This window comes from Sciurus vulgaris (assembly GCF_902686455.1).
Source record: "Sciurus vulgaris genome assembly, chromosome: 6".
Classification (NCBI taxonomy): Eukaryota; Metazoa; Chordata; class Mammalia; order Rodentia; family Sciuridae; genus Sciurus; species Sciurus vulgaris.
Genome location: NC_136466.1, coordinates 167,947,584 through 168,018,769, shown reverse-complemented (window position 1 = coordinate 168,018,769; position 71,186 = coordinate 167,947,584). Strand labels below are relative to the sequence as shown.

The 71,186-nt window shown below is 50.7% G+C and overlaps 1 protein-coding gene across 1 annotated transcript; it reads left to right on the top strand.

The window, feature by feature from the left end:
- Positions 1-23,484: 23,484 nt before the first annotated feature.
- UBE2QL1 (ubiquitin conjugating enzyme E2 QL1) lies at positions 23,485-59,886 on the top strand. Its single transcript, XM_079145316.1, has 2 exons — positions 23,485-24,844; positions 58,599-59,886. Exons 1-2 carry the CDS (start codon positions 24,065-24,067, stop codon positions 58,728-58,730), a joined length of 912 nt encoding a protein of 303 aa, XP_079001442.1. The 5' UTR covers positions 23,485-24,064; the 3' UTR covers positions 58,731-59,886.
- The last annotated feature ends 11,300 nt before the right edge of the window (positions 59,887-71,186 follow it).

Here is a 71,186-nt window from a genome sequence, read left to right as displayed (position 1 = left end):
AAGCAACCAACCAGTGGTCAAAGAAGCACGTCCTTCACAGTCACAGTGAAATCTTGACTTCGATTCTTCAGAGTAGAAGGCTGCTGCCTAGAGCACCTGCCCAGTGCTGGGCATGATGGACACTTGTCCATTTGTCTGGCTCTGGGTTCCTTTGTTGGATCCAGTAGGAACCAGCCTGCAGCCAGGCTGAAAAGACCAGGAGATTCAGCTTAACCTAGGCCATGGTTCTCAAAATGTGTGCCCAGACCAGCAGCACCTGGGGATTTGTCAGAAATGTACCTTCTCATCCTTCCTCCAGACTGCCAAATCGGGAACACTGGACAGGGCTCAGTACCCATGAATTGACACACCCTCCAGGTCTCCCAACCACCCTCAAGTGTCAGGACCCCTGGTCTGGAACCCTGGTTTCAAACTTTGCCAAACATTCAAAGAAAAGGAGGGCTGCTGACATTTTGACCACTGGAGATTGTGATTCAGTTGACATGGGGTGTGGTGTGGACAAGAGGATTTCCAAAATTCTCCAGTGAACCTGGTGGGAAGCGGGGTTGGAGAACGGCTGCTCTGGAACGATCCGGAAGCTCTAAGCCTCAGAGCTCCCCAGTTTGGTGCCCTGCGGGAATGCTGCTCATCCTTACAGGTCCTGAGTTTATGTTTCTCCCTGAAGGTCAGTCTAGAGCAAGGTTTGCTGCCCTAGCTGCACCTGAGGGTAGCCTGGGGAGATTGCCAAAGATCCTCTGAGGTTTTTTTTTTTCCCCCAGCATTATTTCTCAGCCAGGGTTGAGGGTCCAGGACCACCCTGCCTGTCCCTCCCCTGGGTAGATGTATTCCTCTTCTAGCAACATCTGAAGGGGTTTCTGAGATCAGCATGGGGTGCGAGCCCCGCCAGCCGGGGAGCACTGCTGAGTGGTTTGCGATGTTCCCGGTCCTGGTTGTCCACGGTCCTCCTGATCAACATTTCAAACGAGCCACAGATTTGTGCACCAGCCCTGGGACCTCAAGCTGCAGATTATAGTCAATCTATGTGAGAGATGCCTTCCTAAACACCCGCCTCCTGTCCAGGTCTCCAGGCAAAGTCCTTTCCCTCACTGAATGCCTACTTTTGCACAGAACAGAAAAGATGTTTCTTTTCTCCTTCAATGCACCTTGTTTGCATTCAGGGGCATCCCTAATTAGGGCAATTTTATGAAAATCCTTAAAATAAATAGTCCCAAATTGCATTTTAGCATAGCCAGTTTCACCGTAATTAAAATGACCTGGTGGACATAAATGGCCTAGAGAAAATCAAGGCCTCCCTTTAAGTTTCTAAAGCTAGCTTGCAAATTTGCATTTAAGAACTCCTCAGCTCAGCCTTACTCCATCCAGGAAGTCCTCCCTCATTCCTCTCAAAACAGGTGCAGTTCCTGTTCAAAGGTCTCCTCTCTTGGGAGGCCTTACCTTCGTGTCTCCTAACAGCCAAAGATCTGTGGGGAGTTGACTCCTCTGTCTCAGGAGGGCAGAACAGGGCTGTGTGACTTCCTCTTGCATCCCAGGACTTGCCCAAGGGACTGGTACTGTGGTCAAGTAAGCAGAATGCTGTTCCTCCCCCGAAGAGCACGGAACCTCTTCCCTTCTTGGCAGTTTTCTCCGGCAAGGTGGAAAAGACTCCTTATGAAGTCAGGAGCGTCCATGGGAAATGTGACGTTCCGCAAGGCAGTTCCAGACCAAGAGCAAAGGAATGCTTCCCTTTCAGGAAGGTGGCTGGCTGCACACCACCTTGGTGCTGCTCGGCACGGGTGTGTTTTTTGGGGGGTTGCTTCTGCTCGAGATGACCAGGCCCGGGACAGGGTCCTGTGGGTGAATCAGCCAGAGAGGCTGGCTGGGGACAGAGATGGTTCCCAGCCTCCCTGCTTCCTCTGAGCAGCCCTCACCCTGGCTTCACGGAGAGCACAGCTTTCTACCCTCTCAAGTCCCAGGAGGGCATTTTGAAGTACACATCAAATCCTTTGATGAGGCTTCATTTCGAGGTAGGCTGGGGACACAGACCCAATGGAAGCAGGACAGCCTGGGTCTTGCCTGCTCTTGGCTAAGGCTGGGGGAACCCTATGTCATGGACTTCTTTCGTACCCTGCACCCCGATCAGAGATTCCCCGAAGGAAACTTCACTAGCACACCTAAGGAGCGAGGAGGTGCTGGAGAGAGAAGGCCTGGCTTCAGGAGGGCGGGGAGAGTCTGGGGTCCATCTCTCAAGTCCCTGGGCTGACGGCACCTTGGAAACGGGGCCGGGGGTGGGGCAGCTTCAACTTCGTTCTGAGTTGCTGAAGTTTGATTCCATCATGGGAAACTGGGAGAACCAACGAGGGGAGCAACTCCGCAGCCCTGACCAGAGGCGACGTGCCTCTAAGGGTCACTCGGCTATCCCGCTGGGGGGTGCTGTTGCCACTGGCATTTAGTGGCCAGGGCCAGGGATGGTGCCAAGTGTCTGCAGTGCACGAGTCAGCCTTCCCAAGGGCGATGACCTGCCCCCAACACCAACAGTGGCCAGGGGGAGAGACCTGCTGGAGCCCCTTAAGATCCGGGTCTTAAGCTGTTGCTGTGTTTTCAAGCTGCACGTTCATTCATTCAAAATAGCCACGGCTTCCTTACATACGACGTCATGCCGGCTGAGATGCCTCAGGAGTCAGAGACGAAGCCCACGGACAGAAGCGGGAGGGAAGGCAGGCGCCGAGAGCCGGCCAGCGGCTTCCAGGGAGGCTGCCGTGAGCCTCGCTTGGTCCGTGTAAATAAAGAGCTGGGTCCCAAATAGGATGAGTGTTCTTTCTGACTCTGACTTGTCACCTTGGCATTTTCCCTGACGTGTCTCACATTAGCAACCCAGGCAGGAGCCCAGACAACATCGGCCCTGTGCACACAAGGTCGGCCGAAGGAGAGGCGTGTAATTACACCAGGCGGGAGACAGAGCTGCCCAAATTACATGTTTTCCCAGCTTCCCATTTTACAATTTAATAATATCTCCTATAATTACACATTGCTGCAGCATGTGATGTCACAGAGGCACTCAAGCCCCTCCGCGGGGGGGGGTCTTCAGAAGCTCCGCTGCTCTCCGGTGCTTCCCGCACTTCGAGATGTTCCAGTCTGTTTATAGATCTCACTAAGACTAGAAAAAGAAATAGTCAGGCGGCCACTGACGAGGACTCCTTTCCTTTGACGGCTGTGCTTCCAGCGGTCACTTACTGGAGCTGACGAGAGTCTGTGCTGAGCCTGGTAAAGACGCTGCGGTGAACTCAGCCCAACCCCGCAGTGAACTCAGCCCAACCCCGCAGTGTGCCCCGAGTCTGGGCCCCCACCACCCTGCGTGTGCTGGTGACGACTGGGATGCTCAAATACCAGAAGGGCATCTCACAGCTCTGGAGCCCAGACCCAGGCCAAGCTGTCGGTGGCCAGGCCCCTCCTGGGGCCTCTGAGGACAGCATCTTCTCCATGTCTCCTCACATCATCTCTAAGCCTGTCTGTCTCTGGATTCAAGTTTCCCCTTCTTACAAGGACACAGCCACACTGATTTAGGGCCCACCCTAGTGACCTCCCTTTATTACCTCTGTAAAGACCCTATTTCCAAGTAAAGTCACATTCTGAAGTATGGGAGGTTAGGACTTCAACTTGCCTTCTTTGTGGAAGTGGGGACACGACTCAACTCTTAACCCGCTTCTTCCATTGGCTTGCTCCTTGGTCAACGCACAGTAGGGAGACACATTTGCTGAGGGCTCATGAAGCACCAGCCATCTGGCAAAGGCCTCTGTACATATCTCCGACGTAATCCTGCCACAAACCCCAGGCATCAGTTAAATGTCCTCCCTCTTTGTCCACACAGCTGGAAGTGGCAGAGTCAGCACGGGAAGGTGGGCCTGACCCATGGCCAAGCTCAGGCCCTTCCCAGGCCTCCCTGCCCCTTCCTACTGCTCCTCATTCCCTTGTAATTACAGTAAGCCAGCCTTAATTTAGCTCCTGCGCGGAGCCCCACAGCTCCTCTAGAGAACACCAGAAAACCCTCGTGGGTCATAAACGTGTCATTGGGAAACTCATTTCTACAATTTTATATTTTTAACTTGGGAGTCAAGTATAAGCCTTCGGCTTTGTAGTTAGTCTTCTAAGCCGAGCTATTATGGTATTAGAGATCCTGTCTCTGATTATTTGTTTTCCATTTTCGCTTCATGCAGAATTCCTGGCCTGTGCAGCAGGAGGAAGACGTCCACAATTCCAGGCAGTCGATTCCCACTGAATCTCAGCCAGGGCAACGCCCAGCGCAGTGGCCTCACCACACAGAGCTCGGAGGTCACGGCCCCGGGGCCGCATGGTGCTGGGCCCTGACCGTGAGGCACGTGCCCAGGCCAAAGTCCAGAAGTCACTGCTTCCTCTCTGTGGCTCCTGCTCACTCCGCCCAGCTCCCCTTGCCGGTCATGCCCGTCCTGAGTTCTTTGCCCCACAAATCAACTTATTTAATTCTGCCCACTGAAATGCTGTCAGTGACATAATACCATGTCCACAGGGAGAAGCCACCAGAAGGGGAACTGAGGCAGGCTTCACAGGAGGACGGCAGGGGACGGCAGCCTGCGCTGCTGGCGTCTCGAAAGAGTGGGCGCCGCCTGCCCTCATTCCTTGCTGGCCACTTCTGCACAAGCACTGCTGTCTGTCTCCTCTGCTCTCTGTCACGGTTGCATTGTGGCCCTAAGGACGTTTCCTGTCCTAGCCCTGGGACCTATGAACCTGACCTTATCTGGAGAAAGGCTCAGGTTAAGACTAGGTCCCGATGACAGGTCTCTTAAGAGAGGGACACCGCATGAAGTCAGACACGCAGGAGGAAGGCCACACCGTGGTGGGAGACATGGGTGCTGAAGCTGCAGCACAGGGACGCCCAGGACGCCCTGAGCCATCGAGCCCAGGCAGAGGCAAGAGGGCTCTGCCTAGAGACTCGGAGGGAGCGTGGCTCTGCCACCAGCTCGTCTTGGACTCTGGCCTCCAGAACTCTGCGAGGACACATTTGTGCGTGACTGTGGCTCTTCACCACAGCAGCCAGGAGACCAGCGTGGCTCCTTTAGTGGCTTCTGAGCTGACCTAGCTGGCACTGGTCCGAGGCGCAGGCCACTCAGTGAAGAACAGCTCAAGGAACTGCTGCTGGTAAGGAGCTGAATTCAGTTCAGGAAAACCAACCCCTTTGAAAATGGGTCAATTCCTCAGCCTCGAGGGGAAATACAAAGTCCCCGCCACTTCCCGGTTACCCGCTTTGTCCTGGAGCCAGGACTGTGGATGAGCCGTGCCTGTGAGGTGGCGGGGCAGCGCCCATGGTCCCTCCTGGAGTCACCGTGGCACCCACAGCACAGAAGCTCCTTCTTTCAAAACAAAACTCTCCCGGTACGGGGAGCATGGGGGGCACCGAAAGTGGATGGGGACACACTCCGAGAGGCAAAGAGGGACCCAGAGGAGGCCACCGGAGGCCACAGCACCGTTGACACCAGAGGCATCGAGCTGCTGGCAGGCTCCCCAGCCCTCTGGAGCACTTCAGAAGATTTGGCCTCTGCAAGGAACTGGCAGGGTTGTTGGAGAGGAGCAGACCCGCCCACGCGCCTTGATAATGGCCCTTAACGCCCAGATGGCTCCATCTTGGAACAACAGCACGGAGGGAGTTCTGATTAGCCCTGCGTATCTCACGCCGCCCAGGACGTGGTCTCCCTCCTCCTGTCTTCCTGGTGGAATCCCCTGTCTCCAGTCCCAGGTCCCTGGGGCAAATGTGGGCAGGTCCTGCACTGTCCTAGATGAGCACATCAGTCCTGGAAGAGACCATCTGTCCCTGTCCAGGACGATGTGTCTCTGACTCACCAGCAGACAGAGATGCAGACTGGGACGTGACCCCAGGTGACCTGGTCAGAGCTCTGGCTGTACAGGAGTGCCACGCCACAGGGGCCCCTCCCAGAGCCCAGCCCTGTGCCCCATCAGTTGCCTTTGGGCCCCCAGAGCGGGTCAACCGCGCTGGAGGAGGGCTCTGTGCACACGCAGGCCCCTCAAGTCAGCCCCTCTGGGCGTTAGGACACTGTCCACTGGCTGCCTCGAGGGAGGCTTGTCCCACGGGAGGACTTGTGGGGACGCACTGGCAAGGCCAGTGCTCCCACAGCAGAGCTCTCGTGGGCGTGGCGGCTCCCCACAGGCCTCTGTGCAGCCTCCCTGACAGCTGCCCGCTCTGAGCCCACCCGGCAGAACCCAGGCTTCCTCCTCCCGTCCCGGCACCCAGGCTGCTTGGCTCAGCACATCACATGGAGGTCTGTTGGCCGCCTCTGCTCACTGACTAGGCCAGCGGGCCCACGTCTGAGCCTCCCCCAGAGGGTCTGCCGAGTGGCTCTCAGGTCAGATGTCTGAACAGCAAGCCCAAACCCAGGCACTGAGTCTGGCAGGGCCCAGGGTGAGAAGAGCCAAGCCAGAAGAGAAGGCCCAGAAGCCCTGGCCGCCTGTTAGTCCCTCTTCCTTTGCTTTCCTTCTCTCTCTCCTCCTTCCTTTCTTCCCCCCGTTCATAATAAAAGCCCAGGAATTCTGTCATATCTGACAAAGGTTGGAAGCATGCGTGAGTGTGACCTTCAAGTGCCTTCCTTGGATTAAAAGGAAGCGTTTATAAGGGACCTGCTTCTTCCGAGTACAGAAGGATGAAGGTTGCTTTCCTGTCCTATTTGGTTTCTTTAGAATTCACATCCGACATGAAAGGGGACTGCTACGTGAAAAGTGAACAATGTGTTTTTCACACCTGCAAAACTGATGAACAGCAGGCCTCATTTGACTCGAATAAAACAAAAATGATCTGACTCTGGAATTGGCTTAAATACAGAGTTGCAGGCATGAGCCAGGACTTGTAAACATGGGAAGCAGATGAAAACCGAGTGGAAGGGCTTTTATGACAGACAGGCGTGTGGCAGCCATGCAGAGCTGCTGTGGATCAGAGCAGTGCCCAGGCTGATCAACCTTTCTCATTCTTCGGCAGTAAAAGCCAGGGTTAAATGATGGCTTATTTTTCAAGCTTCAAGCAAACAACATCTCATTAAATTCCACCAACTGGACTCAAACATTTACACAGTAGAGAAGAAAAACCCTTCCGACAAGCAAGAGATTAAGAAATGATTTTGAAGACGTGTAGGTAATGGAGAAGGAATGGACTAGGTGATGTTGGCCAGCACAGGAGCCCCCGGTCTCGTGGGAGGGGCCTATAAAGACATCCATGGAAGTGAGAACATTTTTAAAGTCAAGCCACTCCACAAAGCATGAGGACACGTGGGGAATCCTGTTTCCATAAGGGTAGTGACAGTCTCCTGGTTACCAAGCCTCTTTTTCCTTCACCAGCAAATACATGTTCATCAATATTCTTATTTTCAGCAACTCTTTCTGATTACCTGCACTGTTAATTCACATGTCCCTCTCCCTGGATTTAAATGATCTGAGAACAGGACCTGTCTTCCTTCTCCCTGACAGATGCAGGTACAGGGGACAATGCTGGTTTCCTAGGGGACATACACCCAGAGCGCCTGGTTCTAATTATGTCAGCATGATAACACATGTATGTATGCATATGACATACAGGCAATATTGCACATTGCATGCATTATGCCTAACTACACTGAAGCATGCACATGCATATGTGTGCATGTGTGAGCACATGTCTAACAGATAAAAGTAGATCATGTTGGAGACCCTAAGTCTCTCTGCACTTGGCTAAGACACATTTGGCCTTTTGCCTTTTACCTAGACTGTCTCTAAGGACCTTTGACAGGTGAACAGATGGATGGATGGAAAGATGGATGGAAGAGAGGAGCTGTTGATATGCAGACATGGACCATGAGCTAACAACATTTGGAGTACAGAAGCACCATAAAAGTTGTCATGTTTGCTGCAGTTAGATTATAAAATAATTCCAACATTCCTCTGGAGGCAGAGGGTTAAGAAGGGTCAAAGGAATTAAAGATACAGCAGATTCTCAGTGCCAATGATCTTCTCTACAGGTGTCACTTCCCCAACCACAGCCTTATTTATTTATTTATTTATTTATTTATTTATTTATTTATTTATTTTGGTATCAGGAATTGATCCCAGGGCCCTTAACCACTGAGTCACATCCCCTGCCCTTTTTTATATTTTATTTGGAGACAGGATCTCGCTGAGTGGCTTAGGGTCTCACTAAGTTGCTGAGGCTGACTGAACTTCGATCCTCCTACCTTACCTCTGAGTCCCTGGAATTACAGGTGTGCACAACTGTGCCAGGCCCAAACCACAAACCTTTTACCTGCATTTCTAAGGAACACTCCAAGGTCACCCTGAAGGGCATCTTTAGTATTCAATTGCCTTTTCCTCTCTTGGTGAAGATAGCTCACAGAAGGAGACTCAAGTGCAGTCTCTGGAGAACCTCTGGCCCACCAGGCACCTGAGGTTCATACCTGAGATGTCGGACAGCTTCCCGTCGCTGTGCTGGAACACCTGCGCTGAACAACTTGGGAGGAGGAAATACCTACTTGGCTTGCATTTCTGAGCGTTCGGTCCACAGCCAAACTGCCTTGTCTCAGGCCCATGGCACAGCAGAGCGTCACAGGAGGGGTCAAGAGGGGCAGCAAACCTGCTCCCCTGTTGCAGCTGAGAAGCAAAGGGAAAGGGAGGAAGAGGTTGAGGTCCCATGTCCCCTTTGGGGACAGATCCCCGTGGCCTGCCTTCCCTTCACTAGCCCCCACCTCCCTAAGGTTCCACCACCTTCCAATGGTGCCACAAGCTGCTGACCAAACCTTCGGCATATGGCCTTTGTGGCACATTTAAGATCCTCAGGGGAGGCTGAGCATTGTCTGTAGGTGGGGTTTGTCGTCACGACTAAGGTCGAGGGTGTTATGGCATCTAGCAAATGGTAAAGACCAGGGACGCCACCAAAGGCCTGTTGATGCTCAGGGCAGGCTCTAAGCCAAGAATTATACGGCTCAAAAGTCTAAGAGCACCAAAGCTGGAAAACCCTGGGTTGAATCTTTGAAGATTTAGACATCCCAAATGAAAATGAAATGCAAGAGGGCCATCACTGATGTCTTGTGAATCACTCAGGGGACACACCAATACTGAATGATTAATATGGCTTCTATTTTGGAAATGTTATATCTAATGCCTACAGCAATCACTGTGACTATGTATCACCCTTATTTTATTGCCGAAGGCACGTAAATTTCACAGAAGCTAATAACTTGCCCCAAATTAAGTAACTCTTAGGGTGGTACCAGGAGAATCAACCCACCAAATGGTTCGCCAAAATCTGTACTTAGATGAAAACCCTTCCCCTGAGCATGAGAGGTGTAAGTCCAGGCCAAGGAGGGGTGACCTCGCTGTGGTGAGGAAACCATACTCCAGATGCTGGCCTGAGCCGGGAACCAGCGCAGCCGCGGGTGAGCGTAAATCGCCGGGGCGGTGGTCAGTGCCATCCTGGTGGGAACGCAGACGGTCCGCACATCGCGATGCTGGTATCTCAGGGAGGTGCAGGTCCTTCCAGAAGGCCCAGTGAGACCAGGCCCCATCCTGGGTCACAGAGCAATTGCTCGTCCAGAGGACCTGAAATCCTTGACGCTCTGGTCAAAGACGATTCAGATGTTCTTATATGAGAGGAGAGAGAGAGAGAGGGAAGTTAAATAACAGATTCCAGTTGAGCTGAGATCAGGTGATAAGAAACTGGTAGTCAACTCCTAAGATTCGATAAACAAATCTGACTCATCATTTCAGGGAACTCTCCTTAAAACAGTGAAATATTTTCAGGCTCATTATCAAAATTTCCTTCATTTATGCATTCCTAGTTTAATACTATTCCAAAATCAGTATACTTATAAATTTCACCTTTTATAAAATCCAACAAATTGTAGACCTTTAAAAAACTGACCGTCCCTAAGTCTTCCTGACCTCACACTTGGTGGCACTTCATGAACGTCACGAGACGGATCTCATTTCCTCCTTGCACGCAGTCTTGTTCTATGTCACAGCACAGCTTTTGTATAGAACTTAAAAATAGCCCACTTGGGTTCCAAGCCAGAGCTAGCTCATCCTTGCTTCGGCATTGCCTTGGAGAGGTGCCCAGGCTGGAGGCTGTGAGGTGCCGGAGCCTGCGGACAGAGCCCGTCCCAGAGCCCAAGGCTCAGGAAGACTGCGCGGACCACGTGGGTCACAGCCTTTGAAGCTGTTCCCTGGCATGTCACTTAGGAGCCTGTCTCTCGAATCCAGCAGTAGACTAGATAGATTTTCAGGCTCCTCTAGCTGGGAGATGGGGAGCAACTGCTGGGGCCCCAGAACAGATTCTGCGGCCCCTGGGCAGCTGGCTCAGTGGCTGGGCCATGCCCTCGTGAGCTGGCTACTTCCTTCTTCCCTCTTTCAGAGACCTGGAAGCCTGACTTTCCACCCCTCCTTGGTTGTGGGGGGGACAGAGTGGGAAGATGTTCTCACTGGCTGCTGCTCTAAGGGTCCTCTGGGAAGGACGAGAAGCCAGGGCCTCTCCCCTCTCTTCCCCAGCACAGTGTCCTTCAGCGTGATCCTGCAGGTCCTCAGCGAGCACCTACAAGTGCTGGGCCACTTCTGGACACTGAGGGATGCAGAGGAGATGCACAGCCTCCTAGTTGGGGTAAAAAGGAAGTAAGACCAGCTGTTAAATGAACGCTGTTAAACAGATGGATGAAGAAAGTCGTGACTCCTCTCCTAGCACAGAGGATGCCACCAGCATCCAGCACAGCAGAGGGCAACGGCTTTCTGGGACTGGGGCTGGAGTACATCTGTCTGATGGGCTGAGAGAGAGCATCTCAGGAAGCCAGGACAGAATGCCATGTATTAAGGTGTAAAAGGCCACCATGTGTGGTCTGGGGACCTAAATCCTGTGCATAGGAGTATTTTTAGGACTAACAGAATTTGTTCTCTAACAGACTTAAGTGTACCTTGGGGACACAGACCTTCCCAAAGCAGGGCCTGCTGCATTTACACCTTCAGCTGAACCTGCAGGGAAGGAAGTTAAAAACCAAGCCACAGCCATCTAGGGCCAATGGGGATGCATGCCAGAGGCACAAAGTGCCGTTGGGTTAACAGCCCTGCGCAGGGGAGGGGTAGTCTGCTCCAGCTGCCTTAGCGAAGGGCCACACGTGCATGGCTTAAAGCACGGCGGCTCACTCTCCCACGGTCCTGAGGATGGAAGTCCAAGACCCAGGTGGAGGTGGGGCTGGTTCCTCCTGAGGCTTCTCTCCTTACATGTAGATGGCATCTTCTCCCGTGTCCTCAAGTGCACATGTATCCCAGTTTCCATTATTTCTAGAAACCCGTCAGCTTGGAGTAAGATCCACCTAGGTAACTTTGTTTAATGGACTCTTCAAAGGCCCTTTCTCCAAACACAGTCACATTCTCAGGTATTAGGGTTCAGGACTTCAACCAGAGATTTTCAGTGGCACACAATTCATCTCACAAAGGGAAAACTGTGTGCCTCAGGGAGCAAGCGGGGGATACATTTTCCTGACCACCAACTCATGCTCATTTCAACATGGTTGTGTTGAGCTGAAGCACATGTGGCCTAAATCAGCTTCCATTCTTGTGTGATAAGTTTGGCCCAAAGCAGGCTATCATAATGAACTTCACCCCTTGCTGGCTGTGTAAACAAATTATAAGCTAACCTAAGAGTACACTCTTGTCACCAAGCAACTGCATCTCAGCCAGTCACAGGCTGTGGACTTATCAGACCCTGGTCATATAAGGAAAACTCCCAAGGCAGCCAATCATGTTGCCTCTATCACTTTCTTTTCTCTGGTTATAAACAGAATCTGGTCCAAAATGATGCAGAACCTAAAACCTTTCATTCTTGTCCAAGTAAACTGTTAAATTGAGCTGGTCTTCATTTTTCTCTTAGCAGTTGAATTATCCAAATAAACAGCACTTCTAGGCCACCACAGGGGATTGAGGAAGCTGAGACAAGGCCATGCAGGAAGAGTGACTCTTTGAGATCTTGGGTAGGTCATTTTCAGCATAGTGGGGATGGGTGTAACTGAGTGCATGCAAGAGACTTGCAGGAAGGAGGGACGATGGGGGGCAGGGTATGGAAGTAGGGGCTGGATCTGCTGCTTCTGATTCACTCTGGACTGGACCTGGGGCCGGGAATAAGTAGGCAGCTCAGCATGTGTACTTGATGTGACTGATCAAAAAAGCCCATGTCTCAATTGAGCAGCTTCTCCACCTCTCAAAACCCTTTAGAAAATATAAATGTCTTCTCAAATTCTCTGCCCTACCATGAACCTTCTATATTCTAAATCTGTGGTTGAAAACCAAAACGCTGTTTATATAATGAGTTTGAAAATATTAGAAGGCATTCTTCATGAATTCTGATAAGGATATTATTCTGTGCCAAGGCATCCTAATTATAAAGCTACACAATAAACCTCAATTCCAACAGAGTTATTCTTCTCTATCAGGCAGATGGTAATTGCTTTTAAATATGTGCATGCATGCATGTGCGTGTGTATGTGTGTATGTGTATACAACTCACGTCTTATCTGTTTTGAGAAAGTAATATCTATCTTTTTAAATTGCCCAATTTTTTGTATTCCGCAAAGACTAATTCTTAATAAAATATCTTTTCAGTAAATATTGCTGGCCTAGACAAAAAAGCAGCACTAAAAAAAAAAAAAAAAAAAAAAAAAAAAAAAAAAAAAAAAAAAACCAAGAAAGAAAGTAAAGAAAAAAATATTTTCTCAGAGAAAATGAGACTGCAAAGTGACAAAACTCAGAGGGAAGGACTAAGCTTTTGCTCCTAGCTACTTATAAATGCAGAGAACAAAATGAAGTTTTGTTTTTTTTTTTATTTTCCCGTGTGTGAACACACCCGGTACAGACTAGCCCACACCCCAGGGTAAAAGAGAGTCCTACACATGTTAGGAATAACTTAATGTGATTATTCCTGAGGTCTGACCAGGACAATTCCCTTTCTTTCAAATGGCTTCATGTTGAGTGCTTCAGCTCTAGCCCAGAATAATGTTCCCCTATCTATAAAATGCTTCATAAAAACAAGTATTTTATGCATGTGTGGGAAAGAGGTTACTCTGATTAGTGGAAGATAATGTAGGGTAGGATTTTAACACTGCAGATCAAAGAGTATTAGGAGGGAGTGAAATCAATTGAGCATCTTCTGAAAAACAGAATTATGGAAATTATGGAATCAACTGGATTAGGAGATGACAAAGAACATGTCAGACAGCTCTCACAGAGGAGGGGTAAGACTTGTGGCCTTTTCAGGGTTAAACAAGTCTGTTGCGGGTTCACCCAACACTCACCCTGCTGACAGAAAGGGTGAACACTGCCAGATGCTAAGACAAAAGGGGCTTGGAAGACCTGAATAGAGATCCAGCCAAGGAAGTGTCACAACCCTGGGAGGACCAGGAAATTCCACTGGATGGGTGACCAGGATCACATGCTAAAACAGCAATATCAGGGGCCCAGACACCAAACGGGCCAACCCAGCTCTGTCATCTCATGAGCTGGTTTCAAATAATAGGTCACGCAAGTGTGAGGCAAAGAGGAGAGGTGTGTCACCTGTGGACATTTTGAGAAAGAAGCCATTCTACTGATTTTTCTAGTAATCATGCACATGTATGTTAGAGCCCATTTCCATATGCCATAGGTCCAAAACACACATTTCTTGCAGAAATGTTCATAACTAAAGCAAGATAAAGGGCAAAAATGAAACACAAATATGGGTTTAGAGTTACAGAGGCAGCTCAGCCTCAACTTAGGCAACCCAAAATATCATTTACTCCTAAAATAAGTATGTGAATCTCTAACCACATCAGCATCTTGCACCCTTGTCTATCCAGATCTCATTCAATATGCAAATATGCCTGAGTTTTGGCAAACTATCCGATTCTAAAATGGTGATGGGACAGGAACAGTCCAACGGCCTAAGCATGACTCTCCCTTCTGTTGAAATTGCCATCATATTTGACACATTAACTTTTTTCCATCTTTTTTTCCTAGTTAACAATCTAAATCAAGCTGGAATTCAGTTTACTCTTCTGCCACCCTCGCTGTGTTTGAAAAAATTCCATGCCAGACTCTCAGACACCGATGTGTCCATCCAAGGGACTCATATCAGACACCAGATAGAACTCTTCCCTAAGCTCTGCATGGGCTTCTGGGACACCTGAGCCAGGGAAGCCACAGTCTCTGCTAACAAACAGCAGTCACAGCCTTTCACCGCAGGCACCTGGTGGCAGCTCCTCTCCCACACACTCCCAAGTGTCTGTGGGAACACAACCCCTTGAAACAGCGAGGGGGTTTGTAGAAGCAGGCTGCCCAAGCTGAGATGCTTTGAGACTCACAAGGAAGACACGCAGGACCGCGTGGATCACATGTAACAGAACCAACAAAAGCAAGATGGTGAACCAGTGAGACCAGGTCCTCCCTTTTGAGGCTTGACTGTGCCCAAGGAAAGCTGCTTCTCAACAGTCTGGCTGGTGGGGTTGTGCTGATCAGGAAAGACTTTTCTATTTAAATATTCATTCCTGGATTAATTCATTTAGGCACGTATCCAATCATCTAATGAGAATGCATCCAGAAATGCTATGCACTGAAAGATAACAGAAAATTTTATCTCACATCTCTCCTGAAGATATTCCTGGTGTATATTAAAACCATCTCTTTCTCAATCCCTTTTCCTTTTAACTATTTCCTTCGGTGTCAGGTGTTTGGTTAAGGTTGCTTTTCCTCAGCTGCATTGCCGTCTTTTGTTTTCTGTGGATATCTGTGTGTGGGGGGATCCCTACTCACAGCTGCCAGAGGCTGGTTCTGAGTTTTTCTCGTCCATGACTATGGAGGTGGGGCACACTTCTGGAAGGAGGGAACCAGCCCATTTCTGACATGTGCTCAGCAGCTTCCAGTTCTTCCTGGACTGCTAGTGACACTCATGTTGCAAGTGTGGGTGCATCTTCAGGTTTGCCCCCTGCCGGCACAGCCAGGAGCACCTGGGGAGACCTCAAGTCCTGCCCTGTCCTGTTCCTTGCCTCCACTCACTCTGGAGTAGTTCTGGCCTTAGCAGCAGAAGTCTCCTGCTGCAGACATTTTAGGCTGCATCCTCTGACTGTCTGCTCCTATCTGCACAGTCCTTCAGGGATTCCTCCAAATTCCAGGCCCACAGATGGTCTTCTTGCATGCTTGGTAGCAGTTGTGCTGCTGGGAATGAAAAATGCCACAGTCACCTTGGAACACAGTGTGGAAGTTTCTTATAAAAAGACTTCTGTATGGTAGGAAGGTATCTAGCCTTTGTCACAGGTATGCCACTCCCTGGCACTTACCCAAGAGAAGTAAAAATGTATGTCACAAAAAGTTTGTACATGAGCATTCCTAGAAGCTGATAAAATAGACAAAACCAGAAGAAGCCTAAGTGTCCTTCAGCAGGAAGATGGGTAAGCAGATGTGGCATACACACACAAAGAATGCTACCCACCAAGAGAAAGCATGGCACACAGGCCAGTCTGACATGAGATGATATAGTGATTGATAGAAGCAAGATAGAGACAGGACATACTGCATTATTCCACTCATGACGCACAGAAAACCAGCAAAACTAATTTATGGTGATAGAAATCAAAGCAGGGTGTCTCTGGTGGAGGGAGGGGATGACCTTGACAGGAAGGAAATGTGAAGGAACCTTCCAGAATGATGGAAATATTCTGTGCTTTGATTGTGGTGCAATTACAAATGTGCACACATTTTTTTTCAAAACCCACTGAATTGTGCAGTTAAGATCTATTTAAAATGGTTTTAAAATTAGATATTATTTTCGAGTACCAAAGTTGGAGAATTTATTCCTAATTAAATTTTTCAAAGCTGACATGGGAGCAATAAGACATTTATTGTCATACACTGCTGGTAAGATAAACAAAATGATTCAAATGATTCTATTACATTCTAATGCTTTGAAAATGCACAATAGAAATATAATACATGTTCTTGGTTTTGACGAAGGATGATATTGCACTCACCATCCCTCAATGGTGCCAAAAGGCAGAATCCACCTCCCCTCCTCAGAGTTCTAGCTGGGACCTATATTTAGACCTAATATTGAAGGTCGCATTGAATAGAGACACTACCTTGGCACAAAATCAGCTGTCATTTCACCCTTCCACACAACCAGAAAGTCGCTGTCTTTGCCTCAAGCAAAGATGAAAAGGACAGGGAGATGAGATTATTATCTCTGGAAATCTCTTTAGGACCAAACAGTTTCTTCTTCAGGGAGGAATGCATGACTCATTCAGCACTCAAGAATTCCTTCAACTGCCAGAGAAAATCTCTATTCTGTTATTACCAAAGCCAGCTCAGATCCCCCTTTTCTGCCCCAGGAGAGAAGCTCAGGACGGTCCAAGAGGAACTGCTCAGATGCCGTCACAGCGATGGTTTACGTGGGTCCTCCAGGGAGCTCACACCCCATCCACAGACTCCAACCTGACCACCCGATGCTGGAGCCATGAATGAACAGAGGGGCTCCTGCAGCTGCTGCAGCGGCCGAGCGTGTGCAGCCCGGGGCGAGCACCCCTGCAGCGTCTCCAGGTGAGATGTGAGCAGCTGACCCTCAGCACAATAAGCCTCTGCCTTGGCTTCTTCAGCTCTCCCTTTCTTCTTTGGTCCGTGAGTGCTTCAGTGTTTTTGTGACTACTTACCCGGATTAAATCTCTTCCACTGAAACACCTAACTTATCCTGTGTTCCTGATTGGATCCTGACTAATCCACAGCCCAATACCAGAAGTGGGTTCAAAGATCAAGACCATAAATCAACTTTGACCTGGGTCATGGTATCAGTGCCAGTAGCAAATTGGAAAATGGTCATTTGCATAAATCTGCAGCCTCACCAGGCCATAATTAGCACCACCCACGGTGGCCTGGGGTGACAGGCATATTGGAAGGAAAGTTCTGGAGAGAGCAAGCAGCTTCTGCACTTGACCGCTGAGGAACCAGTGATGGCAACTATGGAGAGTGGGGCGTGGGCCACTGCTGACAGCAACCTTAGAAATTTTTTTGAAAGAAGAGACACAGAGCTATAGCCATCTTGCAACCAGGAGGGAGCTGGGGTGGGAGGAAGAGTCAGAATAGGTGAATAGCCTGTAACAGCCCTCAAAGATCATAACTCTCAGGTCAGCTGGAAAAAAAAACCCAAAATTTGATTCTTGAGGTTGCAGAATTATAAAGTGCCTTGAATTCACAGCCAACTCAAATCTCTCCTGTGAGAATTAGCATTGACTGGTAATAAATGGTACCCTGGGAATTGAAATGAGTTGGGATTAAGATGATCAGTTATTATGGTTTAGATATGAGATGTCTCTAGAAAGCTCATGTATTAGACAATATAAGAAAGCTGAGAGGTGAAATGATTGGGTTATGAGAGTTTTAACCTAATCGTGCATTAATTCCCTAGAAGGGAGTAAGTGCGTGGTTGCTGTGGGCAGGCAGGGTGTGGCTGGAGGAGGTGGGTCAATGGGAATGTGCCTTTGCAGCATGTTGTCTCTGATGAGTGGAGTTCTCTCTGCTTCCTGGTGGCCACATCCTGAGCTGATTTCCTCTGCCACACCCTTCCACCATGATGTCCAACCTCACCTTGGGCCTAGAGCAGTGGAGTTGGCTATCTATGGTTGGAGACCTCTGAAACTATGACTGACAAATAAACCTTTCCTACTCTAAAATCGTTCTGGTCAGGTCTTTTGGCCACAGCAGAGAAAAGGTCGACTAAACAGCAGCCCTCCCTTGCTTAAAAGATCCTGTGCTAAGTGTACCCGAGGAACACGCCTTGCAAAGAAGTCTTACATACCACAAGGGGCCAAACGTCATGTCTGATCCAAGAGGCAGAGAGCTCATACACCCAAGGAATAGTAGGGTGGCATTAAGGAGCTCTGTCGGTAACCTGTGTCCCAGCTGGAAAGAGAGAGGGGAGGACTGTTCAGGCAGTGGCCAAGGAAAAGTGTAATGAAAAGCTCATGCACGAGTGATCTGAAGTCCATTTTACAGGATGGGCCTCTAAAATCCATCTATTAAAATCGAGCTATTAAAATCTCACTTAGGGGAAGTACATGGGGTGAAGACTTTGGCCTGCACCAAGTATCCTTCATCCTGTTTATTTCTAGTGAGTTTAAGACAGGCAGGTGCTATTCAGCTACAGATGACATCCTGCAGGCTACTTTGTATCTAAGTGTGACCTGGGGTCTGAGTAAAGCATCATATGCAACTTCCAGGCTATTTGGTTATAGTGATTTCTAGAATCTGGGAAAGGCATTGGCAGGGTCACCATGGAGGCTCCATGTGGACCACCCTGACCTATTACATAGGAGAGAAATAAACTTCTTACTTGATCGTCTAGATTACTTTTTGTTACAGCAAAATAGCTGGGGCTCTAACTAATATGAGCCATGTTATTTTAAAACACAAATAGAGCTAGGGAACCATATAAGATTTAAAATCTCATAAGACAGCTGAACCAAATGACATTATTCCAGACTCCTTGCAGTTAAGTCAAGGTCAGCCTGGTGCTAGGGATGCTACCCCCCATCGCCTGGCCCAGTGCATGTGGCAGACTTCCTCAACTGATGATCACACCCTCCTCTAAGCCCAGCACCAATCCTTCCCCACACCCCACTGCTGCCAGCTTTGGCTAACTAATCCAAGCTGGTGAGGAGAGAAAACCCACTTTCCCTGCTGAGTTAGGTTTGGATAGAAGAGAGCAAACAGGTGGTCACCGAAGCAAAGACTTTGAGAAGCAAGATGCAGCGTGAGGGCGCAGTGAGTTAGGGAAGGGGGTTGAGAGCAAAATGAAAGGAGCGAGTACAGTGTGCACGGCACTACTCCTAGCAAGGGCAGGCTAACTTGGCCCGAAGTCCTTGGCTAAAAGCAACAGAGGTCATCCCAACTGTTGCAACCAAAAGGGAATGTACCGATGTCACATGAAGAATCTCTAGGAGGTCAGAAATTCTATTCAGGGGCTGCCACACAGCCTGGAATGTCACCCAGATTATAACATTGAACCATCCCTGTGAAGAAGCCTGCTCCACCCAGAGTCCAACCTCTAGATGGAACCATGAACCCTGAGCTTCAAAGCAGCCTCAGGAAGCTGGGCAGGGCTCCTCTACCCACTCACCCAGGACAAGCCTCTGCAGTCTTCCATCTTCCACCTCGAAGTTCTGTCAGGCTGAGAACAGATCACATGCCTGTGCCCAGCAGCAAGGCCATCTGGGAAAGTGAGTTCCCCAGCTTCCTGGAGGCAAGGATCATAGGAGCTGTATCAGTCATCCACCCTTACATAGCAAATTGCCCCAAAGCATGATGGCCATGTATTTGCTACATTATCTTGGGCCAGCTTAATTTCTCTGTGCTTCAGTTTATAGAACTAAAGGAAGAGACAAAGAGCCCACTTCATAGGGGTGTAAGGAAGATAAGCAGGTCTGTGTGGATGACACTTAAGATACAGAACACGCCTTGCAAGCACAGGCTTTGCTGATGGATAAGTGAGTGGTATAATGGGTTCTGTGACCTTGTAATGGCACAGATACACGCATAAAATGTTTTTCAACATTGACAGTGACCTTAACAATCTACTTCAAGGAAGAAAAAAAAAAACTATGTGCATGAATTTTGTTCGGATATTTTTTTAAACAAATTGGGCAATTTATTTGTTTGTTTTATTTTTGATACTGGAGAGTAAACCCAGGAACACTTTACCACTACATTTTTTTTTTTTTTTAATTTTGAGACAAGATCATGCTGAGGTTCTCACTAAGATGCCCAGATAGGCCTCAAATTTTTGATCCTCCTGCCTCAAACTTCAGAGTCACTGAGATTATAGGTATGTACTACCATGCTCAGCTCTGGGTCAGATATTTTGAGGTGGAATGGTGTCTTGGTGACCTTATGAGATTGGTGCTTATTGGAAACAGGATGAACCAAAATAATTGGGAGATATTCCTTTGAGGCAAAGTTCATGGAAAAGCACAACTTCTGCCTCTGTATCAAAATTGCAACTACAATTGGAGAGAGCCAGTACCTGTGAATGCTCATGGGACAAGCCTTTGGCAGGTGCAACTCAAGACTCAGGTGATCCACCTATTGTGATGACCACCTTCCTTCCCTCCCTGTCTTCCTGTCCTGCTGGATTGAATCGGGCTCTGGCTGCAGATTCTGACCATTTCTCTTCCCAACCCCATCACTAGTTGAGACCCAGAGTTGTCCATAGAGATTATTTTATTTAACTAAATGCACTGTCTTCAACTACCCCACAGTTGTTAACTTTTAATGTGACTACTTTTTAGAAATTTCTGTAACATTTTCTATCATAACAGCAACAGGTTCCTTTTACAAATGTTTGAAAATCAAGTAAAAGGCAATAATGGTTACAACAAAATGTAACTGTCACACTGCTGGTCGAGGGACTTACCTGTTCATTCCTCTGGCAAGACAGAACTCTCTGAAGTCTTCTGAGAGTGGAAAAGGAGGGGATTTGAGGGACCTCACAGGCCTTTCTGCCTACCCTGACCATCCCGCAGGTGAGTGACATTCTGGATTCATGTGCTGGAGAGGACAGAGGAGGGAACCAGCTGAGAATAACCCACTGTTCTAAAGTAATAACTGTTACCATTCAAAATGTTCTCTTTCTAGACTTTCCCCTACGCATACCATAGTTTTATATAATTGTAGCAACAGTCTGTATACAATCTTGCACTCTGCTTTCTCACTTAAAATTAAGTAGATCATAAATATTTCCATTTTCTACATAATCTTCATACCTGTAACATTGCTGTTGTATAATATACTCTTAAATGAACTAGGAGTCATGTTCTTAACAATTCCCTTCCTGTTTAAATGTTGGTTGTTTCCCATTTTTAACATTTGGCTTTAGCCTTTTGAAGAGTTGATCCAGGACCCTGCATTTTAGATAGAGAGACAACCTGTAAGAAGCCACTGTCCCCCGGGGTCAACCTGTCCTGATTGCGCCTCTTCTCCCAGCATCAGTATCAATCACGTCCTTTCACACTCAAACAATATTCACAACCAGACGAGAAGTTATATAATCACTGTTTTTAGTCTGTTTTCTGCTCCTGCAATGAAATATCTGAAGCTGGGCAATTTGTAAAGAAAAGTGGTTTATTTGGGTCACAGTTTGGGAGGTTGAAAGTACAGATAGCGTGACACCCGCTCTTTTGAGAGCCCTCTGGCTGTGGCACGTAACGGCGGGTGGTTCCTGGTGGAAGCACTCGCAGCAGTGCCTGGGAAGACAGAAAGTCAAAGAGCAGAGAGGGCCAGTACTGAGCTCCCACTGGCCCTACCTCTTATAGGCACCACCACCTCTTAACATCACCATGTGGAGGACCACGCTTCCAACACCTTGACCCCAGGGGGACACACGCGCCACACCCAAGCCACAGCAATCTGCCAAGCAAGCATTCCAGTTAGCAACAAAGGCCTTATAGGCAGCCGTCTAGGCCATTTCCAAACCACACCCAGTGACCTTCCTGCTCCAGGTGGGAACAACCACATCACAAAGTCTCTGAGTCCTAGTCCAAGGTTAACTCGTCAGTGACAATCCCACTCAGGGGCTTTCTCATCCCCTGGATGAGGCTAATGCCTTGCCTGGATCTGAGGCCCAGCAAAGCAGCTGATGGGGCAGCTGACAGACAGTAAGTACGGGGCCTGGAGGCAGAGGTCCCCAGTGCCCAGCAAGCTGATCCTCCCCTCCTAGCACATGGCTCAGTGGGCCACCTGCTGGGCCTCCTTAACTCAGTTTCTTCACCAATAATATGGGCCTGTAAAACCTGAGAGTGTTTCCGAGGAAGTTAAATAATAAAGCATGGAATGACTGCTTCTCCTTCTTCAGTATCAATTTTCAACCTTCTCTTACCCCTTCCCTTTTGTCAAATGAACTCACAGGACTTTGCAAGTAGACACTGTCATCTTCCTTCTCTCCCTATCTTAAATTACACACACACACACACACACACACACACACACACACACAAGTTGGACAGAATAAGGTCACAAAACAAAATTAAAAACCCACGAGGCAAGGACAAAGAGGCCCTGGTCTGCCTCAGGTAAGATCTGAGTAGCCTGGGTTACAACACTGTCCTCAGTTCCACCCACCTGACCATGGAGGGGCTGCCTAGGCTTCCAGGGAGCGTATCTGTCTCCTGTCCCTCCCTCTCTGTTGCCGCAAACTCAACCCTCCCTCCTGTTAGACATCCCCAAGAAATAAAGGGACCCCAGCTCCTCCAGGCCTGTATCTCCACCAGGGCCTGAAGAGGTATCTTATACAGTTAATTTTTCTAATCATTTGGAAAAAGTGAAAATGGCAAAAGATATCAAGAACAAAAGTCAACATACTGTCCGGATGGATCTTTCCTGAAATTAACAGCCAAATCTCTAATGAGGTGGGGGTTAGAATCTTAAGCCATTTCGTTTTGGGGTTCATGATGTTTCCTGTATGTCCTAGACTTCACCCTTGAACAATCGAGCCACGTGCACCGAGAATGTCCTAGAATTCTCAGGACCTTCCATCTTCTGGGGGCCTGAACTCGCTTTTTTATTTCACCAGATTAAAAATAAGATTTTCAATGCGTCGACGAAAGAGAGGAAAGGGAGGACTGAGAACCTCAGGACGACGAAGGGCAAAACCCTCCCGTTCCGCGCGGTCAGAGGTCAGCGCGGGTACTGCACTCATGGGCGCAAACCTGGCTGCTCGCACCTGGGGCACTGGCCAGCACCAGGAGTCTGATGCGCTTCTCCGCAGCGTTTTGGAAACAAGCCACCCGGCACACTGCTTGGCGGTCCCTTCCTCCGGAGACCCTGCCACAGAACACAGAGACAGCCAGCAGGAGGAGCGGAGCGGGTCAGGGAGCGGGGGAGTGAATTGGCCAAACGTTCGCCTTTACCGATGTCAGGACTCGCGGGTCTGTTCTTTTGGAGGTTTGCAGCGGGCTGTGCTCCCGCATCCCGCCCCCGCTAATCCTGATTCTTCGATCGGTCCTTATGAAGCGTCCAGCCACTGGTTTTTGACGCCCGATCCCCCGAATCTGCTGTGCGGGGATACTGGTCACCATCTGATCAGAAGGAATCAATGAACAGGTTGCTTTCAGCCCTTCCCCTCTGGGCTGTTCTAAGAAGGTTATGTGCAGCCTGCGGCTCGGGCTGGGGTCTACAGCGGATCCCGGACAGACAGACCCACTGCCTCTGAGACCCCATTAGTGCGCGCAGGCAGCCCCCTCCCCGGGCCCCTCCCTCGCCGCCCCTGTGGGCTTGGGGCTGCGAGCCCACCGCACCGCTCTCCCAGAAGCCCGAGCCGGCGGGCCGGGCGCGCACCGCTGTCTCCCCCCAGCGGCCGAGCGCGTGTCGCCGCGGGAGCCGGGCGGCGGGGGTGGCACGGCGCAGGCAAGCCCGCGGCTCCGCCCCGCGCCCCCCCACTCGGCCGGCAGTGCCGCCCCCTCCGCGCCGCGCTCGCCTCAGACGGAGCAGCCGCCTCTGCAATGTCAGCAGCCGCAGCGGCGGCGGCGGCGGCGACACGAGCGGCAGTGGCCCGGGCCCCGTGGTAGCCGCCAGCGCGCCACGGCCGGGCAGACGCTCACGGTCGGAGCCCACGGCCATCTCGCTGCCTCCGGGGCGCTGCGGACGACTCTGCGCGCCCCGGCGCGGCGCTGGACTCGGGGCCAGCCGGGCTGCGGCCGCGCACAAAGGACCGCGGACACTGGGAATCCGAGGGCTGCGTCCAGGGGCCGACCCAGGGACGGCTAGCCGCGCCGCCTCTCCTCCACGCCTCCCCTCCCTGGGCGGCCAGAGCCGGAGCCGGAGCGGGGCCCGTCATATGACAGCGGCGACACAGCAGCCTGCGAGCGCCCGTGCCGCCCGCTCCGCTGCGCCAAGGCCGCCGGCGCCTGGGGTGACTCGCGCCGCACCCCACTGAGTGGTCGCCCGTAGCCGCCGCCCCGCGACCCCCGCGTCCCGGCTCGCGGGCTCCGGGGGCAGGAGCCCAGGGGAGCCCCCAGCCGGCGCCGAGCCTAAAATGGCCACGCTGCTCCGTAAAATCGGGCTCATCCGCCTGCACAACCGGGACACCGAGGACCCCAAGCACCACCACAACCACCGCGGCGGCGGCGGCGGCCCGCAGAGCGCGTCGCTGCGCGGCAAAGGCGGCGCCAAGAGCGGCGGCCACAAGCAGCAGCAGCAGCAGCACCCCGGGGGCGCGGGCGACTCGAGCCCGGGGCCCGGCAAGGGCAAGGGAAAGCGCGCGGCGGAGCTGGCCCCGCGCGACAAGCCGCCGCAGCCGGCGGCGGGGGCGGCGGGGGCGGCGAGCGCCGGGGGCCCCCGGGAGCGGGCAGCGGGCGCCAGGGCGGGGCCGGGCCCCGCGGTAGCGGCGGCGGCCGCGGGCGGCAGCCTGGTGCCCGCCGCGCGCCAGCAGCACTGCACGCAGGTGCGCAGCCGGCGGCTCATGAAGGAGCTGCAGGACATCGCGCGCCTCAGCGACCGCTTCATCTCCGTGGAGCTGGTGGACGAGAGCCTCTTCGACTGGAACGTGAAGCTGCACCAGGTGGACAAGGACTCGGTGCTGTGGCAGGACATGAAGGAGACCAACACCGAGTTCATCCTGCTCAACCTCACCTTCCCCGACAACTTCCCCTTCTCGCCACCCTTCATGCGGGTGCTCAGCCCGCGCCTGGAGAACGGCTATGTGCTGGACGGCGGCGCCATCTGCATGGAGCTGCTCACGCCCCGCGGATGGTCCAGCGCCTACACAGTGGAGGCCGTCATGCGCCAGTTCGCCGCCAGCCTGGTCAAGGGCCAGGTAAGACCCGCGGAGTGGGGTGGGGGACTGGGGGTGCGGGACGGCGATCCGACCCACGGGGCCAGGTGCACCCCGCCCCAGATGGGAGAGAAGGGCTGGGGCCTGCGGCCACCTCGCTCCTGGCCCGGGGCTACTCTTTCTGCGGGGTCAGACTCTTTCTTAATGAACCTCCCGCCAAGGGATGCTTCTGAGTGCTTCCGCCTCTTTTCCCTGAACAGCCTCCCTTTCCCTGCGTCTCCATCCTGTCGCTCCTGGTCCCCTGTCCTGGCCCTGCGGATGTCTCTGGTCTCTTTAGCTTGCCCAAATTCATATTCATATTTCTCTGTCCCCTCCTTCCTCGGTCCCTCCATCCCTCCCTCTTTCCCTTTATCACCCTCCCATGTCCTCTTCCCTTCCCTTCTATTCCTTCTGTCCCTTAACCGCTCCTGTTCTCCCCCTCCCATCTCCATACTGCTTTCCCTTCCCTTTCTCCACTCACTAGAATCGCCCCATTCTCCTGTCCTCCCCCTTTTCTCTGCCTCTCCATCCTGTCTGTTCAGCTCATCTCCTGCCCTTGTAATCTACGAAGGTGGGAACTTTTTGTGTAGCTCAGTACCTAAGTGTCTGTCCTAGCACATGGCATCCTGCCTCCTCTCCCAACACAGGTTTCCTTCTCAGGCCTCTCTGAAAGCCAGCTGCCTGCAGGTGACCCCTCTCCCCTGCTCCTCCTCCTTAGCTGCATCCCCTGTAAAGATGAAATTTGTGCTCTTGAGAAATCTCTCTAGAGAGTAGACAAGCAGAGGTGTGTTTTGAGCCCTTCCTTAAGTGACAAGGCCAGACCCCATCAAGGCAATGTCTGTTGTCCCTGGCCAGACTCCCTTCCTGCCTGGTATTGCTCCTTTCCAGAACCTCTGGGGTAGCCCTCCAGGTCTTGATCTCTTTCAGACCTTTACTTCCTTGTCCCCAGGGTGGAGGTTGGGTGTTGTCAGGGCTAAAGATTTTAACACAGAGGAAGTCTGAGCAGGTCACCTGAGTCTTTTCCCTTATTGCACCAGGTCACTGGTTTGTGGGAAAGAAGCCCCATAGTAGGTGAGAGCAGAGAATGGATTTTCTGATGTGCTCCTCCTGACTGCAGGCAGGAGCAGCGCGGCTTTATCTTCCCATACTATGCGTTCTTGACCGTGCGCGCCGCGTTCTGTGGCGTCCTCCTGAATTGATATTAAACATTACTGGATAAAATTATATTTCTGTAGGTGTCTTTTAGATTTATGGAGAATCCTTGTTTTCTTAAAAAGACCCTGAGTGACCTCCTCTGGTCTTTCCAGGTCCCCCAATCAGAGGGATCAGTTCTTCCCCTGCCTGTCTCTGTCCCTTGCACTGCAGGGGGTTTCACACTAATCAAAAGACGCTTGTTCAGCCCATTTCACTAGAGGTGGAACTCCTGGAATTCCAAACAAATCGCATCTTAACTCCAGCAGAGAAGGTCACTTAATTCTTGAACCATCCTGCCAGTCCATCTTTTCCAGGGCCCCTGTTTCACATATTTCTTGAGTTGGGCATAGGATGGCTGTAACAGCTCTAGAAAGACACCTTTAACTGAGCAAGGCTCGGTGCTTTCACGTCAGAGCTCTCTTCGTGGTGCTATGGGGAAACGTTGGGTCAACTGCAAGGTACATGTGATTGAGTACGAGCCATCAGGGTCTCGGTTTATTTAGCAAGCATGATTTATATACAAGATGTAGAAAAATATTCTACTGAAATACCTTGGTTGTTCATTTCTTAAATCGTTGCTAATCAGAATTTTTTGGACTTATCTATCATCGCCTTTCATTCTTTACAGCAAAGATGTCTTTGAGGTCAGAGGCAGAGAACTGTAATTTTGCCTTATAGACTCACAGAGTGGAATCATAACATTTTAGACTTGGGAGAGATCTTAGACGGTAGCCTTCACTTTGGAAAATGCAGGAAAAGAAGGATTTAAACGAGAAATAAGGAAGTTGTTTTTAAAAAGAGAACTGTCTCCGTAGATTAAGTGTTTTTCCATTTCTGCATTGAATAACAACAGTCGTATTTGGCACCCATAAGCTTCTCTTAACATACACAAGTCTTGGTGTATACATTCACTTTCTTTGTAATCCAAATTGAGAGTCATGCGTTCAGTTTGCAAATTGGAGGCTTCATTATTGAAAACAATTATCACCATTTTTATGTATTTGATAAAATCTTAAATGAACTCAGCTTCTCCCACCTAGCAAATTGTATCACATTATCTATTGACATTTGGAATGATGTTTAAAACTCAGCATTTTTAAAGATATCAATGCAACTTCTTCGCATTTTCCATGCTGGCTTCAACATACGGGGTTCTCCAAAAGAGGGTAAGGTATGGTACACATGAAATTGTCAAATGCAATGAAAGGATTGAAGAAGGGATTATCATTTATGTTTTAGGGTTCTATGCACAGAAGGACCTGGATGGTCTCGGGTAATCTAAGCGTCAGGTGCCTTTGCATCCCTTGGACAATCCACTACTCGCAGGTTGTTTGCTGTACATAAAGCAGTTGCCAAATTATTTCCATGGTTAAAGGTAATGTGCTTCAGGAAAGCAATCAAAATACCTGATCAAGTGTTGAAAGAGAACCGGATGCTACCCAACCAATAATAACTTTAAGAATCATAATATTCCACTTACATTTCTCTGTTGGTTGGGATTTCTTTTTTAGGACTCAATCTTTTAAGCTGAGAAATTAGAAAAGGCATGTTTGCCTCTTTCATATAGGAAAACACCACTTAATGTCAACTCTGAATTAAAGACACACTGTTTTTCTATCTTTAGAGAAGCCTCAGAACAATTTTAAGATTTCACGTATAATACCATTAAAAATATCTGCTTAGCAGCTTTGTGTACAAAAGTTTAGATTTATCACATGATATGAGAAATTCAAGTCATTTCATGAAGTTTTTACCTGACTGGATCTCTGCTCCATGTTATCAAAATCTCTTTCCTATTGCATTATGAATTGTGGCTATTGTAAATTAAGTGATTATATAAATTTCTCACGATAATTTCTCTGTAGAAGTAGCCACACGAATCTCCTGTCTGTGACTAAACCTTCTTCACTAAACAGAGGCATTTTAGTTCTGCACCAATGAAATGAAAAATCCTGGGGCCTTTAAAATGAACTGGTGAGAATGTTCAAAGAATACTTTTAGACCATTGTTTGCATCTTTTATCATTTACTGAGCCAAAAGATTACAATTCATAGTTCCTATGTGGAATTTTTGACATTGAAAAGTGTAGGATTTATGTCTTAAAATTAAAGGAAACTAACAGCAACCCAGCACCACACTAGCAGATAGTGGACCCGCCAGAAGCTCCATATCCAAGATTGCCCAAGGCAAACGGTAAACCTGGACAAACTAGCACTGCCTGGTGGGGTCCTTGCTGCTCCCCCAGGGTTGCAACACTGAGATGGCGGCATGAGTGGCCAGCGACCCTGTCCTTGCAGCTGTGTGAGCAGCAGGGTCCAAAAAAGGCCACTGGATTGTGCACTGACTCACTGTTGTGCTTTCTCACCTGTGCACTCTGAGTGTCCCCCTTTTTAATTAATTGGACATTGCCAGTGGCAGGGAACCAGATGGCAGCTGAGTGACAGTTCCTCGCCCCTCCCAGTCCCCTCAGAACTAACCCTACCAGTCTGACAGTGCGGATTTACAATGGTGTCAGTAAGCAGCTAGCGTTCCCATTTGTCCACGTCAAGCTCGGGGCCAGCTGAGTGCGCAGGGTGCTCAGCCTCCCTGGGTTCTGCTCTGAGGACAGTCACTGTACAGGGAGGAAACTGCAGCTCCACACAGTCAGGTCGACTTCCTGGAGCTGGAAGTTCCCGTGGCTGGCCGGCTTCCGACACCCAGCAGAAGCAAAAGCTGCCCAGAAGCGTGGTCAAGCCCAGGCCTCCCAAGCACCTGGCTGTTTCTAGGCTGTCCTTTGTTAATTGTGACCCAAGTGACAATCACTATATCCACTATATCCACAGAGAAGAGCCACAAGCCAGCCATCAGCAGCAGGCTCACAGAATGACAGGAGTAAAACATCTGGGTGTCTTGTTTTTGAATTAAAAATTAGTAAGCAATTTCAGGACAGTATGTTTGCCTAACAGTGCTAGTTCCCTGGAGATTTATTAATAAAGGAAAGTGACAGATGTCACCCTTTATCTGAGTGTCATCATGAGTAAAGGGCCCTGCAGCTCGACCTTCTTCAGTGAAGTCCTGAGCACCAAGGTCGGCTTTAGCACTTTTGTCTACACTGTGGAGTCACTGGGAACTGTGTCCGTGTGCACGCACACACAGATGACATAAAAACCCTTCTGCAGAATGCCCTCCGGATTCTAGACCTGGACACAGCACTTGACCCATGACCGTAACGTTACCACCTCTCGTAAAGAATACAAAGAGGGTCAGCCTCTGAGTTCCTGAAATCTTTGGGCTTCCAACCTACTACAACTGACACAAACGTTCTGAAAGCACTGTGTTAGTTTTCTAGAGCGGCTGTAACGAAGGACTACAGACTGGGTGGCTTAAATGACAGAAATTCATTCTCTCACGGCTCCGGAGGCTGCAAATCCAAGATCCAGGTGTGAGCAGGGCTGGCTCCCCTTTATCCTCACCTGATGTCTCTCTGTCCCTATCTCCTCTTCTTAGGAGGACAACAGTCCTGTGAGATAAGGACCACCTTCATGACCTAGCTTGACATTGATTTAAAGACCCCATAAGTTAAGTCCCACCCTGACTCCTGAGGACTGAGAGCTGAGCATATGAATTGGGAAGAAGGAAATAGCAGCACTGTAACAAGCCCCAACAGGAGTGTGTTAGCCAAGACCACGTCCCTGGAGGTGGATTTCTCTGGAGGCGTTGCTGGTTTGAAAAGCAAGTCCTCAGTGAAGGCCGGCTTAGGTGGGGAGGCACAGGAGGCGCGGTTCACCTGCAGGGGGGAGGAGGGAAGCTCAGGTGTTCAGAGGGAGCTGGGGACAGCTGGAGTGGAAATGGTGCCATGGGGCAGGGGGACCATGCGGTCTGATCCACCCAAGCAGGCCTGGTGGTATCCTTATGAGTCACTGCCATTTTGCCCTGAGCAGCGTGGAGGGCACAGATACTGACCACTGGCCATGGCTCTGCAGCCTGAGGTATTGATATGCCTGACTGTTCCGAGAAAAAATAGTTACTTGTTCTTCTATCAAGTAGGGCAGAAGGAGGACGCAGACGGGACTGTGTGTCCTAAAATAGCCCCACGCCAACCTGGAGAGCTCCCCCGGAGAGCTCCCGCCCCTGCTCTTAGGACAGTTAATAATAGGAGCCGCCTCCGTTACCCTGAGTGGTGGCATTTGAGAACAGGAACCTGTAAGAAGATGGTGCGAGTATGTATTTGTCACTCTTCTGGTTAAGAGGTGGGAAGGCTTGTTCTTCTGAAGGGCCAGCATAGGTTGGTTTTTGCTGTCTGTAGGCATGTGTCCCCATGGGATAGTAAGTGGGAGCTCCCGTGAAAGCCTGACCCCAAGCCCTCATGTCTCCTTCCTCATCCCCTGCTGTCAGTTCACCTGGATCCAGGTGTACACATTGTGCCAGGTGTACTAGTGCCATGTTGGGGACAGACAAGGGACCACTTTACGTGGCTTTTGTATTAAAAATAATGATCATTTAAAATAAACCAACCAGCTGCTCATAGGGGTTCTTCAAGCCACGTTCCTGGTGTCCTTGAAGCACAGATGTTGCCACCCTAAGATAGAGAGGAATGGAGACGGGATAAGTGACAGCATGGGTTGGTCCTGTCCTTTCTGCCAGTGGTTCCCAGGGCACTCATTGCCCTGGGGCAGTTCTGACTCAGCCTCTCAAAGCCCAGTGCTGTAGAGAAGACTGTCCTCAAGCCAAGCCATCCGAAGCCACTCCTACAACATAGACGGGAGGGAGGGTAAGCCCTGAGAGAGAAAGTGTGCTCACTGAATCCTCCATCAGACCCAGCTTTGGAGGGCAGGGCCCGGGGCATGCAGACCGGTGGAAGTCCGTTGGTTAGCACAGTGCATGCACTGAGGGCCGCAGCAGGCCAGGACTCACCAGCAGCGATGGTGGAGAGGGACGTGGGAGGCAGCTGCCACAGAGAGCCCACTGTCCTCGGGAATTATGCAGGCCCCAGTCACATTTGGTTCATATTTGGAGAAGTGCCCGTTTGTTGGCTATCCATGGACCTGACAGTTGGCAGTAGCCTGGATGTGCACTGGGGACTTGGGCCAGGTGGGGTCCTGAGGTCATAAGTGTCTTCAAACACTCTCAGAGAGAACACTCTACTGGAGGGTGGTCAGGGTTGACTTGGATATTGTTAGCATTTCATTGCCAGTAAATGGAAGGATCATGCATGTCCCAAAATCCACCAAGGAATTGTTATAATGCCAAAAGTACTCCCAGTAATGACCATGCTTTCCTGCCTAGTGAGTTGGCGAGCTAAGTGAGCTGTTCAGGTTACTTCCTCACGGCTGTCCTCATCCTTCATTCAGTCATTCAACACCCATTTACTGAGGGTGTACCATGATTTGGCCACCTTAGCGATGATACCCTTGTCATTCCCTCTGCAATCCTTCCCCTTTCTGTGTATTGTCCCTGGTCCTGACCTGGTCTACTCCCCGGCCCATGGATCCTGGGAGGCTGGGAGGAAAGCACCTGATTGCAAAGCAAGGGAAAGAAACAGATTGGAACCAATCAGGGAAGAGCTGGAAGACCAGGCCAGTGTGGCTGCAGAAGCAGGAGAGTAGCTGCTGAGCTGCCCTACCCAGAGGGAAGCTGGCCACCTGCCTGAATGCCTGCAGAGCCCCCACCCATCTTCCTGTCCCCTTCGTCCTCCCTGCTGCCACCTGCATGGTCCCTCTAACCTGTAGACCTGGTTTTCTCAGATCCTCCAATATGACCTTTGCAGACTTAACAGCCCACGTCCCCAGCCCTGCCCACCATGGCACACTCGCCCGTGCTCCATGGCGCCCACTGTGGGGTTTCTCCTCCACCAGCCTCTCTTGTCTGGAAAGCACTGTAGTCCTGTTCACCAGGCAAGCCCCTGACCATCCTTCCAAACCCTGCCAAGTCGCCCAGCTCCTTGCAAAGGGCCCCTCACTGCTCCTCCAAATGAAGAGCTGGCTTCCTCCCCTAAACCCCTTGAGGCAGAGAATTGTTCGTTTCTGAGCCTATTTTGCGAGGCTCAGGAAAGGGCTGCACCCTTGGAGCCTCTTCTCTGCACACAATGTCCAACACACTGTGTGTGCCAAACAGATGTGCTTGTTGTGAGATTCCGTTACCGGGGCAGACCCCGTGCCCTTCGCTCTGAGGCTTCCTGAGGCGCGACCCAGGAACAGAACATGCACGGGCGCTCGCTGTGGGCCGGCTGCTCGCCAGCGGCTGTAGGCGGATCGTTTCATTAAAGCCTCATTAAAGCTGTTGTCACTCCCATTTTGCAGGGGAGGAAACTGAGACCTGCAGAGGTTAAACCACATGCCACAGGCACATGAGTGAAAAGACCAGACCTGGGCTGCCCCAGCAGTCTGGTGCTAGACCCAGCCAGGAGCCTCTGGAGCTTGGTTGGTCCGCACAGGTGCGCATGGACATTGCAGTGGACCGGAACTGATCCATGGAGGGCCTGGGTGTTAGCCGTGTGCCCATCAAATCCGACACATGGTCCTGAATGATCTATTTGGGCAAATATATTGGTCCATCTTCCCCATAAACTTGTTGTATCTCTTGTGTGAAATGGAAGAATGCTTTAATTTTTTCAAACTGTAGAAGAAAGATAATTATTGCTATTTTGTTTCTTCTATATACAAAAGAGAAAGGCATTTTAAAGGTTCTGAAAATAACTCGAGAAAGTGCTTTCTGAACATAATTATTACATTGGTGAAATCACTCAGATTGAAGAAATTACTGCTTTAAAAATAATTTCCGTAAAATAAAAACCAATTCTCCGTCACAATATTTGGCAAGAATTCCCAATGATTTTTATTGAGTTTTTGGATGAGGGAGATAAGGAAATGCTATCACTTGGTGATAAGCATTACATGTTAAGTTGAAGGTATTCATTTCACTTGGGAATTGAAGGGCAAATTTCCAGAAAAATATTATAAAGGTACTTTCCATTTTTCTATCTTAAATCAGACATTTCCAAAATTCAGAGCATGGAGTTATGAAATTTATTATATAGCAGTGATAGTGAAAAGCAGCTATTAATATTTAGGAGCTTGGATATTTCATGCACACGATTGTTAGAAACGATTATTTTATCCTTACTGATACTGTTAGGGTGATGTGTGAGTATCAGGCTGGGTGCCCAGTTTGCTTCCTTAAAGTTGCCAGTCAGGAATTGCTTATACTGCTAAGATTCTTTCGTGCTGGGGTTCTTGGTGGCTAATGACATTCCATGCTCAACTCTGCTTCCCAGTGAAGGAAAAAGAGAAATATCAGGGAAGAAACTTACCAAAACCTGAATCTGTTACAAGCTTACATTAATTGTAAGTAGTTGACTGTTATAAACCTTTAAAATGTGACTGGTTAAGAGTCATCAAAATGCTATGTGAATCACAGTTTCTTTAACCTCACCTTTGCAAAGGGACTGTGGTTCATCCTTCATCAAGACTGGATTGTGTCTGAGAACTCACCCCTGCGGGGGAGATGGGAGGGCTGCCCTCCCTCACTTCTCCTCCTTGACTCTTCCTCTCCCCTCCCCCTCTGGCAGGCTGGCTGGGGAAGGCCAGGACAGCCAGGGGAGGACAGCAGGGGAAGCCCCTTCGTCCCTGGACAATACAGGGAGTCATGCAGTAGGGGCCCCTGATCCAGCTCTTCAGAGCCCTGCTACTGATTCCCTCTGGTCTCTTTCACAATGTGAAGCATCCTGACCAGAGAGAACTCATACAGGACAGTTTCTCTGAACCAACCCATAAAATCATGTAAAGCTTAAAGGACATGACCATAATCATAAATGAAACTAATCTAATAAAAAGTGAGCTTGAACGCTACTGAATTGAATCAGGGTGATGATTTTATTAGTAATTTTGCTGAAAAGGCAATTCTGGCATCTGCCTTTTTATTAATAAAAGACATGGAGGTCTCTTCTTGGTTATTCTTGAGCAACAGAGAAATGGGAAATCCCAGGAGTCCCTTCCTGCTGTATCTGACACTCACAAGGCCACTGCCTCAGAGTAATACTTTTAAAAGCACAAGACAAAATGCACTGGATTCATAGGAAACAAATTATACTTAAGTACAGTTGTCACGTTTTTTTAAATGTGATGAAATAAAATATGAAATAAAAAGCACTTGATTAACACACTAAATATTGAAATTCGGAGACATATTCAACATCTCTCCTAATCTAGTGGTAACGAGCATCAACTTTTCTAAATATCAACAACTATAATGTGACTTTGAAACCTGGGGTGTACATTGCCAACTGTCGGGGCGTTCTAATACTGCTGGGGTCTTCCACAGTCAACCACAATCTGAGAAGTAGGGAACTGCAGCTAGAGGTGAAACAGGGACATCTCCCCTCTCGAGCTCATGAGTCCTGGGGAATGCGCAGGCTTCAGGTGGGAACTCCAGGTGGTGCCTGGTTCCCCAGGGTGATGGCCATCTTGAAAAGACTGCACAGCTCATCCTGCAGCTCATGGCCAGAACCATCAGGCGTGAGCTTTGGGAGACCAGTAGGTGTCTCAGGTCTGCCATGTCACTCTTGGGTGTGTCTGGAGGCAGAGGCAGCGCCATTCATTACTGGGCAGTCAGCTACCTCCTCTAAACAGGAAAAGCAGGAATCAGTGGCACCTGGACTCTTAACACTCAACGGAAATGATGTTGGCCAGTTCCTCAGAGAGAGGAGGTGACCAACAGATGTCCCTCTTTAAAAGAAGTAGAATATTTGTTGAAGTACATACCAAAAAAGAGTGTGTACATCCACCGTGTGGAGGGTCCACTGTTAGTATTTCATAGTCATATCAGCGTCTCGTTGGCCTAAATTTGATATCTGACCACAACTTCAGAACTATTCCCAAGACACTCAGGGCAACCTCCCTTCTGTCCTCTTAGATTGCTGCCTCCATGGACGGGTGTCCTTACCTCTGTTGGCTTCCCCTTGTCCAATCATTCTGCAGCATCAGACGTTGTTTCTGGTAAAGATCATGGTGGTGTTCTTGTCCCACCACAGACCTATAGCTGGATTTATTCACCTTCTCACTTTGTTCTCTTAAGAATACCCTTCTGTTAGTAGTATCTTTACATTAACTCAATTTTTGCTGGTGTTATGTTAGAAAATTACATAGAATATTATCATTTATAAAATTTGCTCTGTACTCTCTAGCTACAAGCCAAGTGTTCTCATAATTCCATTAACCACTGTTGAAATTACATCTTTGTTATAGAATACAATGCCCACTGGAAAACTCTGGCTACCATTTTGTTTTATGGTGAAAAACTTGTTGGTAAATCTAATCTAAAATTCTGTACAAAGCTGTGGACTCCAGCAATTCTCATCGCTCATGCAGAATGAACATAAATTATTTCAGTATAATTGAAAGAAAACTTCACTGTGGCCCATTATACTTTGTCTTTCCAATTCTCTTGGGGAAAGCCCTTTCTCTAGTGGAATTCAAGATAAACCTAACTTACTGTAGGAATTGATGAAACAACTCATCAGAATGTGAGTGGATGTTATGGGTGATGTTCCGGCCATCGGAGGCTCACCAGCAATGGAGTGCCAATAGCTGCTTTACAGTCTCTTAGTTTCTCAGTCAGCTGGGGCCTGGGGGGTGGCCCTGGATCTGGGAAGACTTGGGGGAGACCAAATAGCCATCTCTAGGGTTCTTTCCAAGTCTGAAGCCTCACGTGGGTAGAATCAGGATTCTTTCAAGGAGAGGGACTGGCACACAGTGCATTGATGCTCTGGGATTCTGGCAGTTTTTATTGTACTGTGACCATGTTCCCACACTTCAGCAATATCAGAACTTCGGCCTGAGATCGTTATAGGCACAAAGCACTCTCCTGTCCCCAGTGTTCCTCAGCTTTCCCTGAATATTATTCTAAGAAGGAATATTGTCTTTTACATGGAAACAGAGTACATGGTGATAGCTACGTCAGTTTGCAGGCTTAGGCTATGTTGCCGTAACTACCTCTTTATGTTTGTAAGGATTTTAGCATTGTAGTTAGCAAATGGAAACAGTTCTACCCAGTAACTCAGGCTACTTTCTCTAATTTATGTCTGTCTTTCACTCCTATTAAATGCAGTATTTAACTATCATATAACCTCTGGGTGAAACCATTTCAGTCACCCTGTTCTAAGAAAGAGCGGGCGGGTCCTTGGTTCTCACAGGGAGGCTCCCACATGGTCTCCAGATCCAAAACTGGTTAGAGGTCTCAGTGCCGCATGAGGCTTCCCAGCCCCACTGCAGGTTGCTGCAGGCCTTCCCAGCCTCGGCCCTGCCAGCTCTTTCATAAGAGGTAAACCCAGCCCACTCTGTGGCAGCTGTCACTCGGAGCTTGACATAGTTAGTGGCCCTGCTGGGCACCCACGCATTAAACAAGCGTAAGCAGGCCTGCCCATCATTCCCCTGTCAGGCCTATCAGATGGCCCTGCACCATCTCGGTGACCAGAAGATCCTCAAGGACCCCAGACTCAGGTCTTGGTTAGCACCCAAGCTCAAAAGACACCTGCAACCTGACTATGGGAAGAAGTGTGGGAAGATGAGGAGGAGAGATACCCCCAGGGGCTGGGGTTGTGGCTCTTGCTTAGCATGTGTGAGGCACTGGGTTTGATCCCCAGCATCACATACAAATAAATAAAATAAAGGTCCATTGATAACTAAAAACAAGAGAGAAACCCCCTCCCAGTGATACAGGTCTCCATCAAGGAAGAGGGAGGATGTGGCCACAGAGGCAGCCTATAATTGAGGTGGGCTGCAGAGGGCTAGACGGACCCCAGAGGGCTAGACGGACCCCCAACCCTCCTGTGCATTCAACTTCAGATGCTACAAAGCATGCAGGGTTTCTGGAAGTCCAAGAGTGGGAGGAACAAGAGGGGCTGGCTGTCATGAGGAACAAGCAAGGACTCTCGAGGTGTCGTGACTGAAGGAGGTGATCCCTTCCCCTGGGCCTGACTTACCCTCCTTCCTTCATAGCCAGATTTCTAAGGTGCATCTTCTTCTTTCCGTGTTGTCTCATGTCGATGCATCACCAAGTCCAAGTTGCAGAGTTCCCCAGATTGAGAGCCCTCTAGTTAGAGGGGGTCAGTCCACCCTGCTGGGCTGGACAGACGTGCTCGCCAGAGGACTCAAAGAAGTGACTTAGCCTGCGTTCGGGGCACAGCAAGCCCACCCAACATTCCTGTGGGACCATCCCGACAGAGTTTGATGGAAACTCCCTCTTCACCACTAAGTTCAGTTCCCTGGCAAGTTGAGGAAGACACTGGGATCTCCACAGCACAGAGGCAAGTCAACACTTCCAGCTCCAAGACCTGCCTTGAAAGGCTGTTGTGTGGTTGTTTGGTCTTTAACGAAAATAATGCAGCGATGTTAACTGGTCCCCTAAGTCAAGCCCAGTCTGGGAGCCTGGTAAAAACAGCGAGTGTGTTTCATAGGTAATCTGCCCTTCGGCCATATGGATCTCTGAATCATCCATTTCTTCACTATTGACTTTCCCTCCCTTTGTTTGTTGTATTTTCTGCGTGATTACAGTAATGATCAGCATGTTGTACAAATCTTAGTTTTCTCCCTCTCCTTCAGTCTCTTATTTCACTGTTTCCTGCTATACTTTTAAATCAGTATGTCACAATACTTAGAGATCAATGTTTAGAAACTATTTCAGAATATTCTAGAAGGTTTTACTCCAGAACTGGGTAAGTAAATCCTTTGAAAAGTGACTTTTTGCAAACTACGAAAGCATGCCATATTCTGAATATATAACACACTGACTTTGAGGAAAATCTGGGGAAAGAGTATGAGTTTTGGAAACAGCAGTGAAGGGGAGTGTGAGGATCACGGGAGCAGATGCAGCGGCAGGTAGAGTGGTCTCCGCACGGGGAGGACAACATGGTGCAGGACACGGGCGTGTGTCCCCACTGTGGGACTGGAAGGTGGTTGGCTCTTGGTGTGTGCCCCCCTACACCTGGACTGTGTGAGCCTCCTCATTTCTAAGATCTCAAAACTCAGTCAGGTTCAGCATTTGTGCTGTGATTTTATAGGTTTCATTCCAGAAGATTCTAAGGGCTTTTTAAAAACAAATATCTAGAATTGCATAATTAAGCAGAGTTGAGGAGAATAGGCATAGTGAACAAGATCACCTGTAAACCAAGATCTCAGTGATGTGACATTTGGCACTTCCTGTCGTCCAGATTGAACCCTCTTCCAGATGTATTAAGTTCTGCAGTGCAAACCATGAAGCTACCAAAGCCTTACAGTCACACGAGACAAAAATCCCAGTTGGAGGTGGTGAGATGCTATCTTATAAACAGAAAAGAAATGAGAAATCGCTCCCAGTCGGTTCCCGGGGAGCTGCTGAGCACGTGGGGTTTGTTTTGTCCCTTTGTTGGTCTGTTTGAGTTTCCGAATGTCTTTATCAGAAGTGGCTGGTGTCCCTGGCACAGCAGAGGGCTCTTGGCCACTGGGCTGCATTTCCCAGTTGGAGGATACATGAATGTCACGCAGAGGTCAGGGAGTGGCCAAGATGCCTGCTCTCCAGCCAGGAGCTCAGAGCTGGTGACCCCCTGCCAACCAGCGGGGAGTCTGGCAGGCGTGGCCGGGAGGGCCACCTCTGCCCTGGGCTTCACTGGTGGGTACACAGCTCAGCACACCTCCGGAACCCCTGGAGGATGTGAATGCCCTGGTGACGTTTCCCCAGGGTCACAGCTCCCTGGGTGTTCTCACCGCCTGCAGGGGGGCCTTCGGACCCTGGAGGGCACCCCTCCTGCCGCTGAGGTGGGCTTCGACCTCCTCAGACAGGGCTGCGGAGGCCAGGTCGCTGTGTGAATGCCCTGCCTTCTTGGGTTTTTCCGACTCTTCCTTGAGAGGTGTTCACCTTGAAATTTCAGAGCTAGGTGAAGAGGCAGGCAATTGAAAAGATTCTTCAAAAGAATATTTTTATCTCATAAGAGAAAGTTGGGAGACAGGAAGAGAAACTGCCACCGAGTCACTTATCTCAGGACCCAGTCGTTCTGCACCTTGGCTCCTGCTCCTTGGTGCTGCGGTTGCTCTGTCCCACGGCGGGGCGGGGCCCTGTGCAGGGCTCCCCTGAGGCCTCGCAGTGTCAGGTCCCTGCTCTGTCCTTGCTCTCCCCTTGCCTGGGGCTCTGACTTGAACTGGGAGGTGCAGCTCACAGTGTCCCAGCAGTTTCCTCTTCCAAACATGGGAGCAAGAGTCCACCTCCAGTCCTCCTAAGAACTCGGTGGGTGTTCCGGGGAGCATTCAGCTCAGCCCTCTGCGTGTGCAAGCTAGTCGCAAGCCCCCTTCCATTGAATCCCACCCACCTTTCCAGGCACCTCTGGATGTAGGTTTTCCATGAAGCATCTGCTCTTCCCTCTGCCTGGGTTCCTGAGTGCTCCGGGCTTGCTGGAGACTGGGCTCCCAGCTGCTGGGCTGGGCACTCCCAGGGAGGGCAAGCAGTGTGGCTTCTGGCCTGCCACGCAGGACCTCAGGACAAGCCCAGACCTTGCTCCTAGTGGGCATTCAGCAAACACTGTAGGACAAAATTGAGTTGGTGCCCTTCAGACACGGCAAGATCATGAATCATCAAAGGAAGACGGAGGGTGTCTAGTACTTTGTAATTGCAGTGCGGGGAGAGTGGACGTTTTTAGCAACAAAGCAATGCTCAGTTGAAGGGCGTTTTCTGGTTGACACTGAGCACGGACTCATCTCACTGCCGGCACCCCGCGCATGCCATGTGATCGGAATTTTCTGTTTTTCTCTGAACATCGAATGCACTGGTCACGGTGTTTGAGCAAACGAGAACTGGCTTTATGAGGTTTTGTTGCTAATCATGCACCCTTGAAGCATCGTGATATTGCCAGCCAGAAAATAAAGCAGGGGCTAGTTGGGCAGAGGAGGGGCCTAGAGCAGAGATGGGAAGCCAAGGGGCTGCTCAGTGCCCGCGCTGCTGGTCCACCTACTGATCAGCACATCGGTTCTTGGCACTTATTTCATTGAGCAGTTTATCGTGGAGAGTTTTGTTTTAAAAACTCTGTAAACACCTTTTGTTTTGTTTCTTTGTTGTCTTTCCTGATTGGCAATGATGGCTTATGCTATGTGGGAACTCATCCTCTCGAAGTTTCTCCCCGTTTCCACCAGGCCCTCCTTCCTTCCACTTGTGGCTTGAATGTTGGAGCCTCTGTTAGTCTGTAGGAATATTGGAGGGCTCCTGAAACGGGGCCACAGACCAGGTGGCTTAAGAACAGAGAAGGCTCACTCTCCTTCTGGAGGCTGAAGTGAGATGGAGTGGGCTGGGGTGGCCCCTCCCCAGCCTCTCTGCTGGCCTTGCAGCCAGCTGCCTCCCTGCATCTCACAGGGCTGTCCCTCTGTGCACATCTGGTCCTGATCTGCTCTTGTAGAGGACACCAGTGGGATTGGGTCAGGACCCACCCAAGAACCCATCTTAACTTGATCACTTCTGCAGAGTCTGTTTCCACATGCAGCGCATTCTGAGGCGCGGAAGGCCGGGACTCCGAGACACAGATGTGGGGAATGTGGGGGACCCCTTTCAGCCCGTGGCAGAGCTTGGTCGTGTGGGCCCCCTGGACTCTCTGACACAGCTTGTGTGTGTCCAGGCTCCTCTTGCCTGTCCTTGCCCAGGTCCCTCACTACCCCTACTGTCTGCACCGGCCACTTCCAGGCCCCGGCATCAGTGACTGGCCTCCCTCCCTGTCGGTGGCCCTCCCTCATGGAGGACTCGAGCGCCCGTCTGTGTTTCCCAGCTCTCCTGTCCACTCTTTCCAGTTCCCGGCTGCCGTAACCTCCTCATGCCTAGGATTCCTCCTCGCTCTGTCCGCCTGGTTTCTCTCTCTGCTTTTACCAGAGCCAGTGAGCAGGAACCTGTCCCTCTTCCTCTGCTCTCTCCTTGTTTCCTCCTAATTCCTGCATGATTACTATTTTTTGTTCCACTTTGTGTTTTCAAGGCCTCTGTGAACCTCCTCCCCGTCCCTATTCTTGTGCTGCTCCTCTGAATCTGTCCACAGTTTGAAGGGTTCTTCCCTCAATTTTCTTTCCAAACACCACTGTCCTAAGAATGTCCTTCCTCTGCCGGGCTCGCCAGCCTTCCGTCTTCTTCTCTGCTTGTTCCTCAGGAAAGCTGGTCCTCTCTCCCTGGACCAGCTTAAGGGTCACCCCTGCTTTGTGCATTTGTCAAGTGGCTCATAGAAAAGGGTGGTCTGGCAAAGCCAGAGTGGCATGGATGGGCCAGGCAGGCAGTGTAGACATGTGGGTGGATGGAAAGGAAGCCAAGGATGATGACTGGGTCATTACTTTAACCAGCACCCTGGGAGTCAGGGCTTCTTAAAGGCCGCTCTGGTGGACCAGCTGAGGTTGAAATTTCTATGGTGAATGTATTTTATGCAATTGGTCTTTATGCTGATCCACCCGAATTGATGAGCTGTTTTTAATTGAGTTATTTTTATCATTTCAGATGTCCTTGCCAAATTAGATATAAGATGCTTTCTGAAAGCTCTCAATTTCACTTTTTGTGGTAATTTTACTCATTCAATTTATAGTTACATCAGAGAACAGTGGGTCATTGGTCATTTTATTTATCAAACTGGTTGGAAATAGCATTTAACAGGTGTGCAGGAGGTACACCAGACCTGTCTCAGGTTTCTCAAGGAGAACATTGTTCAACCGTTTGCACATTGCATGCGTTTTTCATTTACTCAGAAGTGGGGAAATTCATTAAAATGCCTCCAAATATCACCACCAACCAGTGTGCCACTGAGCCCCGAGAACAGGGTAGGAGCCCTGGGCATGGCTGGCAGAGCTCCTCGCACACTCAGCCTCCCGCCTCTCACCTTTCTCAGGTGCCAAGCTGCTGCCAAGTCGCTGCCTCTCGCTGTTGGGACTCTGAGCTCTGGTTGGGTGACAGGGTGCCAAGCCCCTGGAGCTCTGGCTGCGTCTCCTCCATAACACTCGCGTGGTCTCCCTGGGTCCACACACAGCTGGCAGAGGGCACTAAACCTGCTTTCTGTGCCCCGCCTCTGAGGCTGAGCAGTTACAGGTGTTACCGGACTGGAGACTTTCTCCATGAACTTCCTGAATATCAGTGTCTAGCCAAGTGTCATGAGCCTAGACCCTAATCAGATAGAGAGATCCAAGACTCTTTGTAAACTGAAAATAGGTTTGAAGTATTTATATAAATTTTTTATTGAAATAGCATAACTTAGATATTTACATTTTAATTTCAGGATGACACCCCTGACTTTTATAATATCATAATTAAAATGACCCGTAGGGCTTTTTCTCCTATAAATGCACCTGTAAGTGGCTTTAGCCCAAAACCCACTTACATGAAAAGTAACATAAATGGAGTTTCTGTCTCGCTGCCTGTGACTTCGATCTGCCCTCTGATGGTAGTGATTCCATGGAGAAGTAGGTGGCTCCCATTCGGCTCAACTTAACCAGCACCGTTCAGCTGGAATCAAACACCCGTCTGCAGTAAGTGAACGCAGGACATGCCTTGTGACGGGTCTTGGCATCAGGGCCTCCGTCCACACACGGGTCCAAGAGCTCAGAGCCAGTGAGCCAGGCCAGAGTCAAGGCGCAGCCCTGTGCACGTGGACCAGTGCGAGCATAGGACACCAAAGGCTGCAGTTGTTTAGAGAACAGGGCTTGGCACTGTGTCTTGGACCTCTGAGTGATGGGCTCTCAGAAGACCTATCCTTCCCAGGAGGCAGTTCTGGGAAGGCTCCTCTGTCCATCTCCAGGTGGCCACTGCTGTCCGGGCCTTCAAAGAAACAATGAGCCAAGGTATACTTATAGCACAGCTATCATTACCATTACTGTTTTACAATTCTTGCCATGAATGTCCTTTGCTTTGGTGTTTCATAAAAGACTGGGAAAAGCAGGTCGTGTGGTCATACTTCAGATTTTAATGGTGTGTACATGGCTTTCTAAAGTCTACAGCCCTTAAGACATTTTCTGATAAGAGAAAATAGACGACACTGACTGTATGGAGTTTATGCGGTGCCAGAGGGCAAGGCAGAGACTGAGAAGTCCCAGGATGCCTGTGGGGGAGCAGCCTTTTCTGCATGCGTGGGCAAAGGCATGCGCACACACTGCCTGGCGGGCCTCAGGGGTCCAGCTGCGGGGCCCTGCTCTTCATGGTGGCTGAAGTGAGCCCATCTTTTTACATGAGTACAATGGCTATCTTTCTGGTAACTAAAAGACCTGGACCCCTGGCATGGGGTGCCACGATGACTAAGCAATTGGACAGTCAGGACCCCCAGCACCCCCTGTTGGCAGCAGCCCGCATGGACATTCTGCATATCAGGTTTGCTCTTGTGCCTTCAGTACCTCAAGAGATGCTCCAGAAGTAGGGCAGAGGGTGGGGACACTCCACAAACCCATTGGACACGTGTCAAGGTTCTCCTGGTTATCTTGTTGACAGCATGAGACCAGAACCCCCGGCCACTCCACCCCAACGATCATGGGACTTCCTAATCTCACTGGGAAAGCATCTCATGTTTTTTAACTTACACATTTTATTTTATTAAGGCTTACCATCTTTCATATAGTTGGGATTTATTTTCTTTGAGGTTTATATTTTGGGGTGGTCACTGAAATTTCTTATTCCACCCTCTGTCCATTTTAAATGTGATTGTTATTTCTTACAATTTTAGAAACTCTTTCTGTTAAATTGATTCCTAGGCCTCTGCATTAGTTGTTCATTACTGAGTAACAAACCACCCCGAAACTCAGTGGCTTAGAGCAACACACAGCTCCGTCTTGCAGCTTCTGGGCTGCCTGGTTGGACGTCTCCAGCTCTGGGTCTGTCAGAAGCTGAGCAGAACAGGGCCAGCCCTGCAGTTGTATGGGAAGGTTTGGCTTAGCCAAGCTTTCCAACAGCCCCAGGACCACTCAGGGGTGGTGGGCAGCTCCATTCCTGAGTGGCTCTTGACTGGAGGCTCCACAGTCACTGGCAGGTGGGTGTGTCCATGGGCAGCCTGTGACTTTCCCCAGAGGGAAGAGCGGGAGAGCAGAGAGCACCCAAGACAGGGGCTGCAGCCTTTTCCTGGCTCAATCTCAGACAGGACACCCCAGCACTCTTGCCACCTTCTGCTCCACAGAAGCAAGTCACAGGTCCTGTCCCCTGAGGGGAGGGGACAAACAAGGCGGGAGCAAGAAATTAAGGTGTCCTTGAGGACACCCTGGGTGCTGTCTGCACAGGGCCATTGGCATTTGTTGATCTGTGAGAGAGCCCTTGTTTTCATTTTCCTTTCTAACCTGTTATTGACATACAGGAAAACTAATTTTCATGTGTGCACAGTAAATTTTTGCACATATATTAATTTAAGCCTCCCTTTTCCCATAACTTACTTTTTACCTCAGGTACAGAGAGCTGAGGCCCTGCGGTTCACACAGGGCCCTTCTTGCCCAGGGCCCCCCGTGTTTGGGACAGACATTCTTCAGTGCACTGAGGCCCTGGGAAACATGAAGTGCTGTTCTGTGTGTGCATACTCAGGGTACGGTGACGGGGACAGCACTGTGTCCTGGGCCCCCCTCTTAGATGTCTCACGCACAGCTCAGTCCTTCGAGTGGCCACGTGGCTGGTGGCTCCTCATGCCTGGCACATGGCTCCACTGTGCAGCGTACTCAGGGTTTGTTCCTCTGCTGCCCAGGAAGCCCAGCCCCCTCCCTCTCTGCGTCTTCAGAGCACTCCCCAGCTTCTGGGGATAGATGTGCAGGCGGGAGCGCCTAGATTCATCTGCCATGTGTGCTGACTTCCTCTAGGTATGACCAGAGCTTTCTGGAAGGTCTTCAAGGGCCAACCCCACACCTCCTTGCCAACAGCCAGCCAAATCCTCCTTTCCAGTGCTGCCCCTCGGCAGGAGATCAGCAACATCTCTTGTGTGTTCTCTGACTACTGGCAAATGTGGATGTCACCCTGGATGCTTGTCAACCATTCAGATTTTCTGTCATTTAAATGTTAAGTTTTATGGTTTCCTGGCTTTTCTTTATCAATTTTCAGGAATTCTGTTTTCCAGATCTTTCTTACTTGTGTTGGTTTTTGACGTTGCCAATATCTTCTTCCAATATTTTCTCTCTTATTTTTTAGGAAATAAACAAACTCCCTAGCCTGGAAGTAGTTGCAGCCATCTCTTTTCATGGGAAAAGCTGTGTGTAGACCCCTTCCTTACCTGTCTGCAGAGATGCCCTCTGTCTTCTGCAACTGCCTTCAAAACTGTGCCCTTGGCATTCTGGGTCCCTCCTCTGGACCCTTCTCTGTGTTGCTGCTGGTTAAGACCAGCTCCCCCGCTCCACACTGTGTGCAACCGTCCCTGAGCCCGCCCACTGCACCGCCCGGCCCTCTTCTGCAGTTATGTGCTGCCGCATTTATCCATCGTGATCCACATAATGACTCTTTTACTTGTTTCCTGCTCCTGTCTAAGCATGTCTTTGGCATATGTGTGGTGGTCAAATACCAAACAGACCAGGACCCTCCTCTTTGCTCTGCTTTTCAAAATTGTCTTAGCTTTTTGTGAAAAGATTTCACTCCATGTTACAAATTTTACTGAGAGCAGAACCTCAAGTTTCCATAGGTCCTGCGATCCCAGGCTAGCCCAGTGCAGTCTGATTTGGGGTAGACTTTCACATTGTGGAGCCCCTGTCTGGAGCACCTGGCCTCCAAGTTCACAGCTGTAGGGAGGGTCAGTGGGCATCACCTGCCTTCACTCATGATGCTTCCGCTTGCAGTCACTGGCCGGAATGTGGCCACAGTCTGATTCTGAGAGAGGCAGAAATGTAAGAAACACATGGCAGGTTGGGGAACACAAATGCTCCCTATCAAGTCAAGGTCCCTAAAATAGATGAGCCTTTGATTTTATGTGTGGGTAATTCTGTCATCTGCAAATAACAAAGTTAACATGATGTTGCATCTCAGTACCTCAGAAAAACCCTCAGTTAACTCAGTAATGCCAGAGGCAGGCAAACAAAGCCAGAGCAAAACTGTTTTGTAGCTTTAAATATGAAGATGGAATAACCTAGCTTTTCGTCATCTTTGAATCTTAGTGCAGGCCAGTGCAAATATCACAATAACAATACCAAGAAAATTAATTCCTTACGCCAGTGGACAGAATGCACCTGGGATTAACTTCTCCCTTACTTGCACAAGGCCAGTTTTGATGACTTTCTCTTTAACTCCTTTTGACATCTCGCATAGCACCATCCACAATAAGGCCTCCACAAAATTGTTGGCTACAAACATAACAACATGTTACATAAGTACTTTGAGCAAAATCAAAAGATTTTACTTTGAAATGCCAGTATTCTGAACATATTTGCCTTGTTAAAAACATTAGTTGATGTGATCAGAACTGGAATGCTGATTGGAGTTTTGAGCCGGTAGGGTTGAAGCCACCATGGCTCATGCACGTGCATGTACAGTCTGGGCTGGCCCTGCCATGATCTGTGACTTCCTGATGCCTATCCAGCATGGAGCTTCTGTTCTCAGGTTGCTAATGACAACCACGAGTTCACCATGGTGTGATGGGAGCCGGGCACTCTGTGTTACAGTAAGGTTGGGAAGTCCTGGCATATAGGTGTTTAAAAATCCCAACCATGTGCTGGTACATCCTGTGACTACTGATTCCAGGAGCAGGCTTGGGCTGTGGAGAGTGTGGCCACTTACTACCTCTACTACCATGGGAAGCTGTTTGCCCCAAGTTCTCCACTTGATCATCTGCGTAATTATGAGCTTCCAGCTGTGATATAAGGGCCTTCAGATCAGGGGGTGGTAATTCTTCAAGATTCATCATCCTCTGCTGGAGCACCCAGTGGGCGCTGGGTATATAGTTGTGTGATGCTTGCATTGAATTCCTGCCCACCCAAAGAAGGAGTGAAGGTAGTCTTGAGATTTCCTCGTAATAGGTTGAGAGTGGTTTTGAACATGGACCCTGGGGCCCAGCACTGTGAATTCAGATCCCGGCTCCCACACGCATCAGCTGCAGGTCCTTGTGTGACTTCAGCCTGTGCCTCTGTCTCCTCGTCACGTCTCCCTGGACGTGGAAAGTCCTTGATGGGGCTGACATCTCTCCACCTTTATCGCACTGTGACGTAAGGGGTGCTGGAAGGTTTCTGGGGATGCTTGTAAAAATTAGTGATTGGATTCTCTACTTACTACTTAGCTAAAAAGCAGAGACTGTGTGGCAACACCCTCATACAAATTAAAGAATTTAAATCAGAACATCTCCCAGAGTAATGACCTAAAAGTAATAATAGCCATCCCAGTTGCTTATAGGAAATCTCTTTCTAATTTTATTAGGTCAAACAAAATCAGTCCCTCCGTTTTCTAAGCTTTTTAACCAGAGTCTAGAAATTTGAATTTAGAATCAGCTTTCTTGCTTGATTACAATCTTAAGACTATTTTATGGTAATAGAACATGATGTTTTCTACAAAGATCTCCAACTTGTTTTGGCAACACCAACCAAGCTATTTCTTGCTGTGTCTCTGCCCAGTTTCCTGGCAAATGTGGAAGACCCGGGTCCAGGGGCACCAGAACCATGTGCAGAGCGGCTGCACGTTTTCAAGGGTGAGGTGGCATCTCGCAGCCCTGAAATCGTGTGAGGCTCTTCCTTTTCACTCCTTCATGACACCGGCAGTGCGGAGCCTCCTTTGCTCAGAGCTCCCGATTTAACAAGAAACCAGCGTGAGCAGAGCTGGGGTGTGGAGGAGGGGTGAAGGGAGCCGCAGCCAGAGGCAGCCAGCCAGGAGGAAGGGTCCTCCGGTCATGGAAGGAAGCCCTGGCTGATGCTGTGGCAGGGACTGGAATCTGGCCCTGCTGGAGGTGGGTCAGCAGGTGTACAGAGAGCTGGAGAGTGACCAAGAGCAAAGGTGGCCTCCAGCGCAGAGAGGCCCCTACTTTCCAGAGCTGGGCCCCTGCTGTGGCGGCTGCACTGCAGGTAAGTCCTGCAGAAGTAGGACTCAGGGAAGGCACTTGGCTTTAAGGTGCACTAGGACTGCCGGGCGGCACACCCCCGGTGGCTCGGAGCAGTCCAGGGTTCGGGACATCAGGTGGCCAGCGCCTGCTTGGCTACAAGATGCATATCTGGGATCTCAGGGGTCCTGGCTCTGGACTCCTCTTCCTGCTGGCAGCGCGGGACCAACCATGTGCTGAGGCAGTCATTATTTTTCCACTGAATGGATGCTTCCTTTTGCACCCACAGCCCTGGCACCTCATTAGCACTTCATTAGCAGCCGCTGCACAAAACAATCAAAACGGTGTTCTCAGGGCAGATGCACCGAGCATGTTCCGGTGTGTTATGAGGATTGGGTGAGTAAAGGTTTTGCAGCACATAAAGGTCTAATTTCCCCACAGGGGGAAACATCCCACCCTGGGGCTCGGGGTGTCCTTGCGGCCTCAGGCTGGGACTGCAGGGGGCGGTGCCGCGCACGCTGCTCAGGAGCTGCTGGTGTGTGGGCCATCTGGGGGTGCAGAGCCCCAGCTAAAGACCCCTGCAGCGTTCCCCGAGCGACACCACTCCCAGACTCACAGCGTGATGGTGGGGAAGGGGCTGGAAAAGCAGCAGGTGCTGTGCAGCACCTTAGGCCCCTCCAGCTGCCCAGGCCGCAGTCAGCTGCCCGTCAGCCTGCCCGTCAGTGTCGCCCACTGCCCTTAATTCATTTCGTCAGCAGGAAAGGTAGCCGTCCCCACTGGAAACTAGTGCCCTCCACAGGATGTGCCACTTCCAAGGCCAGGGTGGCCCCTCATGTGACAGGTGGGGTCCCTGCTTCCTGAAGACCAGCAACCCACTCCAGGGACTCACACATCCAACCTCCAGCCCAGCTTTCCTGAGCTGGCCTCCACCTGACCTGGGCCCAGTGGCCACCAGCGTCCAAGGCCCTTGGTCACATGAGGGTCCCCATGTCCTTGGAGGCTAGACCACCCTGGGGAGACCAGGGGCAGGAGGATGAAGCCTCCACACACCAACTTGAACCACTCACACCCCCCAGGGAGGGACACTGATGACCACAGTGCTGCCTCAGCCAGATGAGGACCTGCCTGCCACAGGCTCTTCTCTACCTGCCCACCTCCCCTGCCTAATTCCCCTGTCCACCTCCCCCTGTCCAATTCCCCTGTCCACCTCCCCGGCCCACCACAGGCTCGCCTCCCCCTGTCCACCTCCCCCTGTCCTCCTCCCCTGCCCACCTCCCCCGTCCACCTCCCCCTGCCCACCTCCCCTTGTCCACCTGCCCCTGCCCACACTCCATCCGTCCACCTCCCCCCTGCCTACCTCTTCCTGTCCACCTCCCCTGTTTACCTCCACCCACCCACCTCCCCCTGTCCACCTCCCTCAGCCCACAGGGCCTCAGAGACCAAGCCCAGCCCCAGCCGTGGCATCCTCCCTGTGTGCTGAAGTTGGCCACCGTCTTGGGCCCACAGCGTTGTCAGTCACAGTGGGGTTCTCAGCAAGTGACTTGAGACGCAGTTCCTGGCGTGGACTCAGCCCTGCAGACTTGCTGCCACTCTGGTGGGCTGAGGTGAGACTCTGGAATCCACCCGGTGTTCCCCACCAGGACAGCTGTGGCTGGAGTCCCTGCCTGCCCCCCACATACCAGCAGACCCAAGACCCTGGAGCCGTGTGCAGGCTCTTGATGACATCAGTTTACAGACAGGGTTGGCAGGGAGCTTGTTCCACTTTGCTCACAATTAGGGAGTTAGGAAAAAAATGCTCAGGGCAGGAAGTCAGTGCCTGGACTTTAGCAGTGTCCACTGGAGACGGCTGTGGCTGGCCTGGTACAAGTGTCTGTCAGGCTGAGTAAAACTGGCATCACCTGAGTGGCAGAGGCTGAAGCTGTGCATGCCAAGTGTCCCGGAACGTGGTGTGTATGCATCAAAGTCAGAGTGGGCGCTCCGTGCTTCTGCCTGGCTCTGGGGAAACAGCAGATACCAGGCCTGTTCTCGAGGCTTCCTCCACACCCCACAGCAGGAGTTCCATCCGTACCAGGCGCCTAAAGAGAGGAAACCAAACTGAAGTCACCCGCTCTGTCCCCGGAAGCCCTCCCGTTGGAACCAGGCAGCCCGCTGTTCAGCAAGTCGTGGGCAGAAGTGGGATCTCACTGGCCCTCTTCAGAAGACCAGTGGAGTAGTGACGTCGGCGCAGTCAGTGATCCGTGCAGCCTTCTTGTCGCTGTGTTTCGACGGCAGAACAGACCACGAGGGACAATGATATTCATTTTAGGTAGTCAAAGCCCGATTCATAACATTTTCACCCTTCAGTTTCTCCCAAAAACGGATCTCCAAACTTCCCATTGCAGTCCCGCCAGCTTTGTTTATCTGATGCTGCAGAAGTTCTTTTTGCATGTGTCAACTCCTGCGCTGCGATCCGCGGTGTGAAATTTCTGTCATTACACGTCCCATTGCTTGGGGAGGGAAGCCGTGAAATGTCACCCACAGGGAAACCGTCTGCAGAGCGAGAGCTCCGTGCACGTGTCGCCTGGCCGCCTGCGAAGGCTCATCCCTCCCGACCCAGTTTCTCGGAACAAGCGCGTTCGGGGTCTCGTCAAGCTCACGCGGCTCCTGCTGGCTGGGGCAGAGCGAAGGCAGCGTCTCCCTCTGCTCTGACACGTTCATTACCCAGCCCTCTTCCCCGTCATGTCCCTGGTGCAATCTTGGGCTCCTTCATTTGGGGGGGGGGGGTGTTTCCCTTAAAGACATTGTCATAACTGTTACCTGCATGAAGGGAATTGAAGAGTGGGAGCCGTGAAGTGAAGAGGTGTCTACCTGCCTGATGATGGACAGCTGTCGAGTCGACAGCCGGCGGCAGGAGGAACTCAGGGCTGCAGGTGGATCATGCCCACACGCGGGAAGAGTGGTCCTTGCAGGCAAAGACGCCTTCTGTCTGGAATGCGGGGAGCGGGTAACTCTCAGAGCATCTCGTTTCTCTGACAACCGTCTGCCCACTGTGCTTCCCTGGGGCTTGGGAGCGTGAACCCTGGGAGGGACAGAGGCCCGGCCTGGGTGCACCCTGCTGCCTTTTGGCATGCAGCTCCAGGAGAGCACCCAGGGGGACCCTGTGTCCTGCCCCTCCGTCAAGGCAAGTGGACAATAGGAGGCAGCCGTGGTGCCACGCACGGGCTTGCAGCCACAGGTGGCCACAGGTTGGACAGAGCAGAGCTGCACCCTCCGGAACAGGAGGGTGGCAGTGAGCCAAAGGCACCAAGAATGGGGGCAGCAGGCAAAAAATAAGCAGCGGGCGAGGAAGCCCTAGTCTCCTTTTCAGACTCTGCTCCAACGTGAAGGGAGGGCCTGGTGCCCTGAGGAAGACCGCATGCCAGGAGGGCAGGGGAGCCAGGAAACGCCTCGTTCCTTGCACATCACTGCGTGGGATCGGGCAGCGCCGACCTGGGTCAGGGTGACACCAGGAGAGCACTCACTATGCCTTAGTGGAGCCCAGCCAAGGAGCAAGCGTTCAAGGAAATGCCAGGTGCCTCGTCTGCATCATCCCCTGGGTCTGCCCCTGGGAGGGGGTGTGCTCAGGACACTTCCAGAACCCTCCGTGTCAGGCAGAATTGTCTCTGAAGGAGAAAACTCGGAAGCAGGAACTGTGTTGTGCTAGATAATGTTTTAGCCTTGGAAACGGAACACGGTGTCCTTGGCTGGGCATCTTCCTTTTGCATTCTGTGCCTCAAAGAATAAAAGACAGATTGCCCATTGTCTCGGCACAGGGCCCTGAGTGGACAGAGCCTCGCCAGGGTGTGTCTGCCGGCTGAGAATCAGGCCAGGTGTGCGTGGAGGCCCAGGCAGCACAGCAGGAGCCCAGAGGCTGAGGCAAAGGCAGACTCAACGTCCTGACAAGCTCCAGTTGCACCCCACTGGTAAATAATAGGGTGCAGGAGGGAGTTACATGCTGAAAAGAGGTACAGAGGGACAGAGGAATTCTCTGGTGAGGGAAGGTCCTGCGTGCAGGGGCAGAAGCCTGGCGGCAGTAGGGTATAAAGCATGCGGTCACTGTCTTGTCTGGCTTCTCTTCCATCAGCGACCCTTCCCCTGCTTCTGAGGGCTGGCCTGACATTGGATTCAGATGCCTCCAAAGCCAGACACTCCTGCTCTGACCCCAGCTCTCAGCCATAGCTAGCAGTGTGACTTCAGGCATCTTGTGCATCTCTGTGTCTCAGTTTCCTCATCTGTAAACAGGGCTGGTGATTGCCAAGGGTTGCCCTGGGGTGCTAGGTGGGAGGATTCACCCCGTCCTGAGAACCATGCCTGGGACACAGTGCACTTGAATGGTCCTTTGCTGTCACTCCACAGTCCTGCCAATGAAACTCCCTGGGGTCCAGTTGCTTAAGCAAAAGTGTAAGAATTAGTGGAACCTCCAAAAAAATTTTTTTTGAAATAATCATTTGCTGTCATTTACATTTTTAGCAAAAAGTTCCTTTTGCTGCCTGCTTCCTGCAAGAAATGCCATCTGTTTTAAAGCAGATTGGACGATTGCTGGAACTTTCTTTCAGGCATGGGGGAGAGATGCTCATGTTTTGTGAGTTTCTGTGAACTGTGCCTTCAGTGCTGCTAATACTTAAGGACTAGTATGTGATAGTATCAAGGAAAGTGACTTCACTTTCATTTTTAATATATATTTTTATTTGTTCTAATTAGAATGCATTTACGCATTGTGATAAATCATACATAAAGGTAACCCAGTCAATAAATGGGTTAAGGAACTGAACAGACACTTCACAAAAGAAGACATACAGTTGATCAACAAATATATGAAAAAATGTTCAACATCTCTAGCAATTAGAGAAATGCAAATCAAAACTAAGATTTCATTTCACTTTCATTTTTAATGAGCATTATCAAAATCTAGACAAAACTGGTTTGCAGGCCCAAACCAGGAAGCTGACTTTGTCATCTGAGAAGTTTCACAAATTTAAGAAACAATCCATGAGTTAGCTAATATGTTGGAAAATATTTTAGAGATTAAAACAGAGAATCTGTGATTAAGATTTCTTAAAGAAAATTTCTAGAATGTTCTGCCAAAGGACATTTCCTGTTCAGAGGAGCCCCTGAACAGGAATGCTGGTCATTATTTTTTTCGTTGCCCTGAAGATTAAGCAGTGCCCTTAAACAGCTGGGTCATGGTCCTATCGTGACCTCTGTTGGACTCTCCCCACAACATCTTCCAGGCCCCCATCCTCCTTCTCTGGACCATGACAAGAACCTAACTGGACAAAAACCCAACTGGCCATAACACCTCCCAAATGGCTCATCCCCAAAGAAAACTGACCCAAAGCGCTTCTATGCAGAAGACAGGTCTGAACTCTGCAGGACGGGTGCGGAGCTCTGTTGAGCCTCCCTCCTGACACGGGCAGAGCTGCATCCTCCGAAAAGACACAGGTTGAAATTCCGATCCAAGATGCTTGGGAGCAGAGGTGTTTCTGATTCCAGAATCTTTGAACTTTGGAATATTTGCATAAAATTTACAGGCTGAATATTTCTAACTAAAAATTTGAGATTGAAAATGCCTCAAAATTTGAAACTTTTGTCGATGGGGCTATGGATGTCTAAATAATGTAAGAAACCAAAGTCACGCTGGGCAGGGGCTTCCGCCCAGCACCAACTGAGGGCCAGAGTCCACGTGCGGCAGCACAGTGGAGGGGGCCAGAGAGAAGGGAGGCTGGCCCTGCTGGAAGTGGCCGCCCAGATCTGTGTGCCTTCCTCCGGCCCTTCCTGGAACACCCTCCCTGGTGGCTCTAGGCAGCTCCACAGCCCCGGCCATGACTCCGTCTTCCGGCTCTTGTGGGTGCCCCACCCTTGGCTTCAGGGGCCCCAGTGGGGAGCCCCAGCTCTTCTGCAGCCTTCAGTAAGTCACTTAGTGGAAGCTCAGATGTGCAGCAAGGCCTGAGGCTGGATGAAAGTCTATTGCACTGGTCTGTGTGCAAAGGTGCCTCTGATAACTTCCCAGCAGGCAGGAGCTGAGTCTGGGTCAGCCACCATCCCACAGAGGCGGTGGGACTCACAACCATGGGGAACTTGACTGTAGACAAGCCCCGTGCTCGCTCCAGAGCAGCACACTTGCTCCAGAGCTTGCCCCACTGTCCTTGTGTCCCCGCCTCTTTCTGCCTCCTGGCCTCCTCAGTGTGGGTACCTGCTGGGCAGAGTCCTGATGACAGGCACCGAGCGCCCCAGCCTGAAGGTCTCCCCATGCAAACTGCCACCCTCCAACCTGGCGCGTGCACCTGGGCTCCCTCCGCTCAGCCAGAGGCTGCCTCCAGCCACTGCTGGGCTCCAGTCCATGGTCACTGCACTACAGACAGTCCCTCTTCCATTCTTGCTGTCCAAATGTCACCACTGTGGCCACATGTGTGCTTTAATATGTGCTCTTAAAACAAAGGAGGAAGCCCAGTGTCTTCCCAAGGGAGCCCCTGGCAGCACTGCCGCGAGCTCCCGGTCTCTCCCCAGGCCAGGGTGAACGCCAGTCTGAATCGACACAGCCCGAGTGTAAAGCATGGGGCCAGGGCTGCCGAGGGCTTTGCTATCAGACTTCAGAACCAGCAGCCACTCCATCGTCCAGGCCCAGGAAGGACACTCAGGGACCTCCAAATGGCCCGCCTGTGATTCACAGGCAAATGAAACTCAAACACACCGAGAGGGCATGTCTGCAAGGAGAGTAAAAGAAAAACCTAATCCAGGGAGAGATACAGGATCGGACCCATGGGTGCCAACCATTCGAAATGGACATGACTTAAAGGCTGAGATTAAACATGTAAATACAATATATTGGATTTGCCTGGAGACATTTTTGGTACCAAATAAATGGAATCACAATAGCACATGAAAAGTCAGAAATTTTGTGTTTTTTCAAGAAGGCAGAATAAAGTAGATTTAACAAAAGGAAACACCCCTCCAGGATAGTTAAAAAAAAGTGAAAAGCCCTGTCTATTGTGTTCACCCTAAGCCTGGCAATGGGCCAAGCATCTTACATGTTTCAACATATCAATTCCCTATAAAACTCCAGTGTTGTATACTACTCTTAATACACTTAATTTACAGATGAGGAAATTGAGATTCAGAGAGGTTAAGTAAGTTACCTAAGGTCACACAGTCTGAAAGCAATTCGAAGCCAAGTCTATTGAATTCTGCCACTCCTCCCCCACCTGGCACACAACACACAGCCTTAACATTCCATCCCCAAACCCACTGAGCATCTGCCCATCGTCTCCAGAGTGTAGCAGACTATTTTGAGCCTGTAGTGGGGGCTGATTTCCAGGCTCAGCTCAAGTGCCATCACACAGAAATCTTTCTTGACAGACCGACCCCCAGGCCCCTCTCTGCCCTCCTCCCTCCTCTCCTCTCTGCCCTAAGCTAGTACCCATCCTACCCTGTGGGCTCAAAGTTCTGTGAGGACCAGACTCCTTTCTCTAGAGAGGCCTACAGTGCCAGCCACCAGCCCCTTCCTGGGGGCACCGAGGAGGTACCTGCCAGAGGCCGAGGGCTGGGCACCCCTGTTCTGTACCATCTCTGTTCCACAAGCCAGGGGCTGCCCCCTGTGGGGACATGTGACAGTCTGCCCCCTGTGGGGACACAAGTCCGTCATCACAGCTCAGGGCGCCCCTGCTGGGCCCGCCACAGAGTACCCAAGCGCAGAGGCCCAGCCCCAGCAGCTACGGTGCATCTGCCCTCTTGTCCCCGAGGGCCCACCAGCAGCCTGGCTTGGCCCCCCAGCACTGAGGCGCTGAATGAATGAGCAAGCCATGGGGGCCAGGGCGGTGCGTTAGCTGTAGAGAAATGTCACCCTGAGCAATGGTGGCTGACCCACAAGGGTAGAGGGGAAAATGGAAGATCAGAGTGGAGCAGCACCCAACAGTCCCCTCCGACTCTTGGGCCCCAGAGGACTCTGAGCACGGGACTTTTGGGGCTTAGGTGGCACAGTCCTCTGACTTCCCAAGTGCCGTGACTCTGAGTGGTGGCACAAAGCCACTTTGGGGTGGGATTTCCTCCCAGCGCTGAGCACAGTGTGTGGGCAGAGAGCAGGAGCATCCGCAGGAAGCGTCCAGGACTCTGAGCATTTGCTCAGGGACACTCGGGGACACACAAGGTGGGGGAATGTCAAGAGAGCCACGCCGGCTGTGTCCACACATCCCCTTTCCTCCCGGTTGCTGCCCACGTGAATTCCCAAAAGACCAAATCTCAGGAGGCCGTGTGTGAAGCAAGGAGAGTCACTGGTCACCAGCAGCAGCCTGGGCACCAGGGCCGGGTCTCCCTCTTGTGCCCTGGACGTGTGGGAGCATTTCAACAGGAAAGGCTCAGTCACCCTACAGGGTCGGGACACCGTGTGCCATGTTGGAATGACCACTCCAGAGAGGACAGGCGTCTACGAAGGGGGCTCTGTGGACTGAAGTGTGGGGAGGCTCGGGCTGGGAGCTCCCCCGGGCAGCCGAGTGTCCTGGCCCAGGACAGCCTCTGTCTCCGGCTGCCACACTAACGGGAACTGGGCTCGTCATGATTCTGCGGGAAGAAAGGGCAGCCGAGCTGGCTATTCCTCTGGGTCTTGTTTGCTGCTTCTGTACAGTTGGGACTTTCACAAAGGACAGGCAAGGTGTATGTTCCTACCAACAGTGGCAGAATACCCGAGACCCCTGTGAGCCGCTGCTTCGTAGGGAACACTCCTGCCCCTGGCCATGCAGACAGCTGGTGCGGGGGCTTTCAGCTCACAACCCACAAGTCATGCCAGACTCTCAGCGTTGAGAGAAAAAGTTGGAGGGCTGAAAACGCGCACTTATCCAAAACTCCAGCCCTTGCTACCAGCTCCTCCAGGACGCGGGAGTGGACACCAACATCCCCAGTGTGTTCAATGGCACAACCTGGCCCCTCTCAGTCACATGTAGGTGGTTATGGACGTGGTACCTCTCAGCAGTCCCCTCTGTCACATGTGATGCAGAACCAGTAAGGGACAAAGTGAGGAAACCCAAACCAGGAGTGGTATTGTGGGACACGGGGGCACTTCCGGCCGTCGGCAGCCAGCGACTCCCTTCCTCTCCTCTCTTCTTCCTGCTCCTTTGCGCAGGACGTTTGATGTGAACTCAGCGGCCCCTTCAAAGGTGTCCCTTCCCCACCTGGATTTTTGCCCCCCACCCAGCCAGGAGTGGCTCTGTCTGCCCACTGATGCAAAGGCCGCTGCTGAGAAGGAGCCCCGGCCCCAAGTCAAATGCACACGACAGCCCTCCGTCCCCAGGGCCTCAAGTTCGGGCACCATTTGCCAGAGGATTCAGAAGTCAGACCAGTTTCTCCCACTGCGGGTCATCAGAGAGCTAAGGTTGGGGGACACTCCTGCCTCCGGCCACACAGATCAGGTGGCTTCTGCCGCCAATGCCTGTCCAGGGCAGCAAGCTGCAGTGTGGTGTAGGAGGTGGCAGTGCTGAGGCCCGGTGCAGCTCAAGGCCCCTCAGAGCCCACAGCTGCGCTACGCAAACAGGATCATAACTAGGAATACGCAGGGCCTGTTCAGAGAGCGCGGCCACGAGTAAAAGCCCGTAAACAGCAGGAGGCGGTCGGTGACCATTAGTAGGCCCTTGTCAGTTGTTGAGATGCAGCCAGGTCTTCGGGATGTTTCTGCCCCACGTGTGGAATGCTTGCATGAGGCGCTCAGGGAAACGGGCAGATCCCTAGGAAACTCAGGCCGGGAGGGACGCCCTCGAGGCTGAGGGGTGACTCAGGTGACCTCATCCAGAGGCTGCCCGAGGAGTGACTGAGGCTGGAGAAACGGGAGCCGGGCAGGGCCAGCACTGCCCCAGCTGCTGGCTGTCCTCTGTGTGCTCGCGCCTGCTGATGCAAAACGCCACATTTCCCCGCGGCTCTCCAAGACCCCGTCTCGGCTCCCTTCTCCTGGTCTAGCGCCTTCTTGTGCCACCTGAGGTAGGACCGGACACTCACCCCTGCAGAACCAAGTTCTGGGTCTCAGAACAGCATGCTCTTGTCACTGCCAGGGAGGGCCCCTGCCCCTGCCCCTCACCCACCTCCCAGGCTGTGCAATACACAAATGTCTCTACAGTGACATGAGTGACAGGAACTCACTGTTTGATTTTAAAAGTCAGAGCTTTCAAATCCGCCTGCGAATGTACAGACCCACACATCCATGCACCAATGGACCCGTCCCACCGCCACCACAGAGGAACTAGAACCATCATTCCCAGCCTTCTGTGGAGGGAGGGGAGGAAGCCGGAAGCTCATTCGCTGGGGCTCATGTTGGGTCCTAGCTGACCTCTCTCCATAGGGCTGGTCCTTCCCGCCATCTGGGGAACAGGCCCAGGCCGCCTTCGTGCCTCATGAAATGAGCATATTCGGACGAAGCCGAGGCCGCGGGTCTGTGACGACGGCCTGCAGGCCCTACAGCTTGGCCTGCCCCGAGCTCTCCGTCCGTCTTGTGCCAAGGCTGCAACGCGTGGGTCTGCCCAGCCCCAAGGCCAGCCGAGAGGGCACACCAATTCCAAAGGTCCCGCGACTTGTGTGTTCTGGGCCGAGCTGGGGGAGCCGGAGCTGGGGCTGAAGTTCTAACCTGCTTTCTCTTCTCACCTCACACAGGGACGGATCTGCAGAAAAGCTGGCAAGTCAAAAAAGTCCTTCAGTCGCAAGGAGGCAGAAGCCACCTTTAAGAGTTTGGTGAAGACTCACGAAAAGTACGGCTGGGTCACCCCGCCCGTGTCTGACGGCTGACCGCCCGTCTGCATCCCCGCACCGACTCCCGGACCCCCCACCGCTGCTCACCTCCATCCTTTTCTACTCCAGCCAGAACTGCATCCCGAATGCCGAGGAAGCGTTAGGTCATTAATGAACAGGCCTGTTGACAGAGAGAGGGAGCGAAGGCCGCTCAGGACGACGTTTCAGTGATGAGTGAATGGTCATCTCCAAGCCGCTTTGTCCACCGCCCAGACGGTGACGTTTCCCAGCCCGCCGCCCCTGCCCTTCCCAGCACATGGCCCCCGCTTCCTCCCATGACCGGAGCTCCAGCGAGCAGGCGGGTCCCTCAGTGCTCTGCCAGCTGCAGCCCCAGGTGAATGGCGCCGTTCCTACTTCCCAGGAGCACCTCCCACGATGGGCCGGCCGGCCCTTTGCTGTGCTCTGTATCTGTGTCCCTCTTCCTGGCAGGTCAACCCAACCTGAAGACATGTCTTTCTTTCCGTGGCCTCTGGTCTGCTGCGACAACATTTAGACCTCATCCGTGCTGTGACCTTCGGCTCATGAAAACAGACTTAACGTGGCCAGGTTCTAGTGAATTAAAACTTCAGCTGCCCACGTGGTGACCATTGCTCGCTGTGCTGATTCCGTGGTGTGCTGCTGTTCCCAGATAAACCAGTGCCCTTCCACGAGAGAGAGACAGGGACGCTGCAGCCTCCAGGGTGGACAAGGTGCACCCCTGGGGCTCAGCAGTGACAGAGACGGCAGCGTTGGCAGAGATGAGGAGGCACTTCGGCCTGCAACAGTGCATTGGTGTCCCTGTCACTGGAAGCAAAGGCAGTTTTCCACTAACGGCCGTCATCTGACACGTTGGACTGTGTGCGCTTGTGACGGGGACGCAGCTGCCAAAGGAGTGATCGTGCGTGACTTGCATGGCCGGGTCTGTTTCCTCCCCCAGTAGTCACTGTGTGTCCCCCACGGTTGAGACGCGGGCACCTCGTGTGGTGTAAACCTCCTGTTATTTAATCTCCCGCCGTTCCATTTTTCTCTTCTGTTAAGTTACTTAGAACTTTCTAAGAAACTCCATGAAATGAGGGAATACTGTTTATAACTACTTGCGGAAAGAGGTAAAATGTTCATTCCAAGTGGAAAATCTGATTGGACACATTTTAAATAAAATCATGCATACCTGATACACTGACTCAAGAATCCAATCATTGTGAGCTAGCCTTCCATCTAAAATATTTAATCTGCTTTATAAAATTTTAATTTCTCAAAGACCGTGAACACCAAAACTTGTGCTTCAGGAGCAGCACCTCAGCCAGGACTTGCAGTCTTAGGAACCCATAGTCTCTGCAAAAATCTCACGGGTCAATACAGTCCCAAGGGGCAGCCAGAGGGCTGAACAGACTCTAGCTGAAAGCCCTGCGGGAGGACTGGTCGAACCCACCCTGACCACTCACGTTCTCCCGTGGGAGAAGAAGAGACTGCTTCTGGGTGGTCACCAACAGCTCTTCCGGCAGTTTGGCTACTCAGGTTGCTGTTCGCTTTGTTCAAGGGTTGGGGGACGCGAGAGGCTTCGCCTCAAATGACAAGGTCTGCTCCTCCCAGGTTGACTGGGGATCAACGAAATCTATCCTTTATTGTTGCTTTTATTTCCCTACCCTTCCTCATTTGTCCCATATACACAAATGCAGCGTCCAGGCTCAAATGACACACTTGAGAACCCCTGACCTCTTGCTCAGGTTCCCTGTGAGCTACCGTGGTCAGGACGCTCAATGACAGTGCACTTGTGGCATTACCTATCTGATCCCCGATGTGGAATTCTCCATGCTGGAAACCAGCGGGGGACTGATGGTCTTTGGCCCCTGGGACTGTTGGCTGGGATGGAATTACTCTTGGGCTTTGAAGACCTAGGCAGAGACTTCTCCTGGCTCAGGAGAGCACTTGAGTTTAGCAATGTCCAGGTAATATAATATTGAAAGCAACTTAAAAAAAAAAAAGTATATATCCAAAGCTGGGTCAATTTATTTTTTTATCAGCTGATGGAAAATGGTCTGCCATTGTTTCCAGTAGGCAGGACAGAAAGGTGCTGCCAGGAGACAGGTCCCCACCCCCATGGGCTCCATTACTGCCGACAGCCAGGCAGGGAGACATGAGCTGGAGCTCAGCCTTTCGGTGCACCTGGAATTTGGTTATTTTGCTCAGCCTTTCCATTAGGTTTGCTGGAAACCTACAGAAGAAATCAATTCTTTGGTGAAAGAAAAGCAATTTTTCACTTAAATAGAAGGGATTTTAGATTTTCAAAGCAGTGACAAATAACATAAAACACTCCTCTTGCTCTGACTCCCTTTGTGACATCCTACATCATGACAGGCAAGAACACTGGTCCGGTCAGACCCAGGCTGTTACATTTGGCCACAAGCCTCTTTCTTCCCCTCTGCAGGACATCAGGACATGCCCACCTGTGGACCCCGTGGGAGAGGAGACTCAGGCCCTGTGGCCTGGGGTCATGTTCCCATAAAGCCAAGAAACGGATCCCTCTTCAGACAGACAGCGAGGGAGAGGTCCACATCTCACCAGCTGGAATGCACCTCAAGCCAGAGCCTGCCGATCCAAAGGAAGAGAAAACACCAAGGCCAGTGTTTCCCACTGCACCCACCCCCGCCCCTACCACAGCCTTCACAGCGCCGCCACAGCCTGGCTCCTGGGCATGTTCTCCCTGGCCTGCCAGGGCCAAGGGGAACCTCCAATGGGTTTATCAGCTGACTGTCTACAAGGTCAGGAAACACTTACACCTTAGGAAGTCCTCAGGAAGCTGCAGGACTATTACCCACCCCTTAAATGACACAGTACTGCCATGAAGGTCACAATCTCCAAAACCCATTACTCACAGACACCAGGCTTTAGGCCTAAACCAAGTTCATCCCATCATCAAAATTCAACCTTATTTTTTGGGAGATAAACCTACAGACCAGTGAAAGACACCCAGGATTGAGAGACTGAAGCCGAAGTCTGCCTGTGTGGTTCTGGCAGGTCACACTGCCCGCCTGCACCTTGGTTTCCTCAGCTGTAAATTCGACAGATTGTTACAAGCTCAACTCAAATGACGGGGCCAAAGTGCTCATGAAACCAGAGGCCGCCATCTGAACTTAACGCTCTATCTTCATGGTACCAGGAAATTTATATCATGATAACAGGCTTTAATTAGAGCACACTTGGAGACCTGCTCAGGATGAACAATTATAGTGGTTAAAAGGTAATTACCATGTAATTACATTCTTGCTTTTAGTTCGCAGACCTCTACATTGTCACTCAGCTGTCCCTACTGACTGGTTCTCCACGCAGTCCATAGTCCCTGCCGGAGGTGGGGAATCGGAGGAGTTTAGGACACATCCCAAGACACACAGGAAACAGCAGTGAGTGAGATGCGTGCCCACTGCCCTGGCCTGGAGACTCCCTGCCTCCTCCACAGGAAGACCTCATGGAGGGGGTCGGGTGGGAGCCACAGCTGGGCAAAGGGAAGCAGAAATGGGAGAGGCTGGGGTTTCACTAGAGAACCCCAAAGTGCAGAGACGGCAGCATCTGGCTCCATATGTGGGGACTACATGTCACCATTTTATCAAAACCCTTTGAACAGCAGATTTGAATGAGATTTTCTTTCTGGGGAAGCAGAACTCTGTCCTAACCACAGGGAAGGTAGGGCCACTGCACCTGGAAGGCCACTTGGCCAAACTTCATGCACTCTGCAGTGAAGGAAACAACCCCAGAAAGGGGCGAGTGACTGAGGTCGCCGTCTTGCTGTGGCTGGTCCTTCATGATACTCCTCATGTGTCACTGGGCAGTTCCTGTGGACCACTCCCAAGCATGCACCTTCCTCCCACCCTGGGGACAGTGCAGTCACGGGTGTTCCAGGCTATCTGGGAAACACTGAAGTGATCCATTCCCTGCTAGAAGCAAGTAGGCGCACAGGCATAGATCCCACCGCAACAACCCTGGGAAACCGCAAGGAGATGCTCGGAGCTAAGCCTGTGCCAAGGCTTCGCAGTCAAAGATATTAAAATGATACACGGCTCTCTCCTTAGTTACAGGTCTTATTTTTCCAGTTTTGGCAGCCTCCAGTTCACATGTATTGAGCGTCACTCATCCCCAGGGTCCATCTGGCCTGAGAACACGGCCAGTGAACTGGAATGGCCAAACAAACATTGTTGACATTCAGGAAGGCAATAAGTGATCTGTCTGGTTCCAGAAGAAACACAGGAGCAAAGTGTGCTGGCCAAATAGTCATCATCAAAGCAGAGTGCTTGAAGAGAACGAGGTCCAAAGAGGAGCAGAATTTTATCTCAAGTTTGTAGCGGGGCTGAGCAGCAATGGCTGGAAAGGTCAGGTGCAAGGCAGACCAGCCAGATCAGGGAGGAAACATGGAGCTGGTGCTTCCCACTGCCAACTTGCCCTGTTTCTCTTGCGGAGTTAAAACTGTGTTGCTTGTAGACACACCGTCATTTTGTACCTCTAGATCTTGGGCGATCACTGGTAATGCCATTAATTGAGCTGAAGCAGAAACTGCTGTAAGCCCATGTGCTGGGTTTCTTTGCCACTTGCCTTGTTCACCTGTGATTCTATGTCATGAATGCTGTGGTCACTTTGACACTGGTAGGATGCTAACTAACTCTCATGGGTTGGTGTCAACTTTCAGGCCATCAGCACAATTCACACTGAGACTGCCAATTTGCCTCTTGCTGCAGTTATCATTCTGTAATCCTCAGCAGGAGGGAAATCAAAATGCATGTGCCATAAACTAGGAAGGAAATGTTTAGCATCTGGCGACGGTGAGTGCATGAGTCGGCCGTTTCGAGGTACTGCCCCTTGGGAAGTGCCTTTTTGGAAAGCCAGCCTTGAAAACCAATAAATGTCTTTCTGTGGAATGCCTGCTGCGTGCTTGCCTGGTCTCTGCCTGGTGACTGTCAGGACTTCTCGGCTCTCCGAGTGCGCTGTCCTCTGTGGTCCGTGGTGGGTGGCCTTCTGCCCTGGGGGCCCTCTGATCTTTCCTGCTTTGATTCACTTGTGGTTTGCCAAGTGAAAACTTTGAAGTTTGTCGCCAGGATTCTCCATAAAAATCAATGAAGTGCCACTGAACCAAGTGATGTAGGTCTCTTTTGCTGCTGCCGTAAAGGTTTGTGAACGTGTTTGCCCATGATTCCCAGTAAATTTCTCAACATAATTGGAATATTCTGCTTAGCACAACAAAATGCTCCTGAATTACAGAGATACTTCTTTGGAAAATGCACAGAGTAGCAATTCCATGTGACAGTTTTCAAAACTCTTCAGTATAATTTACGTCAAAGGCGCTTCAGCTCATGTACCACACGAGTGTGTAAGTTGGGTTCAGTTTTTATTTTAAACTGTTTATCAGAGGTTTCTTAACCCTTGTCAATACTCAGAACAGTCTCTGGACAGAAAGCACACGTTTCTTTTAAAATCTGAGTACATTATTTCAGTATTGCTCAGGCATCAGTCTGGAATCAAACAGCCTTGAATCCCCCTCCTCTTGTCAGAGATGGGTGAGGAGCTTAGCCCACACACTCCATTTCTGCTTCCCAGATAAATTTTAAAGTGATCACTTGCTGTCAGGTCTGCTGCCACAAGGCAGGGTTCTGGGAAGCTGCAGTCTGGTGCCTGTGTGTGACTGAGACTCAGTGGATTATCTTGGAAGGGGCAAAGAGATAGACTTGGTGTGGGTGAGGTGACCACTGGAGCTGCCGGTTAGGGCCGCGTTTCAGGCTGTTCCTTCCATCCCAGGAGACTCGCACCCTTTCCTTTGGCAGAGGCGAGAGGCCCGCCACCAGCAGAGCCCCGACTCTGAACTCCAGGGGCGATGGAGGCGAATGTGCCCGCTCACTCTCTCCCGGAGCAAATCCAGCCACGACTGCGCCTGGGAGCTGGCAGGGGTGGCCCGGTCACTGTGTCCATGGACATTTATTTCTTAAGGTCACAGTAAAGGACTCGAGAGGGCAGACCCTGGACCCTGACGCTGACAACTGAAGGTGTGGCGAGTCAGTAGGACAGCGGCGGTGGGAGCCACACGCACTGCCGACGGCTCTGCCCACTGCCCCTCGGTGTTGGTCTGAAGGAGCCCTACTTCCAACCGCACAAATGCACGTGCCCCTGGAAACAAGCTAGTGTGGCTCAAGCGGGGGCGAATGGCGGCCAGATGAAGGTAGGTGTACACATGCAATGTTTGCCAAAAGGGAATTTAGGTAAAATGAGTTTCATGTGCTCAGTCTTCCGGTGGAGGAACTGTGTGTCACCGTGCGGTGGTTGGCCAGGACAGAGGCCACAGGGTCAGGACATGGCAAGTCTGAAAGTCCGACTCTGTAATCTATCTCGGAGCATTTTTAAAAGACTGTTCGAGTCATTATTTTCTAATAAATAATATCAAAGGTGAAATCCAATGGCATGATTCTAGGCAGCATGAACAAGCTTCCCTACAGGAAGCCTTTCTCTCTTTCTTTTCCTACACTTGCTAAGTCTTTAATTGCTCCAAGGCCTTCTGGAGCCATTTTCTGTTTTCATCTCTGTAGGGGACACAGCAAGATGGATCTCGCAGACAGTGGCCCGCAGCCTATAGATGGGAAGCCAGCAGTAAATGCAATTGATTTTTTAATCTGATTTTACTTAAACATGGTCAATTACTTTTCCTTGTCACTAAAACATTACAGTAAGTTGATCCTAAAACAAGGTCTGAATCTCCAATTCAGAGGGATATTCTGAGCTGTGACTTTCCAACATTTGCCTCTTTTTAATAGCAGGGATTAGCTAGTTCTTCGAACTTTCACCAAGTTCTACACACACACACACACACACACACACACACACACACACACACACTCTGCTGGTTTGTGATCTTATTCTCATTGTTCCAAGGGTTTTCTTCTCACTTTATTCTGGTTTCTGCAATTGAGGGTGTTGCTTTTCCACAAAGCATATGAATTTCCAAAATAACTCCCACTTCCCTGCAGTGCTGTCTCCTTCTCCTCCTCTCTGTGGCTGAGGGTCTCCTGGGACCCTCACTCACACCTGTGAAGGGTCTTATGTCCTCTGTCACTTTTGCCAGGAGCCCTGGATTCCACAGCATCCAAGGATCAGGTCTGGACCTTGTTCGAATGTTGGGAATAGAAGCTGTGCTTGGTAAACAATAGCTTAGAGCATCAGGAAGAAAGCAAGGCTCTGACGTCTCATTTTCATGTCACTGTTTATTAAATAAACTAACTGGAAAGGGCCCCAGAGATCCGGGAAGAAGCCAGTCATTGAATTTGGTCGGGTCTACCAGGCTAAGGCCGCCACTCAGAGCCTGTTCTAACTGGCTTCTATCCCAGCACGTGGAAGGTTGCGAACTAGCCTGTTCATGAGGCTTCCGCTAAGAATCTCCATGATGAGGGATGTAGTGAAACCCAAAGGCCTCACTTTTCAGAACATTTGAAGGTACAGAAAGTTACATTTAGAGTCCAGAGACCTCAGCTAATATATTATGCTGGGAGCAGAGATGGGGGCCTGTTACTCCTGGTTACACTGCCTCGGAAAATATATGTACATAAACGCATATGTGAGATGGAGCTAAGAAATAGGCACAACCTTGGAAGGTGAAGGAAGAATCACATGTAATGCGTAATTATATACATGATACACAAGAACTACGTAATTTATATGTGTATGTGCATATACGTATACATGTGCTGAATAGTGGCCTCTGAAAAGATATTTCCAAATGCTAAAACCCAGAGCCTATGAATGTGACTTATTTGAAAAATTAGTCTTTGTAGATATAACTAAGGATCTCAGGGTGAGATCACCCTGGATTTAGTCTGGACCCTAAATCCAGTGGCAGGCAGGTGCTTACAAGAGAAAGAGGAAATTTTGAGAAGCAGAGACACAGGTGGGAAGGCCCAGGAAATAGGTTGACATCACCATGACAGTTCACAGCCCAGGAACACCCAGGGCTGCCCTGATGGCAGCTGGGTTGCTCCTGAGAACTCTGCAGGCACATTTCTGTTATTTTAAACCACCACGCCAAAAAGTACCTCACGGGAAAAAGAATGAAAGGAAGGGAGAACTTCTCCCAGTGGGCAGAATACACTCACGTCAAGCTATGCTCTCTCACATGGTGTTTCAGTCTGTCCATGGAGGAGATAAATTTGCTGAAAATCTGATTTTGTTAGTCAGACTCTCTCTGTTCCGGCTGCTATAACAAAGTACAAGGATTGGTGGCTTAAATGATAGACGTCGATTTCTAAGTTCTGGAATCTGAGAAAGTCAAGGTCAAGGAGTCAGAATATTCACTGTCTGGTGGAGGCCCCCTTCCTCATCTTTATGTTCTCCTCTGGTGAAGCAGCGAAGGGAAGCAAACACTCTTGGGTCTCTTAAAAGGGACCCAAGTCTTAAACCCATCACAAGTCTTAAACCCTCTCAGAATAACCCTGATTACCTCCCAAAGCCCCTGCCTCCCAGCCCAATCACACAGGCTGGGGGTGGGGCAGGGTTTCAGCATTTGAATGCTAGGGGGACACAGACATTTAGTCCATCACAGACATCAGAAGATTAGTTACTCTCAGGGTCACAACAATGAGCCAGGGTCTTTGTCAGTGGGCTGAGGAATTGCATCTGAAGCACACTGAACCACTTTCAAAGGGCAACTCAAACCACTACCTCTTCAAATAATGTCACTTCCTATATTATTCCAAAGGAGTTCCCAACCCTTACCAGGAAGAAATAGCAACAATGGTCAAGGGGAAATTTGGATTCTCTTGGGTCAGATTGCTATGGAGTGTGTCTTTGGGGGTAAGAAGCAAATGGGATAATTTTTTTGATTCAATTTCTTGGGGGTTCCTGGTTCATTTGGTTGGTCATTTTTTATTTTTCTGTATGTTCGGATTTGCCTTACTTTAGAGTCTTCTCCCATAGAGCTGGTACAGTAAAGAAGACCCTTTTGCTTATCTTGCCTGGGTGGAAAAAGTCAGACAGAAACCACATGGGACGTAGGGGATGAATGGATGGATGAGGGATGAACTGGATGGACAGGTGGATGGATGGGTGGTGGATCACTGAATGGGTGGATGGGTAGATGGGTGGTAGATGGTGGATGGATATATAGGGAGAATGGATGATTCAGGCTGACCTATGGCTTTATACGGAAACATTCTCTCTTTTTCCCTTCACACTTGGGGCAGGATCAGTACTTCCACAGGGCCTTACATTAGGCTATGAGATCCAGGGAAAGGACAGACAGAGGCAGTTCCTCCTGCTTCCAAAGCATCCAATCCAGAGGCACGCAGGAGCCCTCTGGCCTCTTGGGAAGCAGCCCCTGCTCACCAGTCCTCAAGGTTCCTCTGTGCACCAGGGCAAAGCTCAGCCCAGGAGCTCCGCTTGCTCTGCCTGAGTGTCCTCTTTGAGGAGCCCCCTCAGGGTCCGGGTGACCTAGGCCAGAATTTAGTGTCCAGTCCCACCTGTCACACTCTTCATCATCTAACACCTCGAAAGATATGAGAACTGCTAACTCCAAAATCATCAGGCATATGGAAAATGTCTATGTTTGGCTTCACGTCATGCCAAAATGCTGTTTGGGCAAGAATAATAATAAATGTTGTTTTGGCAATAATAATAATAATTAATTCAAAATAGAAATTGCTAGATACTATTCTTCTGCATCGATCTGGTACTTTTTTTTCATTCTTGTTCTTTTAATAAGACTTTCCACATATCACTATTGTCTACTAGTAGAACAGAGTTTAAGATTTATTCTCTTAGGAACTTCTGCTCTACTTCAAATGCACCTTAGAAGCAGAGAGCAGGGTACCCCTTGTCTCCTAATTCCTTGGGCTTCAGGACAGAAGGCCACAGGTAAACACTGGGTCTTTTACTGGATGTTCTCTGCACACAGCATTCCAAAGTGGCCCTGTCCCTGCGGCATGCTCAGGACGAGAGGCTGGGCTGTGGGGAGGCTACAGGAGGGAGGGGAGCTCAGAGCCACCCCAGGCAGTAGGTTAGGCTGGTCCCCCATTGACCCATTTGCCTCTCACACGAGGTCACCAGCAGTGTCCACATGCAGAGAACACAGGTGTCTACACCTGGGGGAGGAGAGACGTCCAAGGGCCAAAGTGACCCACTGCCACCCACACCACAGTGAGCAGAGCGGAAGCAAGAACGAATTCCACAGAACTCCTTCCTGGGGATGGGCAGATTATCTGGTCACCTGAAAGTCATTTCTTTGAGCGTCTCTCTTTAAAGCTTTGAAATTCTGCGTGCCAGGGTCCTAGTGACATGGATACTTTCTTCTGTTGGGAGCAAAGACCCCAATGGTGCAATGCTTTTAGGCAAGGAAGGAAGGGACCTAGAAAGAAAGCGAAAGCTTGCCAAGAACAAACTTGGGAAGGAAGACAGATACCGCGGTGTGTCGGTCACACCCACACCTGAAGGTGACTCTAGTGAGACATGCTCTTGTATAACCCTCTGCCCTTGAGTGGGGCAGGACAATAGCAAATGGAAAAGATAATGGGATTTCACTTAATATATTTCATTAGATGGCAAAGATGAGGAAATTTTGAAGATGTAGTTAAGGCCCCTAATCAGTTGACTGAGTCAGTCAAAAGGGAGATTACCATGGGTGGGTCGGACCTAATCAGATGAGCCAGTAAAAGAGATTGTTCTGAGCTAGGGTTGTAATTCAGTGATAAAGCACCTGCCAAGCATGAGGCCTGAGTTCATTTCCCAGCACTGCAAGAAAGAGAGAGAGATTCTTCTGCTGTCCTTGAAGGTAGAAGCTGCTAAGTCATGAGAAGGCCACATGCCAGGGCACTGCAGGGCTTCTTGGAGGTGAGAGTAGCACCCGGGACAGCCAGCAAAACAGAGACCTCAGTCCTTCAGCTTCAAGGGTCTGTATTCTGCCAGAAACCTTGTGAGCTAGGATAAGGACTCAAGCTCCAGCCAAGAGCACAGCCCAGCTGATGGCCTGGTTACAAGGACCCGGCTGAGCTGTGAGCCTGCCTCCCCGCCTGTGTGGACAGGAGGTAATAAATGCATGCTCTTTTCAACTTCACAGCAACTGAGACACCAGGTAAAACTCACGATCTTGTCCTGATTTATCCCTACCCTGAGACCTAGAACTCAGATGAAGAGAAGGTACTGGAATTAGGACCCACAGAGATAATCCAGAATGAGCTCCTTTGGAGACCCTTGATTTTATTATTCCTGCAAAGACCCTTTTTAAGGTCACAGTCACAGGTTTCAGAGTTCAGGACATGGATGGATCTTTCGGTCTCCATTCAAGCCACTCTGGGCATCGCTGTCAGCAAGGACATGCGCACCGGTGCCACATCCCAGCTCCATCTGCCTCCAGCCGAGAGAGTAGCCCCTCCTCTTGTGTGCTCTGCCGACCACCTGCACCCCCAGGAGCCTACTGCCCCCTGAGCATCTCGCCTGGATCCCAGAAGGCCAGTTAGGCTCCGTCTCAAGTGCTCCTCTTCCTGGAAGGGGAAGAGCACAGGCGGCACCTCCAGGCGAGCGTGTGTTGCAGGAACCCAGACCTGCCCTGCCTGGCCCCATCAGGGCTCAGTTCCCCAGGGCCAAGGGGAACTTGGACACTTTGTCAGGGGAGAAAATAGTAGGCGGACTTCGTGTTTCCACTTGGTCTAAGGACCCAGAGAGGCATTTTATTAGGAAGGCCCAGGGTGACTTCCCAGAGGGTAGTGAGTCACCGGCTGCCACAGTGCACCTTCTCCCTTCAACTGGGTTTTTCTCTAGCTAGTTTGCTCAAAGCACTTCAATGTCTGCCATGTCACAGGCCCATAGCCCCAGGCCTGCCACTTGGTCCTGCAGATACTCCTGGCAGCCCTGACTCATCAGCCTCCTGGGTGGGCTCCAAGACTGACTGAGAACAGATGTCCTGGGGCAATTAGAGCACCAGGTAAGAGAATCTGGGTATAAAAAGATCTGTCTTCTCAAAACTCCATAACTGCATCATCCATAACCCCAGGATCATTGCTGGACTCTGAGGAGCAAGCCTCCCTGTTCCTCCCCATCAGCCCACCAGCCTGGGGCGAGCACAGATCAGCCACTCCAGAGTCTCTTTCTACCACAGAGGGTCAAACCTCTCCCAGCACAAGCCCCCTCCCTCACCACACATGTGACATCTGCCCCAACCTGGAACAGACCCACCTCTGTTCTCACCCGCCTGCCAGAATTCAGGCCTGGGCGGAGACCACTCCAGCTGTCTCCTGCTCAGGAGCTTCGTAGGACCTGGAGAAGAGTTCAGCAGATATAGGGAACGTCTCAATGAGAGAGAGCTGAGCACCGGCACCTGAGATGGGAGAGCCCACCCGCCCGCTGAGGCTGGCAGTCCATGACTGTGGGCATGGGCACTGGGCAATGCTTCCCAAAGCTTACCCAGGCCAGAACTAAACAAGACACTGAATCATGTCAAGTAATCAAACCACACGTGGGATC

Bases quoted from the DNA above. Each gene is read 5' to 3' on its own strand.
- UBE2QL1 (XM_079145316.1), top strand. From the start codon at position 24,065: ATGGCCACGCTGCTCCGTAAAATCGGGCTCATCCGCCTGCACAACCGG. The intron at 24,845-58,598 runs GTAAGACCCGCG...CACCTCACACAG, and splicing joins CCAGCCTGGTCAAGGGCCAG to GGACGGATCTGCAGAAAAGC.